The sequence below is a fragment of the Lolium perenne genome, chromosome 7 (genome assembly GCF_019359855.2).
Source record: "Lolium perenne isolate Kyuss_39 chromosome 7, Kyuss_2.0, whole genome shotgun sequence".
NCBI classification, from domain to species: domain Eukaryota; kingdom Viridiplantae; phylum Streptophyta; class Magnoliopsida; order Poales; family Poaceae; genus Lolium; species Lolium perenne.
In genome coordinates, this window is record NC_067250.2 from 290,023,483 (window position 1) to 290,095,571 (window position 72,089).

Sequence of the window (72,089 nt, forward strand, 5' to 3'; positions counted from 1 at the left end):
CGCCGCCGGCGATCCCGACGATGGACGACCCCTCCGGCAACCCGCCGACCCCTTCCTACTCTGTCCAACCCTCAGCCACCGCCACTTCCGCCGCGCCACCGCCAAACCCTAGCGGCGGCGCCGACGGCGGCAACCCAATGGCTGCTGCGCGCGCGCTCTTCATCCCGCCGCGCGGGCACCTGCTGAGCGCCGCCGCGGTGCGAGATGGCCGCAGGCACCGCGCCGAGGAGGGGGAAGGTGCCGTCGAACAAACGGCCGCACCTCGGCCCCGCCGCCGTCGCGCCGCTGAAGAAACCGAAGAAGCCCATCCCTCGCCGGCAGCCTCCTCCTCCGGCGCCGAACCAGGATTGCAAATGCAAGGTTGCAAGCAAATGAAGATAGAAAGATGCAACGAAACTTGGAAAAAGAGGCTATGGATGCTATTGAAGCTAGGAGAGCCGCTTTGGAGGAGAGGATTGCCGCCAACGAGGAGAGGAAGTTGGCTTTGGAGGAGAAGAGGCAAGCCACCGAGGAGCATGCACGCCTAGCGGAGGAGGAGAGGAAGCTTTTCTTGATGGATACTTCTCATATGGATGAGAGGCAAAAGGAGTACATCAACCTTCTTCGCGATGAAGTGTTGGCCAAAAAGAGATTGTTGGTAGCCAACATGAACACTTCCACTACCGGCATGTTTGGAGGAGGCATGCCGACGTTTGGAGGAGGCATGGGAGGCATGGCGGGCATGGGAAGCATGCCCATGCCCACCATGGGAGGCATGGCCGGCATGGGAGGCATGGCCGGCATGGGAGGCTATGGAGGCATTGTAGGATAACGTTGCATAGAAAACAAAAAATTTCCTATCGCGAACACGCAATCCAAGCCAAGATGCAATCTAGAAGACGGTAGCAACGAGGGGATTATCAAGACTAACCCTTGAAGAGATTCCAAAGCCTATAAGAGTAGGCTCTTATTGCTGCGGTAGACGATCACTTGCCGCTTGCAAAAGCGCGTAGAAGATCTTGATCACGATCGCTTCCGGCGCCACGAACGGGCAGCACCTCCGTACTCGGTCACACGTTCGGTTGTTGATGAAGACGACGTCCACCTCCCCGTTCCAGCGGGCAGCGGAAGTAGTAGCTCCTCTTGAATCCGACAGCACGACGGCGTGGTGTCGGTGGTGGTGGAGAAATCCGGCGGAGCTTCGCTTAAGCGTGCGGGATAAGGTGGAGGAGAGAGAGACCGCTAGGGTTTGGGGAGAGGGGCGCCGGCTAGGGCACCCTTGAGGGGTGCGGCCATGGTGGTGGCTTGAGTGGCCGGCCAGCCCCTCTCTCCCCCTCTTTATATAGGTGGAAGCCCCAAGGCTTAGGTCAAAGAATCCGAATAAGACCCCAACCAAAACCTTCCAAGTGTCCAAACCTAGGGGGAGTGGGACTCCCCCCTTTCCTTGGTGGGGTGGCCGGCCACCATGGTGGGGAGTCCACTTGGGACTCCTCCTCCCTTAGGTTGGCCGGCCAAGGTGGGTGGAGTCCCTTTGGGACTCCACCTTTCATCCTTATTTCTTCCGGACTTTTCTAGAACCTTCTAGAACCTTCCGGATCATTTTAATTCACATACAATGACTTCCCATATATGAATCTTATTCTCCGGACCATTCCGGAACTCCTCGTGATGTCCGGGATCTCATCCGGGACTCCGAACAAATATTCGAACTCCATTCCATATTCAAGTTCTACCATTTCAACATCCAACTTTAAGTGTGTCACCCTACGGTTCGTGAACTATGCGGACATGGTTGAGTACTCACTCCGACCAATAACCAATAGCGGGATCTGGAGATCCATAATGGCTCCCACATATTCAACGATGACTTTAGTGATCGAATGAACCATTCACATACGATACCAATTCCCTTTGTCACGCGATATTTTACTTGTCCGAGGTTTGATCTTCGGTATCACTCTATACCTTGTTCAACCTCGTCTCCTGACAAGTACTCTTTACTAAATGCCGTGGTATGTGGTCTCTTATGAACTTATTCATATGCTTGCAAGACATTAGACGACATTCCACCGAGAGGGCCCAGAGTATATCTATCCGTCATCGGGATGGACAAATCCCACTGTTGATCCATATGCCTCAACTCATACTTTCCGGATACTTAATCCCACCTTTATAACCACCCATTTACGCAGTGGTGTTTGGTGTAATCAAAGTACCTTTCCGGTACAAGTGATTTACATGATCTCATGGTCATAAGGACTAGGTAACTATGTATCGAAAGCTTATAGCAAATAACTTAATGACGAGATCTTATGCTACGCTTAATTGGGTGTGTCCATTACATCATTCATATAATGACATAACCTTGTTATTAATAACATCCAATGTTCATGATTATGAAACTAATCATCCATTTAATCAACAAGCTAGTTAAGAGGCATACTAGGGACTTCTTTGTTTGTCTACATATCACACATGTACTAATGTTTCGGTTAATACAATTATAGCATGATATATAAACATTTATCATAAACATAAAGATATAAATAATAACCACTTTATTATTGCCTCTAGGGCATATCTCCTTCAGTCTCCCACTTGCACTAGAGTCAATAATCTAGTTTACATTTGTAAAGATATAACACCTTGGCCTTATGGTGCTTTATCATGTATTGCTCACGGGAGAGGTTTTTAGTCAACGGATCTGACACACTCAGAAACGTATGTATTTTGTAATTCATTTGCGTCTCAACGCATCACTCATTTCCAAATGAGTCGGCATTAAATATGTTTGGTCTTCTGGTGGAACCTTAACTCCGCGGTCTGAAATATGTCACTAATATTGTCATACACAATATAGCTTCAAAGTTCTGATTCCGTCGGAACTACACCATGTTCTCAAAGAACCTCTTGACTTAACATCCTTTGTCATTGTCAAAACAATGACATACTCTGCCTTCTTTTGTAGAATCCGTCACAATATTTAGAACTCTTCTAAATCTAGCATAGACAACTTCTAGCTCATTGTGCTACCTTTTAAACAACACTTAGTCTAATTTGAGATTGAAATTATATTTTATATGTGACAAAAACCAATATCGGTGTAACACCTTACAGTGATTTGTTTGTCATTTCGTCATACAAATATATATATATATATCCTTAGTTCTTCTAAAGTACTCAAGGATATTCTTACTGTCGTCCCATGATCATCTTATGAATCATTCCGGTATATGCTCATAACATTTTAGAGCACAAGATATCTAATTTTGTACATTTTATTCGTGATCTAAAATCACTCATGTGTTTTTACTCATTGAGTGTCAGATACACTCAAGTCTTGTTAAACCTTCACATGACAAGAACATTTTCTTAATATTTCTATATTGAACTATTTCAATATCCATTCTATGTACTTTGACTTAAACTTATCATGTGTTTCAATCTATCTTCATAGATCTTGACACTAATTATGTTTTAGTCCATATCCTTTCATTGAAGTTAATTTTCAATGAAACATTTTAATCAAGTATATAATTACATTATTTATAACCAACTATATGTCATCTACATAAAGTATTATAAATATGTCTCAGCGCTCCCACTTAATTTCTTGCAAATGCAAGCCTCTTCATCATTTCTGATGAAATAAAAAAACTCTTTGACTATTTCATCTGGTGAAGATTCCAACTCCGTAATACTCACTTCATCCAATTGAAGTTCGTATTCCTATCTAGTATTCTACGGACTAGCAAAACAATTGGTTATATCTTGTATACATACTTCTGTTAAGTAGTGTATTTTGCCATCCTACTAGCATATCTCATAAAAGAAATATGTAGTGATTACTAGAATAATCCACATAGACTATAAGCATTGCTACGGAAGATCTAATCTTATCGTATTCAACTCTTTGAACTTTGTCGTAAACAATTTTTCGACAAGTCAAGCTTTCTTCAAGGATATTTCATCCAAGTCTATCAATTTCATAGATCCATTTACTTTCATAAAGTATTCATCTATCTTAGATTTCATGGCGTATAGCCATTTTAACGGAGTCAGGGCCCATCATAACTTCTTTGTTTGTAGTTGGTTTATCATTGTTCAAAATCAATCCTTTGTTCACAAATCATTTATTTGATCACAAAGTAAAACATACCTACAAGGTTCAATATGTACTTCGATCTCCATGGCTAAAACACTTTGTAGTCATGGGAGCCATGATCGTCGTGGCCGCTTCCGAAACAAATTCCGATGCTGCGCTACTCTGACCATTATGCTCAGGTTCATAAACCTTATCAAATTATATTGTCCTCCCACTCAAAAACTTCACTAGAAACAATTTCTTGGAAATAAGAAACATTGACAAACACTTTTGTCTTTGTCTCCATAGTGGGAAGAATTCCCAATCAATTCTCTGGGATAACCAACAAAGACATTCATCCGATTTTGGTTGTAAACTTATTTACTTATGCTATGCATACCAAAATTTTAAGAAAAGACTATTAGGATTCATAACCATACCATAACTCGTATGGTGTCATTTCAACGGATCATGATGATGCTCTATTAAGTGTAAAAGCGGTAGTCACTAAAGCATAATCCACAAAAATATAATGGCGTCATAATATTTTATCTCATCATTAATCCAACAAGGTTTGGATACATCTCTCGGATACTTCATCATTACTATGATACTCCAAGAAACGTGAGTTGTAGAACAATTTCATAACAATTTCATAACTCTCTTAGATGTTCGCTAAAACTCGTAATTCAAATATTTCCACCATGATCCAATCATAGATATTTGACTTTTCTATTACGATGATTTCCACTTCATGCTGAAATTTATTTGAATCCATTCAAAATGTTTCAAAACTTTTCCTTATTGAATATATCCACATATATACTCAATTCATTGTTTGAAAGTTTTCATGAAGTATAAGAATCTCCCGCACACAACTATGCCCAGTGAACCATATACATCTTCATGTATTTTTCCACTAAGTTAGTTGCCCGTTCAACTTTTGGCCTATGAACGGTATTTTAATCATTCTCTTTAGAAAAGATTTGCAAGCGCCAAATGATTCAAAAATCAAATGACTCCAAAAAATCCATTTGCATGGAGTTCCTTCATGCGTTCCTTTCTAACATGACCTAAATGGCGGTTCCACAAATAAGTGGAATTCAAATCATTTGCCTTATGGCATTTTAGCGTCAGTGTTATGTATGTGTGTTTCACCATTAATATTTATAATAACTTATCCATCGTACATGGAGTAATGTCATAATTTGAACAACTCATTGTTTTAAATTGACCAGAGCAAAATAACAATTATTAAGTTCTTTATTATAAATTCTAAGGGCTAGATAGAATGCTAACGACGAACATAATAACACTTTATTTTGTTCCAGGCGAACATTCTTATCATATTCCTTGTCAGTCACTTAGGCCATTGTATTCTTGTATTGCGTTGTTTTGTATGACACTTCATACCAACCAATATAGTACTAATACCCAAGAATTTCATAGTGTGACTTAACTAGAAATACAACCATAACATGTATATCATTTATATACACCTGAGCTAGACTTTCTAGTCTTTTTTTTTTCTTTTTGCCAAAATATCTTTTGCAGTTTCTCTTTTAGCTTTCCTCATTATTCAGAGAAACATATCAACTTCAATAACTTCTCGGTTTGTTGGTCAAATACCAATAACCTTGAGGTTCTTACTTTGAAGTTGATCATCATATGACAAGTGTTCCAGATTTCACTATTAGTAACTTTGTAATATGATGAACAATTTCACTCATAATTTTATCCATCATATCATGACGACTTTCCGAGACCATGTCTGTACATGCTAGGCTCGTAAAGTTTTAACCTTGGTATTTGCATGTGCAAATCTAGCTTGCACTCGTTGTATGCACTCGTAGAATCTATCACACCCGATCATCACGTGATGCTTCGAAACGACGAGTCTTAATAATGGTGCATATTAAGGATGGTCACTTCATGGATATGCGAATATTGTTAGTGCCCCAATAGTTGGAGGATTGTGACGCCTGGCGTCTTCAACCTTCATACATTCCCATAAAACTTATGAGTTTATGTAGTCTCACCAAATTATATTCTATTATCTTGTAATAAGGTCTTAGATATCACATATATCTCATACCTTGATTATTTCTGAAAACTAAATTTTCAGCTCCTTACTTTTCAAACAAATTTGAACTTCAAGTTTGACGGAGACAAGATAACTTTAGGTACTAATTGAAAACATAGCTCTTTGAATCAACAATGTGAGGTTTACTAAAAGTTTGCAATAGGACTTAATCAATTCTTGATTCTTTAACAATACGGTACCAATCCGTAAAGTTTCTTGTCAGATTTTAACAGTATTTCTATCTCAATAACAAGACTAGCGCATAGTAGAAAACGGATGCCAATTCTACAAAATTAATTCAAAATACTACTCTGACTATGTTTATGATAATTAGTTCATATTTTAATCTAATTACTAATGAACTCCCACTTAATACAACATCCCTCATAGTTGTTAAGTGGTACACGATCCAAATCCACTACACCAAAACCGATCATCACGTGAGATGATGTAGCTTCAATGGTGAACATCAACATGTTGATCATATCATCCATATGACTCGTGTTCAACCTTTCGGTTTCCGTTGTCCCGAGGCCATGTCTGTACATGCTAGGCTCGTCAAGCAAACCCAAGTATTCCGCGTGTGCAACATGGCTTACACCCGTTGTATGTGAATTGTTGAATCTATCACATCCGATCATCACGAGATGCTTCGAAACGACGAACTATTACAACGGTGCATACGAGGGGGGAACACTTTATTATCTTGATATTAATGTGAGGGATCATCTTATAATGCTACCGTCGCGTTCTAAGCAAAATAAGATGCATAAAAGGATTAACATCACATGCAGTTCATATGTGATATGATATGGCCCTTTTGTCTTTGCGCCTTCGATCTTCATCTCTAAAGCACGGACATGATCTCCATCATCAACGGGCATGATCTCCATCATCGTCGGCGTAGCGTCAAGGTTCATGGTGCCGTCTTCATGGTTGTTCACCTCATGTAGCAACTATTACAACTACTTTGAAATACTACTCAACATGAAAATTAAAGACAACCATAAGGCTCCTGCCGGTTGCCACAATACAATAATGATCATCTCATACATATTCATCATCATATCATGGCCATATCACATCACCAAACCCTGCAAAAACAAGTTAGACGTCTCTAATTTGGTTTGCATATTTTACGTGGTTTAGGGTTTTCGAGAGAGATCTAATCTACCTACGAACATGAACCACAACGGTGATACTAGTGTTGTCAATAGAAGAGTAAATTGAATCTTCACTATAGTAGGAGAGACAGACACCCGCAAAGCCTCTTATGCAATACAAGTTGCATGTCGAACGAGGAACAAGTCTCATGAACGCGGTCATGTAAAGTTAGTCCGAGCCGCTTCATCCCACTATGCCACAAAGATGCAAAGTACTCAAACTAAAGATAACAAGAGCATCAACGCCCACAAACCATTGTGTTCTACTCGTGCAACCATCTATGCATAGACACGGCTCTGATACCACTGTAGGATAACGTTGCATAGAAAACAAAAATTTTCCTATCGCGAACACGCAATCCAAGCCAAGATGCAATCTAGAAGACGGTAGCAACGAGGGGATTATCAAGACTAACCCTTGAAGAGATTCCAAAGCCTATAAGAGTAGGCTCTTATTGCTGCGGTAGACGATCACTTGCCGCTTGCAAAAGCGCGTAGAAGATCTTGATCACGATCGCTTAGGCGCCACGAACGGGCAGCACCTCCGTACTCGGTCACACGTTCGGTTGTTGATGAAGACGACGTCCACCTCCCCGTTCCAGCGGGCAGCGGAAGTAGTAGCTCCTCTTGAATCCGACAGCACGACGGCGTGGTGTCGGTGGTGGTGGAGAAATCCGGCGGAGCTTCGCTTAAGCGTGCGGGATAAGGTGGAGGAGAGAGAGACCGCTAGGGTTTGGGGAGAGGGGCGCCGGCTAGGGCACCCTTGAGGGGTGCGGCCATGGTGGTGGCTTGAGTGGCCGGCCAGCCCCTCTCTCCCCCTCTTTATATAGGTGGAAGCCCCAAGGCTTAGGTCAAAGAATCCGAATAAGACCCCAACCAAAACCTTCCAAGTGTCCAAACCTAGGGGGAGTGGGACTCCCCCCTTTCCTTGGTGGGGTGGCCGGCCACCATGGTGGGGAGTCCACTTGGGACTCCTCCTCCCTTAGGTTGGCCGGCCAAGGTGGGTGGAGTCCCTTTGGGACTCCACCTTTCATCCTTATTTCTTCCGGACTTTTCTAGAACCTTCTAGAACCTTCCGTAGAACCTTCCGGATCATTTTAATTCACATACAATGACTTCCCATATATGAATCTTATTCTCCGGACCATTCCGGAACTCCTCGTGATGTCCGGGATCTCATCCGGGACTCCGAACAAATATTCGAACTCCATTCCATATTCAAGTTCTACCATTTCAACATCCAACTTTAAGTGTGTCACCCTACGGTTCGTGAACTATGCGGACATGGTTGAGTACTCACTCCGACCAATAACCAATAGCGGGATCTGGAGATCCATAATGGCTCCCACATATTCAACGATGACTTTAGTGATCGAATGAACCATTCACATACGATACCAATTCCCTTTGTCACGCGATATTTTACTTGTCCGAGGTTTGATCTTCGGTATCACTCTATACCTTGTTCAATCTCGTCTCCTGACAAGTACTCTTTACTCGTACCGTGGTATGTGGTCTCTTATGAACTTATTCATATGCTTGCAAGACATTAGACGACATTCCACCGAGAGGGCCCAGAGTATATCTATCCGTCATCGGGATGGACAAATCCCACTGTTGATCCATATGCCTCAACTCATACTTTCCGGATACTTAATCCCACCTTTATAACCACCCATTTAAGCAGTGGTGTTTGGTGTAATCAAAGTACCTTTCCGGTACAAGTGATTTACATGATCTCATGGTCATAAGGACTAGGTAACTATGTATCGAAAGCTTATAGCAAATAACTTAATGACGAGATCTTATGCTACGCTTAATTGGGTGTGTCCATTACATCATTCATATAATGACATAACCTTGTTATTAATAACATCCAATGTTCATGATTATGAAACTAATCATCCATTTAATCAACAAGCTAGTTAAGAGGCATACTAGGGACTTCTTTGTTTGTCTACATATCACACATGTACTAATGTTTCGGTTAATACAATTATAGCATGATATATAAACATTTATCATAAACATAAAGATATAAATAATAACCACTTTATTATTGCCTCTAGGGCATATCTCCTTCAGGCATGGCCGGCATGGGAGGACCAAGCTATGGAGGAGTGTTTGGAGGGACCATGGGAGGCTCGGTGAGTGGTGTGTATGGGAGTATGGGAGCACCACCGGGAGGCTTCGTGTCTTCCATGAATGCTACTATTCCTCCTTCAACCCAAGATGACGAGGAGGAAGAAGAAGGTGTTGACTTGGAAAGTGCGGAAGTGTGATATGCATTATGTGTTCCACTTTGTCCATTTGAACCATATGCCGTGTGTCATTGTTGAACTACGTCATTTTGTTGTGTCGTTGTTGAACTACGTGATGTTGTTGCACTTTGTGTCATTTGTTTCATGAATTATGTGTGTTTATTTGATCTTTGTGAATGCAAAATAGTCTAGAAATCTGTTTTCCGCGCCCGCGCGCGCTGTATTTTACCGCGCCTGGCGGAGGACCATTTTTTCAGCCCGCGCACGCGCTGCAAATTAGCGCGTCCGGCGGAGGAAAAATCGGCACCGCGCGCGCTATCGGTTTACAGTGCGCATAATCGGAGGTTTAGCGCGCCGCGATATAGCGCGCCTGTTGGAGATGCTCTTACAAGCCACGTGTATCACCACTTAAAATTTGCAGTTAACCTTCTTTCTTCATTTTACACTAGGCTAGCATCATAGGAACATGACTTTTCTTGTGTATGTTAGATGATCCGGTTCCCATGTTGCGGATTTGATGAACCTGGGTGCGTGTGATTTTTTTTTAAAATAAAATAGGAAAAATACTAAATAATAAATAAAATACGCCGTAAATCATGCATGTCTAATTTGAAACTAAACTATAAATATATTTCACTTATGCGAAAAAGACAAAATGTCCAAGTAACAATATAAGGACTCAATTTGTATTGTTCAAAGAAACACAAAGTTCTTTTCTTTTCTTTATGTACATCACATAGGGTTGTGTTTTTTCTTGATTGCACTACTAAGTATAAGTTAATATGTATGTGCATGAATTATTTCAACTTTTCCAAAACATTTCCATAGCATTTTTAGATTTTGTTTTTTTAAATCAGGTCCAGCTACACTTGGTTCCACTATGCAAAACTATTTTAGAGGTATATTAGCGGAAAACTTAAAACGGAGGCAAACGGAGGCCGAGCTACACATAACCATTTATTTGTGAACGGTAAGAATTTGTATTTCCAATTTTCAAAAAATCTGAAACAAAATTGGAGATAGCAAATGATGTATACTACAATAGTGTAAAATCTCAATACAAACAACCTCATATTCTAGGCTACACAAATATGACAAGCTCTTGCAGATTTTATAATGAATAATGCACATTTCAAGACTATAAAATTTGATAGATTTGCAAGTTCCAATGGGTGCATGCACCCGCGCGTTCAGTTGGCACATTGGCAAATGACACAACCAAAAACAATGTGTTGAGGCCACGGAACACCTTCGAGCGGACCAGAGAAAGGTGAAGGAGACGGTGCAAGGAACCGAAAAAACGTTTCGCTCGCCCCCCGCGTCGCTCCGCTCTGGGGCGGCGGCGGAAACCCTAGCTAGCAGCCCCTCCCCGTCCGTCCCCCTTCTCCCTGTATAAGTAGGCGCATATGCATACGAAGTCTAGCTCTATCTGAAAGCCTGCACCGGCCTCTTTGATATGGCCAACAACTCCACTTCTGCAGCTAACCATGTCCATAATCTACCCAAGACGTCGTCCAGATGCATCACTGAGAGCTTCACCGCGACGCATGATTTCGAGGTAACCAATTACCTTCAGCTCGACGGCATGGGCGTCGGCAAGTTCGTTAGCTCAGGCACATTCAGCGTTGCTGGCTACGATTGGTCTATCTGGTTCTACCCAGATGGAGTGAGTGGTGACTGTGACGGCAATGCATCGGCCTTCTTATATTGCGTCAGCCAGGCGAAGGCTGTGAGAACCAAGTTCACCCTGAACATGCTGGAGAAAGAGGGCAAAGTAAAGGTAACCGACCGCGGTGCCATAGAGTGTATTATTTCTCCGCCAACCTATACTTGGGGTTATTCTAAATTCATCGAGAAATCGAAGCTGAAATCGTTGTCGCATACCACCAGTGGGAACTTGATCATACGGTGCGTTCTCACTGTGATGAAAGAACATCGCACTGACGAGGTTACACAGCCGAATCTGGCAGACCATCTTCTGCAGATGTGGAAGGATACAGAAGGAGCAGATGTGACATTCAGCGTGTGTGGCCAGGTGTTCCGTGCCCACAGATGCTTGTTGGCCGCGCGGTCTCCGGTATTCAAGGCGGAGCTTTTTGGCCCGATGAAGGAGAAGGCCACACCGAGTATCAAGATTGAGGACATTGAACCACAAATCTTCGAGGCGCTTCTCCACTTTATATACACAGATTCCGTGATAGATGACGAGCGTTTCAAAGAAGACAAATCTGCAAGGTTGCAGCACTTGCTAGTTGCCGCAGATCGATATGGAGTGGAGAAGCTGAGGGTGATCTGTGAAGGCAAACTCTGTGAGAGCATAGATGTAGAAACGGTTGCGACCACGTTGGTTTTAGCGGAGCAACATCGCTTCAAGGATCTCCATGAAGCTTGCCTCGAGTTTATGGCTTCACGGAAGGTGCTACGGGCTGTCATGGAGACCGATGGTTTCAAGCATTTGGTGACAAGCTGTCCTCTGCTCATGAAGGAGATATTGGAGAAGGTGTGCCGTAGTGACTAGTAGTCCGGTGAGAGGACAAGTGATAATATGCTTGATTAGTTAGCAGGAGTGCTAAAATTTAGCTGCATTTGAACTTTTATGTGTTACAGTGATATTTCAATTCTTATGTGTATGCTTTGTGATGCTACTTTTATTATATGATATATCTACTTCAAGGCGTAATTCCTTCTAATTAACAAAATGATTTCATTTCGTACATGTTTGAATATGTGCACTATAAATTACTCCCTCCGAGTTAAAAGAAGTGTTTAGGGTTTTGCGTGGGCTTAAGCCTCTCACGCCTCTCTATATATATTGATCAGCAGGGTACAAATACATGTGTACAATATGTGACAGAATACATACACTAGACCTATGTTAACACACCCCCTCAATCTGAACCGCTACTATGTACAAGATTCAGATTGGGTCCAAAACGGTCTAGTATCTGTCGAGTGGCTGGTTTAGTAAACACATCAGCCAGCTGATCATTGGAAGAGAGAAACCTGACTCGAAGATCTCCAGACGCAACACGCTCATGCACAAAATGGAAGTCGATCTCAATGTGCTTAGTCCGAGCGTGGAAAACTGGGTTTGCAGTCAGGTATGTAGCCCCTAGATTATCACACCACAAAATGGGTATATGCTGCTGAGAAACTCCCAACTCCTTAAGTAAGGATTCAATCCATATAGCTTCGGCAACATCATTAGCCAACGCCTTATACTCTGCCTCAGTACTAGATCTTGAGATGGTAGGATGCTTCTTCGAACTCCAAGAGATAAGGTTCGGTCCAACAAATATAGCAAATCCTCCAGTGGATCGTCGATCATCAACACACCCTGCCCAGTCTGCATCAGTATAGATGTTGACATCGGTGGAAGAGGACTTGCGAAATCTCAGTCCAGTACTCAGTGTTCCCTTAACATAGCGTAGAATGCGCTTGACAGCCTCCCAATGAGAATCAGTGGGCTGTGAGAGAAACCGGCATACCTTGTTGACAGCAAAAGATATGTCCGGACGAGTAAGAGTCAAGTACTGTAAGCCGCCAACTACACTGCGATACCGGAAAACATCTTCACTACTTCCTTGGTCTTGAAGCGGCTCGCACTTCAGGAGGGATGACATTGACACAACGGAAGTATGCACTGGATCTATTGCACCGTGTGAGCATGGAGAATTGTCGACCCACTTCTACGCCACTGAAAATGTAAGGCATCTACGGATTAGTCAAAAGTCGAATTTTACTAACTTTGACTAAATATTTAGGAAAAAATATTTACATCTATAATATCGAATTAACACATTAAGAAAATATACTTTGTGGTGAATCTATTGATAATGATTCAGTATTGTAAATGGTCGTATTTTTGTGTATAAACTTAGTCCAACTTTAAAAACAACGATTTTTTACTAATCCTTAGACGCCTTACATTTTGGGACGGAGGGGGTATATAACGATAATCTCCACGGTTTGTGCTGTCCCCACTCTTCAGTGTATAGGTTCTTTGTATATCCCTAAATCATCAATTTGACTAACATAATAGTAAAAGGTATATCTGTAAAAATATTAGTATATTACAAATATACCTATATCATTAGAAACTTTTTATACTACTTTATAATCATATAGTCTTTGTGTGGTACAATTTATATTATATTTATCAAACTAGCAATAGAGATACGTGTAGAACCTATACACCGAGATGGAGAGAGTATGTAATTGATTATATTGCAGTACCAGTATGAATATTTAGGCGAGTATTACAGCAGACCAGGAATTATTATTATAAGGACTTGCTATGATTTTATTTACCTTGCAATCTAGGTTTAGGTAAAGTCAAACTTTATAAAATTTAACCAAGAATATAGAAAAAAAACATTTGCAATACCAAATGCGTATAATATGAAAACATATTTTATAACGATTGTTATATAATAGATTTTATATTATAGATGTTAATATTTTATCCTTTATATTTGGTAAAATTTTACTAAGTTTACGAAGTTTACGAACCTTAACTTGAACTAAATCAAGAGCACGAGGTAAATAAAAACATAGTGTCACTTGGCTTACTCAAAGAATTGAACCCCACCGAGCATCTGAAAGAACTTCAAGGAAATATTGCGAGGAATAAGTTTAGGTCGGTTCCTTTCTGCGCTAGGAAGTTTGAGTTCGTGTCGTTTTTGTATTATGTATTAGGAAAGTTCTATAAACCAACGGTGTACTGGGTCGCGTTGTGTTGGATATGTGAGTCGTGTTGGACGCGGTATATATCCCTTGTACAAAGCAATAAAAAAAACCAGAAAAGCGGCCGATATTGATGCACCAAATTCTCTCTTGAACATAACTCAAAATTACGGGTTTGTTTCTTTTCTTGTAGATTGGTTTTGTTTAAGATCATCAGATATGCACTTTGCTGCAGCATTCTTTTTGTGTTGCTGTTTTGCATGAACAAAAGCACCAAGAGCTGTTACAAACATCACACATACACACTACAAATACACCCTGACTATTGCCTTGCACAGAAAGAGGGAAAGTTTCTAATTAGGTATATTAAGCAAATACATACAAAATCTAAAAAATTGGGATCTAGGCCATGAGTTCCCATACAAATAATCACCAAAATGATGTCGGTTCTTCGGAGAGCGACACTCGGTGCTGGTGGCGTATGGATGACGAGGGGTGGGCGGCGGGGGATTCTGGTATTGGCGGTACTTCGATAGTGGCGGTTCTTAGATAGTGTCCTGGAGGCCTATTTCGGTGGTAACATGCAGACTGTGGTACCTTGCTATCGCGGGGGCGAATTTTGGTGAAAGTACAACCCTATGGCACCAGCATCGACGATGTCTTTTTTCTGATAAAGGGCGTTTTATTACTTATGAAGTTATAAGCATTACATCCAGTCTCTGCATAGCTAAGATGCACACAACCGTTCAAGTCTCCAAATTGTTCAACATGGTGCTCATAGAAGACAAAACAAAAAAGGAAACATATAGGACTAAGCTTCGTTGGCCTCAATACGCCTATTATGCAGCCACCCATGTTGGGAAATAAACTCCTTGGTCGTATTCTCCAACCGTGTAGACACCTCCATAAAGAGGTCGTGGTCCTTCAAATGTTGGAGTGGCGACCATGAACGGAGCAAAGCCGCAGCACGGTACACAACCTGCAAAAGAGAAGGATTTTTATGATTAAAAACTTGTCATTTCTACATAGCCAAAGCGACCAAACGATAGCTATCGCTCCCACCCTGACAAGCGTTTTATACCTAGATTCAACCCCATTTAGTCAATTGCTAAAAATATTTGCAATGCTGCAAGGTGGATATAAGGTAAAACCTATCTGAATGATTGCTCATATAGACCTTGCCACCCTACAGCTGAAGAAAAGGTGTTTAATTGTCTCTTGTTCATGACATAAAACACAATTCGCACAGCCATACCAGTTGTGTTTGGCAAGGTTATCTTTAGTAAGAATAACACCCCGACGAAGATACCATGCAAAGACCCTGTTTTCAGAGGTATCTTCATCTTCCAAATGGGTTTATCATTAACAAGCCGGTTGGATGGGTATAATTAAAGCTTTGTACATGAAGCTGACCGAGAATTTACCATTTTTGGTAAGACTCCACCGGAATTCATCGACACCCTGACCCAACTGGATTGAAGCTAATCTATGTAGCAATTCATTCCAAGAAGCTAGTCTGGGACCAATAAGATCACGTCTGAATGACATAGAGGGTGGAGAAAATTCCATCACCTTTTGTAAGTTTTCGTCCTTATGTCGAACAATATTGTACAGAGTCGGATATTGTTCTCGAAGAGTAGTTGTGCCCAACCACTTATCTTCCCAGAATCTTATCTCAGACCCATTCCTAATGGAGAAGGAACCAAATAGTAAAAATTGCTTCTTAGTAGCCATAATACCAGCCCAAAAGTGTGAATTTTCTGGTTTCCAAATAACCTAAGATAATGCTTTTGAGCTCACATAATTTTTCCGCAATGGTTGCTTCTGTCGACCAGCCTTTGTTAACAATCTGGCCAGCCATCTTCCTAGCAAGACCCTGTTTTTAACTTCAAGATCATTAGCTCCTAGTCCACCTTGATCTTTTGGATGGCAAACAACACTTCATTTCGTCAACCGATATTTTTTCTTCTCATTGTTCCCTTGCCAAAACAATCTTGATCAGAAATAATACAATCTATGCAAGACTCCTTTGGATAATTGGAAGAAATAAATCATACAGTACCATATTTGTAAGTACTGAATTTATGAGAACTAATCTTTCCCCAAAGGATAATAATTTTCCTTTCCAACTACTCAGGCGCTTTTGTAGTCTTTCCTCAACAATCTTCCATTCAGCCAAAGTGAGCCTCCGATAATGGATCGAAATACCTAGATAGCTAATTGGAAAACTTCCAAGCCCACATCCGAATAACTCGGCATATAGGTTGGCATCTTCTTTAGCTTCACCGAAACAAAAGAATTCACTTTTATGAAAATTAATCTTAAGACCTAACAACTGCTTGAATGCTGATAGAATTAACTTCAGATTTCTTGCTTTGTCCAGATCATGATCCAGAAATAGAATTGTCTCATCGGTGTATTGAATGATAGATAAGCCCCATCAACCAAATGAGGAATTACCCCTTCAAACGAGCCATCAACTTTAGACTGCTCAATTATAACAACAAGCATATCCGCCACAATTCCTGTGGTTACCTCTATTAGTGTCAAACCTCTTGTGGTTACCTCTCCTCGTTAGGATTCCTGATGAAAACACTTGATTGGGCACTCGGTCTCGACAACAATTGAGCGTTATGCCGTAAACACCTTGGGGCGTTATCATGGAGCTTCGGTACCTTTCGGTAGTTTCACATTGGCATCAACAGTCAAGCTTGGATCCTGACTCGAAGCTTCTCTGGCTTTGCTGTGGGGAGTACCTTGTTCGGTACTTAGTGAGATTCACAGATTTATCACATCCGTCAGTGGGCCTTCTCCTTGTATTTGCAAGGGATAAAAATAAAATGGTAAAGCTGAACTATGTTTCAAATCATGCCCACTCTGCTTCCCTGGTCTGATTGGAGTGCGGAGATTCTTATTCAGAGAAACGCAGAAAGTCTACTGACTGACAACATCAATACACATCAAAACAAATGTCGATGAATACAGAGATAATGTCACCAAGAATACTACCATAGCTGCAAATCATCTACCATAGGATAAAGTTGAAAACAATCATCTCTAGCATGCTGAAATCTTATGCTAATGCAGACCACAGAACAAGGAACGGGCTCATCACCCCCTCAAAACTGGCCGAGATAGTACGGCGACCGGCGTTCTTGCCACTTGACGGAGAACCTGCAATAAATAGGAACAAGCTTGTCAGGTCACACATCATTGAGTTTTTATTTTTTCTGATTGAACGTTGATACGTTGCAAACGTATCTATAATTTTTGATGCTCCATGCTTATTTTCTACCAATTCCCTTATGTTTTATGTGCATTTCGATACACTTTTTAGCATTTTCCGGAACTAACCTATTGACATAGTGCCACAGTGCCGGTTCAGGTTTTCTGTTGTTTTTGTGTTTCAGAAAAGTTGTACAGGAAATATCCTCGGAATTGCACGGGACAAAAACCCAAGACCTTATAATTTCGAGGGGAAGTCTGAGCCAGAAGGAGACACGCAGGGAAGCTGCCACATGGCAGTACACAGGGCAGGCGCGGCCCCACCCCTAGCCGCGCCTGGCCCGTGTACTGGCCACCCCGGCCTCCGCTGACATCGCCCTTTCGCCTATATATTTCCCTCGCGGAGAAACTATCAGATATCAAGAAAGAATTCCACGAAAAGTCCCGCCGCCGCTGCCGTCTCAAACCCTAGCTAGTTTGGGGGGTTCCTGCTGCCTCCCCCGTGGAGATGATCTCCATGGGGGAGGGCTCCGAAGAAGCCATGAAGGAGGGAGTTGAGGGGTTGCACTCCACACTGCCCTCTCCGCCGTCTCCACCACCATCTCCATCGCCAACTCCTCCTTGTACTCAGGGGTCCATCCTCTCATAAACCTCTGTACCGCCCTATGTAAATATGGTATTCGATGCTATATTCTATCCCATGATCTATGTCATGTTTCATAGTTTATTTGTTCTTAGATTGGATGGGTGATTTTCTTTGATTCATGAGAGTTGTGATCTGATATGTTATTGTCCTTGGTGTCCATTATATTTGTGTGCGCATGGATCAAACACCTAGGGTTGGTAGTATTTGTAACGAAGCGGGGGGAGTTCTGCCGGAGCGACAGAAACCTGAGAACGCGAACCGATTAGTTGCACGTATGGGAGTAAAGGGGACCTAGAGCTTAAGGCTATGGTTGGGGAAACCTTAATGCTTGTTAGTAGTTACGGATGTTTGCTAGCAAGCCAATCATATAGTTCTTGCAATCCCAAGTAGCGGAGTGCATGCATATTTAGCCTCTCTCACATAGAAAGCTCTTTCGAGGACAATGAATCCGAGACCGTCACTATTTTGTCTTGAGCAAAGCCACCACTATTACCACCACTTTTCCACACTCATGTTACTGGTTACTTAGTTTATTTTACCGCTGCAGCACTAACATTTATTTCCTTGTATTTATTTTCCTGCAAAGTCACCTCTCAAACCCGTGCCACCGCTGTAGTTTTATTTCCTAGATATTGCAAACGTTTAGTGCGCGTAGAGTTGTATCAGTGGTTGATAGAACTTTAGAGAATGTTTATCCTACCTTTAGCTCCTCGTTGGGTTCGATACTCTTACTTATCGAAGGCTACAAATGATCCCCTATACTTGTGGGATATCAAGACCTTTTCTGGCGCCGTTGCCGGGGAGCAATAGCGTGGGAAGAATATTTTTGTGTGCACTTGTTTGCTTTATCTCTAAGTAGTTTTACTTTCAGTATCAAGTTGTTCTCTATCCTTCTATGTTAGGGAATGCGAATTACCAAAAAAATAGTTGTAGTTTTTAATCAAAAAAGTTTTCAAAAAGGAAAGTGATTGGAAAGATGAGTAATGGTGAATTGGGGATCGACCTTGAACACTTGTGTCCATGCCTATGAAACCAAAACAATTCTTTCCATGGAAGATTTTAAAAACCTGTATATATTGTAAATATTGTGTATATATTATGCATAGTCCTCTGTATATAGAAATATCAATGTATAGTTACTAACTAGTTTGTTTATAATGCAAGTTTGCCACTTTGTTGCTTAGAAACAGATTTCTGTGCATTACTGTAGAAATTCTTAAAAATCACCAGAAGGTGATCTTGGTTTGAAATTTCTTGAGTGAAAAGTACTGATTGTTAGCTAACTTTCATTAGTTGTGTATTTTCTGATTTGAGGCGTGTAAATAGGGTTACTAATTAGATCTTTACTGATTGTTTCTGTTCAGACAGATTTACTGTGCTTGACTGTAAAAAATCGTGAAAAATCTCAGAGCAGTGTTTTAATCTGAATTTTTTTTGCATAACCCTGAGTTTATGATCTGTTTTACATTAGTTTTGAGTTTTTCTGTTTGAGCTACTTAACTACCTCTTTTAATGCCATCTTTACAGATTATTCAGTTTTGACAGATTTTCATGCTTATTGATTATTGTGCTTATACTTAATGTTTATAACCTTTGTTTGATCGACAATTGTTATAAATTGGTTGTTGTCCAGTAGTTAATATTAATGTAAAATTTTCAAATCTTGAACATGAGTGGATTTTATTTAATGAGTACTAACCTACTAACAAGTTTTGTGAAATTTTATGTGGATGTAGCTAATTATTGATGATATGAATAAGAACACACAAGAGCTCAAGCTTGGGGATGTAGGTGCATCCTAAGAACCAATTCAATATTACACAATCATCCAATCTTGGGGATGCCCGAGTCATCCTCATATTCATCAACTACATGGGGTTTTCTCTTCCATACTCTTTAATACTCATCAACGGTTGGTTTTTAATAAAGCCTAGCTCAAAGGCGTTAAGAAAAGCACTTTTGGGAGATAACCCAATTTTATTTTTTATTTGTTGAGTCTTGGAAGTTATTACTACTGTAATAACCTCACCTTATCATTTTTATTTCGCTTTTGTGCCAAGAGTATCCTCTAATGAAAGAAATGATGTTTGGGGTGTTTGCTTTTCTAAATCAGATTCTGTGCTGTCAAGAAAAAATTCGTGAAAATAGTAAGAACATTATTTTGAGCTGCCAATTTTTGTTCTTATGCCCCAGTATGTTAGCTAACTTTCGTTAGTTTATCATTTTTTGATTTGAGCAACATAACTATTTCTTGAATTTCGATCTTTGCCTACTGGTCTGTTTTGACAGATTTCTGCCATATTTTTCATTTGCTTCATATGCTCCATCTTTTTGAGTTCATTTGTGAGAAAGAGCTTTAGAAAAAGTAGTTACTGTAGCACATGTATAAATGAGTGTTTTATATGTGTCTCTACTGAAACCTTGCTGGTTTGGTTCTAATGTTAATTGCACTAATGTTGCTGATCAATTGTGTTAAGTTTTGTGTGAAGGAAGTTTTCAAGTGTAGGGAGAGAAGAATGATGCAATGAGATAAAGCATGGACAAAAGCTCAAGCTTGGGGATGTCCCCTGGACACCCCAAGGTATATCCAAGAAGTACAAGCGTCAAAGCTTGGGGATGCCTTGGGCATCCCCTCTTCATCAACAAAAGCACCAGGTCATTTTTCAATACACTATATTTTTATTGCTTCATATGATATGTGTTATTCTTGGAGCGTCTTTATTTTCGTTGTTTGTTTTATTTTGTTTTGTTTGCTGTAATAAACTTGGGTGGATCCTATTATTCTTATGTGGGAGAAAGACACGCTCTGTTTCAATTGCTTAGAACACTTTAGTTTTCATTCCTATTTCTTTTCTAGTGTTCTAGTTTGCTAGTACTGTGTTTAGCTCTTGATTTTTCTACTCATATCTTGTTCAGAGCTTGTTGGTTCTCCTTATTTATGTTTGAATATCTCTCTGGTCTTTTTCTTATTTACCATCTATGAGAGTGTTTTCAAATAAGTCGGTTGGCGTTGGATGCATAAAAGGGTTTCATGTGTATAGTGATGCAAATAGAGGCATGTTTAGACTGTGGCATATATTTTTGCATGTCATGATAGATGTTATTTTCATGTTGAGCTTATTGATTATGTCTATATCTTGATTAGTCTCAAATATCTGAGAGTGTTTAGTGTGCCATTGAAGGTTTTCATGCATTGTTTTTAGCATACAATAGAAAAACATAATATTGTGGTATATATTCTCCTGCGAATGCTTTATTTGGGGCGACTTGGCACATGTTTTCCAACATGTTATGACTATATTCCAGTCAATTATTGCCTCTATGATCATTTAGTTTGCAACATGTGTATCACTTTATGCTTTAATTAATATATTTTGTCGTTGTGCATGATTATGGCCATTATGCTCTCTTAGTTGGTCGCCCTTGATCTTTTTCTAGCCTCCATTTCTATGAGTGTTTATTCATGCATCCAACCACCAAAAAACAAATATGCCAAAGTTTCCACCATATCTACCTATATGTGGTATTTATTTGCCATTCCATACTAGTTTTCTCATGTGCTACCTTTAAAAACATTCAAACTGCTCCTTGTTTTGTGACATTTTTTTTAGCTCATGAGGAAGTAAATTAAATTTTGGTTGTCGTCTTCCATATTATTTAAGTAACTCAAAGACTCGCGAGCTTCATCTTTCTTGTCACATAAAAAATGATATAAAAATAAGAAGAGCTGGTTTGACCACAACTTCCAATAGGGGAAGAAAACAGGAAAATTATAAGAAAATGGCAGTACCCCATGGTTTGTGATTGCTTGGTAGGCACCCGAGGATTCGGTTAGCCATGGTATGTGTAAGCAAAGGTTGGGAGGAGTGTCATTATTTTATAAGTAGTATAAATGAAAAGAGGCTTCGCCCAAATATTTCGGAACCGCTCTCAAACTTGCTTAGTATGGAAGATGATAATAGCTCTTTTTACTACTCGTTGACATGAACAACCACCTCTCAAAAGCAATTTTTGCCTCCATTGTTTTAATAAAAAGCTCTAGCACATGAGTGATCTCATTTGCCTCTCAAAGAGATATCTTTTACTTTAATGTTGAGTCTCCACCTTCTTGTTTATGCACCACTTATGAGAGCATAGTTGTCATTCTTAGTTTTATGTGCATGATCCCAAGATTTTTATTGATTGATTCATAATTGTGGTATCACTTGTTCTCAAACTTCTTGTTTCTAGTCACTCTCTTAAACTTTTAAAGGTGTCCTAGCATTTATGTTTTGCTACCACTTATGGGACAAGTTAAGTACCACTTTATCATGCATCTATCCTATGCTCTTTACAATCACTTTGCTTTCTATGCACTTTATACATTATCTTTTGTTTGATTACTCTTCATGATTATAGCATGGTTATTAAGTTTTACTACTAGATTATATCTACCATGTCTATGTTAGAATGATTATGATCCCAGCTATTTTGCTTTTGCAAATTGATTGATCAAAGTAGTGTGACAGCATGTCACCTCAAAATTTATTTGTTTGTTATCACTTACCTACTCGAGAACGAGCAGGAGTTAAGCTTGGGGATGTTGATACGTTACAAACGTATCTATAATTTTTGATGCTCCATGCTTGTTTTCTACCAATTCCCTTATGTTTTATGTGCATTTCGATACACTTTTTATCATTTTCCGGAACTAACCTATTGACATAGTGTCACAGTGCTAGTTCTTGTTTTCTGCTGTTTTTGTGTTTCAGAAAAGTTGTACAGGAAATATTCTCGGAATTGCACGGGACAAAAACCCAGGACCTTATAATTTCGAGGGAAAGCCTGAGCCAGAAGGAGACATGCAGGGGAGCTGCCACGTGGCAGTACACAGGGCAGGCGCGGCCCCACCCCTAGCCGTGCCTGGCCCGTGTACTGGCCACCCCGGCCTCCGCTGACATCGCCCTTTTGCCTATACATTGCCCTCGTGGAGAAACTATCAGATATCAAGAAAGAATTCCACGAAAAGTCCCGACGCCGCTGATGTCTACGCACGCTTCTATTCCTATAGACAGTGTTGGGCCTCCAAGAGCAGAGGTTTGTAGAACAGCAGCAAGTTTCCCTTAAGTGAATCACCCAAGGTTTATCAAACTCAGGGAGGTAGAGGTTAAAGATATCCCTCTCAAGCAACCCTGCAATTAAGATACAAGAAGTCTCGTGTGTCCCCAACACACCCAATACACTTGTCAGATGTATAGGTGCACTAGTTCGGCGAAGAGATAGTAAAATGCAAATGATATGGATGAATATGAGTGGTAATAACAATCTGAAGTAAATATGGCAGCAAGTAAACATGCAGTAGAACAGTAAATAAATGGTGATTCGATATTTGGAAACAAGGCCTAGGGATCATACTTTCACTAGTGGACACTCTCAACAATGATCACATAAATAAATAACTTCTCTTCACTTGTGCTACTTTCTCACACTCTCTTGTTGGATAACAAACACCATTTATTGTGTAGGGCTATAAAAGCACACCTCAAGCCGGAGTAAATAAGCTCCACAACATCCGGAGTTCATATTAAAGTAACCTCTAGAGTGCATAATAGACCGTTGCAATTTAGACCGAGTACTAACATAGCATACACACTATCAACAATAGCTATGAAAGGGGGAATAGATCACATCAATACTATCATAGTAATAGTTAACTTCATAATCTACAAGAGATTACAATCATAACCTACGCCAAGTACTACATGATGCACACACTGTCAACTTTACATCATGGAGGAGGAATAAACTACTTTAATAACATCACTAGAGTAGCACATAGATTAATAGTGATACAAAGCTCATGATCACATAAAGATCACATGGGAGATAGAGATGAACCACATAGCTACCGGTAGAGCCCTCAGCCTCGGGGGAGAACTACTCCATCCTCATCATAGGAGACAGCAATGGCGATGAAGATGGCGGTGGTGTCGATGGAGATGACTCCGGGGGCAATTCCCCGTCCCGGCGGCATGCCGGAACAGAGACGTTTGTCCCCCGAAACGGAGTTTCGCGATGGCGGCGGCGCCCCTGGAGTCTTTCTGGAGTTCCGTCGATTCGTATCGGGGTTTTAGGTCGCGAAGGATTTTATAGGCAAAGAGGCAGCGCGAGGGGGTGCCTGGGGGGCCCACCCCATAGGGCGGCGCGCCCCTCCCTCTAGGCCGCGCCAGCCTATGGTGTGGAGGCCCTGGGCCTCCTCTCCGGCTCCCCTTCGGAGTTCTGGTCCGTCTCGGTAAAATAAGATATTTGGCTTTTGTTTCGTCGAATTCCGAGAATATTGCCCGAACAGCCTTTCTGGAACCAAAAACAGCAGAAAACAGGAACTGGCACTTCGGTATCTTGTTAGTAGGTTAGTTCCGGAAAATGCATATAAATGATATAAAGTGTATATAAAACATGTGAGTATTGTCATAAAACTAGCATGGAACATAAGAAATTATAGATACGTTTGAGACATATCACCGCCACCGTCTCAAACCCTAGTTCGGGGGGTTCCTGCTGCCTCCCCCGTGGAGATGATCTCCATGGGGGAGGGCTCCGAAGAAGCCATGACGGAGGGAGTTGAGGGGCTGCACTCCACGCTGCCCTCTCCGCCATCTCCCACCTCCATCTCCATCGCCAACTCCTCCTTGTACTCAGGGGTCCATCCTCTCATAAACCTCTGTACCGCCCTATGTAAACATGGTGTTCGATGCTATATTCTATCCTATGATCTATATCATGTTTCATAGTTTATTTGTTCTTAGATTGGATGGTGATTTTCTTTGATTCATTAGAGTTGTGATCTGATATGTTATTGTCCTTGGTGTCCATTATATTTGTGCGCGCATGGATCAAACACCTAGGGTTGGTAGTATTTGTAATGAAGCGGGGGGAGTTCTTCCGGAGCGACAAAAATCTGAGAACGCGAACCGATTAGTTGCACGTATGGGAGTAAAGGGGACCTAGAGCTTAAGGCTATGGTTGGGGAAACCTTAATGCTTGTTAGTAGTTACGGATGTTTGCTAGCAAGCCAATCATATAGTGCTTGCAATCCCAAGTACCGGAGTGCATGTATATTTAGCCTCTCCCACATAGAAAGCTCCTTCGAGGACAGTGAATCCGAGACCGTCACTATTTTGTCTTGAGCAAAGCCACCACTATTATCACCACTGTTCCACACTCATGTTACTGGTTACTTAGTTTATGTTACCGCTGCAGCACTAACATTTATTTCCTTGTATTTATTTTCCTGCAAAGTCACCTTTCAAACCCGTGCCACTGCTATAGTTTTATTTCCTAGATATTGCAAACGTTTAGTGCGTGTAGAGTTGTATCAATGGTTGGTGTTTTGGCACATGGGAGCATATGCTCCCTTTATTTTGAAATGCATGTTACATACATTTTGAAATTTCAAAAAATTGAAACGAAAAATTCGAACGTACATCTTCATGTGCTACACGCTCACAAAGTCATTTCATAAAAATCCGACTTGTCGTGTGACGTGTGTAAAAAGACAAAATTCAATGCTGAAAATAAGGCTTTTCAGGAGATAAATTTTCTCTTTTTTACACAGACCACAAAACATATTGGTTCCTCGCGAAACTTGACAAACGTACGTATATTGTGGAGATGTACATGTATAATTTTTTGTCAAAATTTTTCGATATTTCAAAATATAATTGTTTGATAGAGGGAGCATATGCACCCGGGAGCCGAATTGAATTTCCGGTTTATCCTACCTTTAGCTCCTCGTTGGGTTTGATACTCTTACTTATCGAAAAGGCTACAAACGATCCCCTATACTTGTGGGATATCAAACGTCCAAGCATGGATGTGGTACAAACAAAGGTTGATCCCTATATGAAGATTAAACTTGAGTCGTGTTTTAAGCTAGCTTCTTGAACTGAAAATCATGATCAAAACTAGGAAATCGCCTGTATTAACACTCATAAGTATGTAGACCATGCAACAATTCAAAAAAAACTTAAAATTGATAATTCTACATTTAAAAAAGCAATCGTGTGGAGTCACATAAATCTCTGGATGAATCCAGGATAGATGATATCCCACAAGTGTATCCTCATGAGAATGCCGTCCTCACCGCCCATATACGGAGGAGGAGATTATGAAAGAGGTTTTCCAAATGGAGCATAACAAGGCACCGGGACCTGATGGTTTCCCAGCTGAGTTCTATTAAACATTCTGGGATACTATTAAAAATGATCTGGTAGAGTTGTTTCAAGAGCTTCACGCTGGGAAACTTGAATTATTCCGGATTAACTTTGGGGAAATCATTCTTCTCCCTAAAGTTAACGACGCGGATCTTATTCAGCAGTTCAGACCAATCTGTCTCCTTAATGTTTGCTTTAAAAAAATTACCAAGGTTGCTACTATTAGACTTAATTCAGTGGCTGATTAAGTAGTGCGTCCAACTCAAACTGCGTTTATACAAGGTCCATACATCCTTGATGGTGTTGTGACTTTGCATGAGATGATACATGAGATGCACCGCAAAAAGTTGAATGCGGTTATCCTCAAAATCGACTTTGGAAAAGATTATGATAAAGTCAAATGGTCTTTCCTACAACAAACACTTCGGATGAAAGGCTTTTCTCCTGAATGGCGCGCTTTAATTAACAACTTTATTTCTGGTGGAAGTGTTGCCATCAAAGTCAATGACGATGTAGGCAAATACTTCCAAACAAAGAAAGGGTTGAGGCAAGGAGATCCACCGTCTCCAATGTTATTTAACATCATGGTGGATATGCTTGCCATTTTAATTCAGCGTGCCAAGGTAGATGGCCAGATTGAAGGAGTGGTGCCCCATCTGGTTGATGAGGGATTGTCTATTTTGCACTATGCCAATGATACAATTCTATTTATGGATCACGACCTCGATAAGGCAAGAAATCTGAAATTAATCCTCTCAGCTTTCGAGCAGTTATCTGGTCTAAAGATTAATTTTCATAAGAGCGAATTGTTTTGTTTCGGTGATGCCCAAGACGAAGCCGACGAATATGCCAAATTATTCGGATGCGGTTTAGGCTCTTTTCCAATTAGCTACCTAGGTATTCCGATTCATCATCAGAGACTTACTTTAGCCGAATGGAAAATGGACGAGGAAAGGTTGCAGAAAAGTCTGAGCAGTTGGAAAGGAAAATTACTATCTCTTGGTGGAAGATTGGTGCTCATAAATTCAGTACTCACAAATATGGTACTATATATGATATCATTCTTCCAATTGTCGAAAGGAATTCTTCATAGATTGGATTATCTCCGATCAAGATTTTTCTGGCAAGGAGATAGTGAGAAGAAAAAATATTGGTTGACAAAGTGGAGTATGGTCTTCCGTCCTAAAGATCAAGGTGGACTTGGTATCCACGATCTAGAGATTAAGAACAAGGCCTTACTAGGTAAATGGTTGGCTAGATTCTTAACCGAGGATGGGCTTTGGAAAAACTTGTTGAGGAGGAAGTATGCAGGCTCAAAGGCATTTTCTCAGGTTTTTTGGAAACCCAGAGACTCACACTTTTGGGCTGGCATTATGGCTACTAAGAAGCACTTCTTACCGTACGGGTCTTTTTCCATTAGGGATGGGTCGGAAATTTGATTCTGGGAGGATAAGTGGTTGGGGACAACCACACTCCGGGAACAATATCCGGCTTTATACATGATCGTACGCCATAAGGATGTAACCCTTTAGAGGGTGATGGAAACTTCTCCCCCATCTATGACGTTTAGGCGTAATGTAGTCCAACGCAATAGCTAACCTATTGTATTATTAGGCTATATGATGGCTCTAGGTGATAAGGCATAGCCCTATAGACTGCTGCCGACTCTATTACTAATCTTGCTCTAATACTCCGTATCATTCATGCGTTTGCAGAACAACCTAAACTAAACAATTTGATATACACACAATTATCTATTTGCAAAGGGAAGTGCTACACTGTTGTACACATCAAACCGTGGAACCATGTGTACTACATGTCTGCGAGAAGGAAAACTGAGGCATGTCTAGTGTATGTTTGAGTGCTAAGCGACTGACCAATTTGGGTGTGATTCACTCTTTGTGGTAGTCAAATAACGGATCATGTTGCGAATTTTCAAAAAATATTTAGAACAAGTGGGGGATGAATAGTGAGTTATCTCTGAATTAGTCCTAATACTTCTCTAGTACTGTACATGTCCAAGTACTATGCTCATCAGACACAAACAGATTGCTGTCTTTCTATGAAAATCTAGTACCATCGGATAACCGAGCAACACAACTTGCGTAAAATTCGATAGGAAGTATTATTATTTAACCAGGCAAGAATTTCCGCGTAGCAAAATAGCACAATTCAGACAACAACATAGCAAAGCAAATGGATATTTTACTCGAGCTTGCTACTATTTAGAAAGCAGAAGAAGCCTCTATTACCTGGAGGAGAAGACCTAGGAGAGTTGCATGTACATTAAAAATGCAAGGCAATTAGCAAATTGCAGAAAGATATTTATTGAAATTATCTAAAGAAAATGGCAAAGCAAATAAATAAATAAAAGGACAGTTGGATAAGTACACCATGTGGAGTACTGTGATTTGCAAGGTTAGAACTGGGAATGCCATGCTCTTCACAATGAAGTGGAAACAAGCACACCCAAGAAGACGTGAGGAAAATTCCAGGCAGCTAGCTAATTTCCATGGATCTATTTTGTGCGGTCAAACTAGATACCTCCGACGATATGCAAACATCATCACAAAAGTACAAATTTCCATAATAATAAACCAAAGACTAAGCTAGGACAAATCATTCATCTAACAAAGTCCGCCATGGGATATTAAACTAGCATGATCAGACATACTAAGACCCTTAAACTGCTAGATTAAACTAAGTTTATCAAAAAACAAACCGGGGAAGTTGAAGGCAACTGGGATTCTCTATGCCTCCACCCCACCCTCTCTACTTTTCCCCAATTGCCACCACATCTAGAATTGCTTTTGTTCTTTGCTAGTACCATTTGATGGTGATAGTAATCCTAGTTTTTTTTCGAAATGGGAGCAAACCATCCCAGCCTCTGCATTAGTAGATGCACACGGCTTTTAATTTACTAGATGACCCGTTGCGCTATCGCGCAAATGGCAAAATCAAATCAAAATTTAAACCATAAGTTTAGCTGATTTTAGTATAAACTTCTCCCTACACCATCCCCCCAATTCGACGCCTCAGTTCCACTCCTCCTACATCCTCGCTCTTCCTCTTCCAACCCCTTATGCAACAATTCCAATTAACCCGAGCGAGGCAACAAACAAATACAAACAAAGAACAATACAATTAATTGTACCGCAGTTCAGCAGAACAACTTAAGCCCCCATATTTCTGTAGGTAAGCACGTGCCAGTGGAAAAATCGAGGGCTAGTACCTGCAGGTCTTATCCATTGTGTTATATGACCTTAGTTCTAAGGAAACATTTGTTTCCATAGACCATTCTATTCGATTCATATGAAGTGTCGACCAGAGTATGTACAAAGCTGGAGTGAATCAGCGATATCTACTACTGATCATAGTAACTATTTTGAAGGTACATTGTTTACATGAATGGCAAGGAAATAACCATAAATAATGTAAATTTTAAGCAGCAATAATACTATATTGGAAGTAAAGTGACAATAATGTCATCATAAAGCTCTCTTGCAACAAAGATACCAGATTACAATGAACCAAGCAATAGAGATGTCTTAGATTAGTAGTAAGCTACACGGTAAAACAATTTCAGGTAATCGGCCGCTTCATCTTCTCGCCAAAGTTGTCCACAGAGCGACATCATCACCACCCTTCCAATAGAAATTCAGAACATATCATGATTGCAAAACAACATCAGAAGTGGTCATCTAGTTTAACTACAAATAAGGATACTTTCAATGCCCCCAATCTTTATTTTCTTGTACTCAAAACAAGAACCAATATCGTAGGTAACATGGTTATACCAATCAGCAAAATTATGCATGGCGAGACATGATTTCAAGATTCATTAACTACTATCCTAGTGATACCAGCAATCATTAATTCATAAAGTAATAGAGATTATCAGCTCCATCAATATCTCAACCTACCTGGGCATTTAGCTGCCACTGGCTAGCTGATTTAAGCTCTAATTTTACAAAAAAATGGAGGATTATATGCAAGTAAATGCAGGATTCCTCAACATGGCGAATCACACGCTGTACACTTGGAGGGTAACTTGGAGGGGAACTGCGCCTTGCTTAGAGTTCCACAACTATGAAATAAAACATGCTTGGGTCATCATTATCTTTGTCAAATCCATTAACATAACAAAGCATAGCACATCAGATAAATTATAATCCTCACAAAGACTGCTACTATGAATTTTCTACAGGAACAGAATCAACTATGGATGTGAGTGTGAAACTCACCGAAAATCACATGGTGTACTGTGTTGTGAATGAGTGTAAATCAAACGGTGAAGTAGACAAATAAAGGTGCTTTATCTATGGAAAATACAACATGTGTGTATCATAAATACAAGTGCTGCAAAGGTAAATATACATGCATCTATTTCTGTAGTATTTCAAACAGTGCCAGATAATTTAAGCATCTCCTCAATTAAATGACAGAAAGAAACAAGTACACTAATTTATCATTTTCCTTTGTAGAACTACACAACATGAAGAAACAAGAAAGCTGAGGTGTTATACAGCACACTACCCAACATGAAGAAAATAGAAATTTTTGTAATGCCACCATACCACATCCATGGCAGCTGGCCAAATGCATTCCAAACAAGATGCATACTGGTTCCCCTTGCTCTCGCAGGCTCTTATGTGTTTTCTGGTCTGAAAAATCTTTCATAACAACATTCGTTTTGTCTACTAAAATCTATACGCTGGAAAAATTATCTAATGCCGCGGAGGTACTGGTCATCGGCGAACACAAAGTTGGCCGACGCGTATAACACATGCAGAGATTGAGTATCCTAGGAAACCTCTATCGAGTGAAAAAACGGTAGATTAAATACCTTGGCATAATCAGTCATACACAATCAAGAACTGACACCACCTACCTGAATGACCCTTGTAATGTAGTACTACATCGCATTCAGGTCTTAAAAGGATGTGATAAAGGTGGCTTGTGGAGCTAGATGCAACCCCGTAATCATGTTGAAAGCCCCACTCACTGATTCCAGCTCTGATTATTGCAGTGCAGGCACACCTATAAACATAATTAAATTGTGATATATTGACAGAGCAAATACCATGTGCTCTTGTTGTTGCCAAACTGGGTTGCAGGCACACTGAAAAGCTGAGTACTTGATGTTCATGAGTAAAAAAGAACATATTATTTGTATCTGTATTAAGCCAACTACACCACATGTTACATCCTAAAAGCAACAAATTAGCTGGCATGCCAAGTGGTGTGCACTTGGTGTACACTGCTGGACCTGTTTGACAATAAGAGCTCTGTAATAGTGGTTCATGCATACATAGTAGAGTGTAAATATTCTTTTCTTAATGAGATTGGATGTGCAGGGACTCATATACAACTTATGGCATAAATTAAACTTCTTGCACATCATCAAGGAAAATGAAGCATAAAAAACTATAAACTAAAATAAGAAGTAAATAACGGACAAGCAGCTACTCGCCTACTCGAGAACACACTAAAATTTAGATTTAATACTTGTTACCCAAATCATCAAGCCCAGAGAGTAATATATTTTTCTGAAGAAATTCAGAATAGAAAAGAAGAGCCTGAGACATACCAGGCTTGGCTTTCAAATAAGCGTAACATCAATTGGCCACTTGCACAAAAATATCTTTCAGGACCAATATATGAGAACCAAACTTCAAAAGGTACCCAAATCAATTCCCCAGAAGCGGGATCGACACTACCTGTACAAAAAGCAAAGACATTAACACAATGAAATAACGGTGCTGAAGAAGTATTTTAGGTAGAAAAAACTGCGGCAAAATCACTGCACCTCCTCCCAACACAAGGAAACCTAATGCCCATCCAACGGCCTCCTGTATGCCTCATTTGATGTAAATTTGAATCATTTGAGGCAACCTATCATCATAATGCGCAGAGGCCTATCAAACTATTAGATTTGCAGATAAACAACTATCCATCGTAAAAAAAACCCAGATTATTTAAGCATCACCTCAACTAAAATGACAGCAAGAAACAAGTAAATCAATTGATTATTTTTTAATCTTATAGCGTGCAGGGAAGAAACTCCCGTGAACACTTCTAAATAGGTAGTACGAAGTTAAAGGGCATCATCTGCAATCAGACCAAACAAATCTATGGCATAACTAAACAAGAACATGATTTCAGTTCAATGCCTTCCCGATTACGATTTCATTCGGCACAGCTTTGAATGATCTTGTATGTGTATGGTCCCTTCTATTTTCATTCCTAATCTTTCCAAACCTGAATTGTATGATTGCTGCAGCATCTTCTCCCAAAAGAATTTAAAACATATAACCTTAAATTATAGGGCAGATTCATATCCTATCATCTTGAGCACATGGACATAGTTCTCACAAAAAGCATATCGACAGCTAATTCACCTCAAAACTGCAAAACTGTTTATATGTTACGACTATATGAATCAAAATCTTAATACAAACAAAGGGGACTGCTAAGATAAGTATTTTTTAAAATAAAATTCAGTTTTTACACAATTCAGGTTCCAATTATATGCCCCTAAAAAAAGGTTCCAATTATATGAATCACTTCAAGACAGCTAGTACGTTCACTTCAAATCTTGAAATCAAGACTGCAAAATTTCTGAATTTTTGTATTTTTTCTAAGAGAAGCGAGACAAAATAAAAGAAGTGCTCAACTTTTTGCACAAAAAGACAGAACTTGCCTTTTCTCTTATATCAATAGTCTTTACAATAGCGAGCAACATAAACACAAGTTCAGAATAACCATCTGTAGTTCAAAACGTGTGTGCTCAATCATGGCAATATTATTTTAGGCACCTTACAGATAGCATATTAACATTTCAGTACTATACTAAAATCAGCATATCATAACATGGCAGAAAATTGCAACAACATTGAGGTAACTCAAAACGTGTGTGCTCAATCACAAACCTCTCATTTCAAATTGTTTCAGGCCATTTATGTATCCTGGCAACATCTGAACTGACCAGCCTCACCAACAAAATGGACATTGGAACCAGACAATGATTCTGCAACGTGGCATTGGCGAAAACCAGTAGGACCTCAAAGATGAAGAATTTCTAACCAGTTATATCCATACAAGCTCATGGTCGGCGGCTAGGGTCGTGGATGCTGGCGCAGACGAGGCGAGCCGCTGGGCAGAAGATTTGGGATAGGCGAGGAGGCTGGACCCATTAAGAATAATATCCATTCATTTTAGTTATTTGCACCAAATTAGGAATTCAAACCTGAAGTTACATATTTGGTTAGGACATTTCTTCACTTAAGCTTTTAAGAATCAATGTATACATATTTTCCAAATAAGCTAAGAAAAAACTTCATTTTTATAAAGCAAGGATACAATGCAAAAAACTGAAAACATGAAAACCTCGTGCTACAAGCATATCATGCAATTCAAAACATAGGTTTAATTTATCATTGGCAGTGGCAGCATATATTTAATTATGATGCAAATTATTCTGCTATGACCCACATGGTTATCTATAAGGATTTTCAACAATCCAAGCTAGCCAAATATTCGACAAGTCGGCAAAATCGTTGTGGACAACACAGATTCAACCGTGAAAGTAAAGGCAAACACATATTCACGGAATATAGTGTGCATTGTCCAGAAGGTTTCAGTGGAAGATTGTGCAGTTTAAGTTAGACACCGAAGACAAAAAGCCCCAATCTCGCATGAGATACCTATATAGAAAGAGAAAACCATTTGTATTTTGGGACGGAGGGAGTACCATTCAGAAACCAAAGAGTGTGAAATGACAATTTCCTATATTATCTAAAAAGTAATCCCGTTGAACCAAAACAGTGAGTCAGAAGTTCTTTGAGAGAACTATACCAGAGAGCTTCTTAGTATGAGCTGCTTCAGTCGTTAGTCTGTCTAGGAAAACAAAACATGAACAATATTTTTATTTGAAGCCTGAGATACTGCTTGGTTCAACTTTAGTAGGTCCTGGACTATTAGATAAATTTGTATATATATCATAGAGTTTGTTAACACACTGGTATACACAAGTACTGGTGTAACTATCTGTCAAACTGTGTAATGTGAAAACTATCTGTCGCCCCCATCCCTCGAGTCCGCGCTGGTGCTCAATTTCACACAGGGGAATCTAACAATTTTATGTATTTATAGGAGTATAAGACCCTAAGAAAATTACCAAATTTCTTGCTGCGCAAAAAAACAAAACATGGAAGGAATTCATCCAATAGAAGAAAAGATAAAGATACTTAATGGTCGCAAACTACTATTTATGGTCCAATTAATCGAGGTTGTTCTTTCACCAAGTCGCATAAATGCTTGGTCGGTAAGAGTGTTGTGATTAATAAGCAGTTAAACGTACAGTAGAAGATAGAGAGAAAACTGAGATAGGGAGAATGGGCATACAAATGATTAGGGCCAGAGATAGGGAGAAAACTGAGATAGGGAGAATACATCACACAAATGATTAGGGCCAGAGATCCATGGTATAAAACATCTCTACATGAAAATAAAAGCCTTAAAAAATGTAAGAGAACCACGCAATTGTATTTCCTCTGGTTGAGAAACAATTTTCAGCTCTAATGATAAACAATAGCAGAAGGGGAAAACAGGACTAAAGCTACCATGCCAGACAATAGCATTCAAGCTGTGTCGAACTGTCCCTATCAATATAAGCAGCTACCAATTTTAACCTGAACACCAAATTATATGGAACAGACATCAGTTACAAATTACAAGATGTGGCGAAGGGAAGGAATTCCTACTAAATAAGGAAGTGTTCCTGGATTCAGTTCAGTAAGATATTTTAAGAGGAAAAAGGCATGCATTCAGGCTACATATGACCTAACACAAAGCATGGATTCAGGCTATATATATGACCTAAACACAAACATGATATCATAGCTAAGCATCTCCACCAGATCTGAGCTAGGAACAGAGTGCATTAGGCTTGTCAGAAGGATTTTAAACAAGCTAGCTTAGCTTCACACCCAAGTCACAGAGTATCACTGGCTTCACTGTGGACATGAATGCTCTCACTATATTATGTAGCAGCTCTAACCAAACTTCAGAAAGGCTTGAGTACACTACTCTTATGAATAGAAACCACCCAAGTCACAAAGTATCACTGGCTTCACTGTGGACATGAATGCTCTCACTATATTATGTAGCAGCTCTAACCAAACTTCAGAAAGGCTTGACTACACTACTTTTATGAATAGAAACCATATAAGCAACAAACAAATATGCAGCAAGAATAGATTGACTACACTACTCTTATGTTTTTTTATTAGACTCGTGACTGAAACCCAGTAATAAGTACATAGATCCTCTAAGAGCATTTGACAATAGAGATTGTTGAGGACATACTTACAGAAATGACGATGAGGCAAATGATATAAACAAAAGTGGCATCTAGCACCATGAGTCAGCCCTCTAAATATGGAAACTTCATAACTGGAGTGAACAATTATCCTACAAAAAGAAAACACCAAATCAATTCTAAGGACATTCGCAACTCACAAAATTGAGAAATTAATTAATCACACGCCATATATAGAAAACAACGGTCAGTATGGTAACATTATTAGTTCTTGAAAGGATAAGAGAGTTAAACAATGGAAAATAAGTACCCTATACAATATTTACTTAAAATCTTATTCAACTAATGCAATCCTTATTCAAGCAACATAAATATAGAAGCTATTAGGAAATGCATATTCACACTCAAGATGAAAAATCAAGGGATGGTTATTATATTAGCATTCATAACAAAATAATAAAATAGAGGAAGATTCACCTACATGAGAGATAAGCACTAAATCCTCCTGCACCGATGTTGGTCGTTATCAACATCGTAGAAATCTTGGGCCACCCAAACGCAAACCTTCAAAGTAAAACCTCAACATGTGTAAAGCATTCAAGACGTCAAGTAAAGAAAAAACATTAGCAAAGTTGAAACATATGAGGCAATCTAACATCGTAAATCACCGGCCAGGTCCATTAAAGTGCTGCCAACTCATCTTAGCAAAACGCTAAAAATCTAGAAATAAAGAGAAAAAGAAGGGGAGGATAGAATCACGTCCTGGGATAAAAAGGGAAGAACAATACCACAAGGTAACATCTCAGATCAAGACGAATCCATCTAAACATCTAGAAATAAAGAGAAAGAAAAGGGGACGATACCTATGGTAGCCATGGAGTTCACGAGTACCAATGGGGATTGCTTTCCCTGTGGCTGAATCTGCTGGACGAATAAGCCTAGCCGCAAAATAAAGTTAGGGAGGAAGAGGAATTAGAAAGAGGAGCCCGGTTGCAAGGACAAAATGAAAAAACTTACCCGCTGCAGCCATCGGCAGTCCACCGCCGCCGTCCACGAGACGACCAGCCGTTCCCGTCTGCTCGCTGCCGCCACAGTCCAGTCCGACCGCCGCCGCCATCAGAGCTCCCGGAGTTCCTCCAGATGCGCCACAAGTTGCTTCCGCTCCTACCGCTCGCCAAGTCCGCCCACCTCTGCCGCCATTGGATTGGGGAAGAAGAAGAGGAGAGGGGACACGAGGTGGAGATTGGGTGAGGAGAGGAGGGCGGCGGATTGGGGACGAGAGGACGCCACTGATTGGGGGAGTGGTTTGGGATATTTTCTCCGATCCAGGGTTTCACCCGCAGTCGCCCCACACAGTAAAAAGAAGACGAAGAAAGACGACATAAGCGGGCACCTGCGCTGTCTCCATTCGTCGGCCCCACGCGCGCCTGGTCCCACTCGGCATAGACATATCCAGAGGAGCAACAAGTGAAAAAAGAAATGACAACATCCAATGGCTGTAATGAAAAGCGGGGGTGAAACCACACTGTAGCTGGCGAATTTAACGGACCAGATGAATGTGCCCCGGCAAGGCCCCTGGCTGGCCGAGTAGCGCAGCTTCCTTTATAGGAAGAATTTGAAAGTACCAAAATATCATTTCGTTATTATGAACCATGGATCAAATAAGGTTGAGACAAGTGCTGGAATTTGGCCTTGGGCCTTAGCCCATGTCCCAATACAAATTCTGAAATTCTCTTGGCCCATGTGGGAATGGCAAGGGGTGGGACTAAAGTTTAGTCCCACATTGCTAGTTGGAAGAGAGTTAGAGTGGTATATAAGGTGGGCTGTTCTAGTCCTAGTAAGTGAGTGAGAAGAGAGAGAACCCTCGCGCACTCCAGCTCCTCCGCCGCCCGCCACGCCACGACGCGCCGCGGGTTGCGGGAATCAAGCCAAGCTTATCTTTTTGCTGTTTAAGAAATTAATTGTGTAATCAATTACGAGTCATTAACGGACGTTAACACAGCCGTTTTCGTTCCGGTTTTTCTGGATCGTGGGCTGCGTCCCACAACTTTCCCGCACCTCATTATATAAGCGCGGACGCAAACCCTAGCCTGTACGAGACACCATATGCGACCGCCTCTTTCCAGTTCATTGCGTCGCCGTCTTCGTCTTCCTCATCCCGTCGTTCGGTGTGCACCGAGCGGCGGGACAGTAGGCCTCCGGAACCCTGCCTCTCGTAGACCTGTACGGGTGAGGGGCAATCGGGTTTTTGGGGAGCGCTTACGCGCGACTACTGGCAACACGACATCGTCAGACGATGACTTCCCAAACGACGACTTCTTCCCGGACATCGACAACCTCTTTGGCAACCTCAACATGGGCGACAACCAGGATGCTGCTGCCTCCAACATTACCGCTGCTGATGCCGCCAACGCTGGACGGTACACGTTTTTGTTCTCCTCGTTTTAGATCTTACTAGAGTTTCTAGTACTGCTGTTTGGAGTAGATGCAATAGGTTTATGTTGTCTATATGCTATATGTTCAGCTACTCTGTTGATCTGCATGATTACTTTATCTGTTCTTTATATAGTCATGATTTATCAAGTATTAGTTCGAATTAATTCATATGATAATTTGCTTATATTTCCAACAACAAGTATCAACCAAAGAACACCAGAACAAGGTATCCAGAACAACTTCTATACAACAACCAGAACAAGGAAGCAGGCGCGAAAATTAAGTACGCAATACACGGTACAACCACCATCTGTCACACCTCCCTAGGGTACTGCCTACTGGATCACATCATGCTTATTCTTCTTGCATACACAGATTTACCAGTAAATTTGACCCAAAGGAAATGGACTTTTTATTGGTAAGAATGCTTAAATGAACACCTCTAATCTTCGTAAATCGGATGTGGGGGAATGAATCAAAACCACATCTGCTAGGGCCTAGAGGAATTTTTTTTGTTTGCAAGGTAAAAAAAGAACGAGAAGAGATGGAAGTGCAGAGTAGCGGGAGGGGCGAGTTGAATAATTACTGGGGCAGCTGCTGATGTCGTAGCTGATGCCGCAACGCTTGGAGAGGCGGATCGCCTCGGTGAGATTGATGTTGAATGAAGGCCTTGAAGATCTCTGGCGCAGCGTAGAGGGCGCAGAGGCACGCGCGCTCGTTCTTGACGGTCTCCCTAAGCGGGCCGCAGCAGGTGTCCGGTGGCATCTCCGCGTTCGTCCCTGTACGTCGCGCACCCCACCAACTTCGACGCAGCGTGTTTCGAAGCTAGATTAAATCACGTACCTTGTCCCGATGACTCTCCACCCAATGGCCTCCTCTTCTTCTCCCTCAGTGGGGATCCCTCCTCGGGGTATTGTCGAGTAGGCAACGACAGTGTGGCTGAATCTCACTATGACATCAACATGTTGTAGTTCTCCAACGTGTTTGCCAAGCTTGTTGAAGGTCATTCTCCTACGGTGAACTATGTGATCAATGGCCACGAGTACACCAAGGGACACTATCTGGCGGATGATATCTATCAAGATGGTCAATATTTGTGAAGACAATCTTAGGCCCTACTTCGGAGAAAAAGAGCTTAGTTTGCTCATTGCCAGGAGACTTGCAGGAAGAATGTCGAGTGGGAATGTGGTATACTCGAAGCTCGATTTGCTATTGTTCGATACCTCGCTCTTACCTAGTTGAAAGATCAGATGGCACACGTGATGACTGCATGCGTGCTCTTGCACAAGATGATCGTTGAGAGTGAGCGAGTGCATCTAGTGCTTGATAATGAACCATGACACGGTGTCCTCTTGCGGATGTTGATCACTAGGTGACAAATGTGTTTGATGTCTTCTCCGTCAGGAAATCCGAGGCTCAGCTACTCATCACCAAATGCAAGACGATCTATTGGATTATTTGTGGATGCTCAAAGGAGGGGCCTAGTTTTATGTGTCTCAAACTTGTTAAAGTATGTAAAGTATGATTTTTATTTTATTTATACATGAGGCCATTTATGAGGGAACAAATTTATTTAAATGTGTGGGCCGAAATGGCCATTTTGGGAAGCCGTTTGGGGGTTAGGGTTAGGGTTAAGGTTATTTGTGGATGCTCAAAGGAGGGGCCTAGTTTTATGTGTTTCAAACTTGTTAAAGTATGTAAAGTATGAATTTTATTTTATTTATATATGAGGCCATTTATGAGGGAACAAATTTATTTAAATATGTGGGCCGAATGGCCATTTTTTGGAAAAACGCCGCCAATGGGGAGCCGAGTGGAGATGCCCTTAACACTACGGGAGACACGGGGTGCGCCGACGGCCCCGCACCGTCGGCACAGGGTGAAGCACTGTCGGCACCGTCTCTGCCGACGGTGACTGGCTTGGCGTCAGACGTCCAAGACAGATCGCGTCGGGGCGGCGCGCTCACCGTCGGCACACGCGTACGCCGACGGCTGGCGGTGGCCGGCCGTACCGTCGGCGCAGCCGGCTCGCCGTGACCCAGCTCGCCGTTACCGTCCTCTCCGTGCCGACGGTGTACATGCCGTCCCGTTTTTTCCCAAACGGCGCGAACGCACGGCATTTCAAACTGGAAAAAATGGCGCGAACCGCAAGATCGTGCCGACGGTGTCACCGTCGGCACAGCCCCGCCATTTGGCATAGTTATGGGCTGTGCCGACGGTGACACCGTCGTACACAGCTGCCCGTATTTTTTTTATTTCCCCGATTTTGCTCCATTTGCACGGCAATTGCATATAAAATAGCAAAGATCATATATGAATTGCACACATATAGCTCACATCACAGATATAGCACAAATATGGCACCAAATCCCAAATTTAGTACAAATATAGCACACAAGCAATACGGTACATATAGTCATCTTACATAGATCATTCTACACATATAGCATGTGTCATGTAGCTAGTACAATGTAGAAACTATGGTGGTGCACCACCCGAGTGACGATCTAGCTCCAGACGATCTAGCTCCGAGTGGGTGAAGTGAGGCCGGCAGATTTCGACGGTGCTCGGGGAGGTAGAACCACGACGAGAGCCACCGGAAGCGTAACCATGCCGAGGTTCGGCGAAGCACCAGAGAACAATGACCGGGGTGCATCGGCGTACCATCAGGAGCGTCGTTCCCGGATTCTCCCAATCCCTACATGTTGGAGGGAGTTAGCAACTTAGCCATGTCACACCAAGTTAGCAACTTAGCCAAGTTAGCAACTTACCGGGGTCAACTGACGCTGACGCTTGTACATGATATAGAACTCCTCCTTGGACGGGAACACTGGCGTCGGCCCCGGATGAGGTGGCTGCGGGGAGTGGTTCCTCTCGCACTCCGGTCATCATGAACCGAGTGAAACTCGCAAGAAACGGGAGAGATAGCTCAGATTCAAACATGGGGACTTATGATGTTTTGCAACCATAGAGATTGAAACTTACCGCCATCTGGTTGCTCGTCCACTGGACATAGGCATCTTTCACAAGGTCATACTCCTTAATCTTCTCGAGATACTCCTCGTAAGGTACTACATAGGCCTCCTCGAGCTGAGTCTACAATTTCAGAAATAATGCGTCTCATCAACATAGCCATTCAGGAACAAGAGTCAAAACAGAGGATGAAAGTGTGGATGACTTACATCTACCTCTACCCGAGAACGGCATGTAGTCCGCGAGGAGGTAGCATAGTCACGGGAGGGAGGGTAGCCTTGATCTCGCGTGAAGTTCTTCGAGGCTTGAAACCCCCAAAGAAGGCAGCAGACGTCCATGCGGGCCGGCCGGACCCGCCAAAGATCATCGCCACCTCGTCGACCGGCTCGGTCATAGGGTCCTCCACCTCTGGATGGAGCTTGGCATACTCCTCGCAGTATCTTTCCTTGCTCTCTTTGGCCTTGCCGTAGTACATCTCAGGCGCGGGCCGAGGCTCGTTCGGACGGGCGTCACCGGCTTCATGTGCGTCCACGCTTCCATCTCACCAAGTTCCCTCCCGAGCTTCTTCCCCGCATCACAAAACAAATGTTATACATATCATCGAAAATCAAAAAAATGCGGCTTGTTCCATTTTTATATGTACCGTACGCTCCCGATAGCGATCGGTCTTGCTCCCCGCACCGTGTGTTCCCCGATTCCCACGGTTGGCCTTGTTCCGATCGCTCACGGCCTTGAAATCGGGGTTTTCGCCGACCCAATTCTTGACCAACTCCATGAAGGCGGCCCTCTTATTATTATCACCCAATGTGGTACAACTCGCAAAATCAAAACTCATTTGAAGAACAAACAATATAGTTGCAAGTTAGCCGCAAGACATAGAATCGCATTGACAATTACTTACCGACATGAAGTCCTCTATCGTCATAGCCGGGCGAGTCCCCGCACAATCTCGGGCTTTGTGTACCTTACGCCCGCTCGGCATAGAAGTGGCCGATGCACGTGATCCTCTCGGTTGTACCACCGCTGTAGTGTCAACTTCCGACACATGTTACGGAGGATCACGTCCGCCCTCTCCTTATGCTCAGTCACCACCCTATAATTGCGCTGCAATCAAGCATAACAGAAAGTGTGAGAGGCATGAGTTATCACGGTGGGGTTATCAACTACATATGAACGAAACCCAAAGAGTATGCATTACGTACCTAAAACTTCTTGATCACGGCGTCGGCGGCGGAAGTAAAGCCAGGGTAAGGAGCTATCTCAAAGTCTTCCCAAGTGTAGGCTAGCTTGGACTCGCCCCCAAGGACCGGAGTGTACATCCCCGGCCAGTACTTCCTAATAGCAGCTCCAATCAGACTCCCTGGCACGCGGACATTCTTCCCCGTATATACTGCACAATTATCAAACATTAGAAAATGCTAAGTGTCATAACGAAAATGAAATCACCTTACTACTTACTCTATCTTTCCTGGGACAAGGAGCCACTTCTCATCCTCCGTAGCAGGTTCCTTACTCTCATCGGGAACCTGCGCTTCCCCACGAATCCGCAACTTCTTCGGAGCCATCTCCGTCGAAGCCTCCTCGTCCCTAGACTCCTCCTCCTCCCTAGTGTCCTCCTCCTCCTCCCTAGTGTCCTCCTCCTCGTCCATAGACTGTGAAGCCACTGAGCCGTGGCGAGGGAATGTCGGCTAGAAGGAGTTGTGCATCCCCCCTCGTCCTCCGGCTCGTCCTCCCCTCGTCCTCCGGCTCGTCCTCCCCCTCGTCCTCCGGCTCGTCCTCCAGCTCGTCCTCCCCCTCGTCCTCCCCGTCCTCCGTCTGCGTCTTCGTAACGCCGGGTGGGAACAATGGGTCTTCCACTCCGTCTGGAAGCACCCGGCCCTGGCTTCCGCTGATGCATCTGATCAAGCAAGGAGCTCGATGATGCCTTCCGTCCGCTCATATTGGGCAATTACCTGCATAAGAAAAGAGAAAATAATTAATAAGCATGTTGAAAATGAGTAAACACTAAGCATAATGACAAATATACACTACTAGGAAAAGGCTTACCGCCGGCGACCTGAAAAGGCTTACCGCCGGCACTTTCGGATTCGCCGGCGATAACCTCGCCGGTGGTAATGCCTTACCGCCGGCGAATTGCAAACCGCCAGGGGTAACCCAAATTACCGCCGGCGCCTCAGTCAACTCGCCGGGGGTATTATTACCGCCGGCACTTTCCAATTCGCCAGGGGTATTAAGTTACCGCCGGCAAACAACCCTATGCGCCGGCGGTATGTATTTTAGGATTTAAAAAAAAATTGACATGAAATCACAAAACCTTCAGATATAGAATAAAAACAAATTCAGTATACATTTTATCCATGTGACCATGGAACAACAATTCATTCAGTAGTGCAAGCACTGCAAGCAAGAGCACATCACATCTGTTGTACACAAGGACTAGTACATCATCAGTCACTGCACAGGAACTATACTCTTGATGTACTCTTGCTCCAAATATTAATGGAAATATATTGAAACAAGATACAGATTAGTGTGCTCCAGATTACTTCAAGTATACTCCAAATATTGATCCAAGTACTCCTTCGCACCACAAAAATATTCAGAGAACAGAGCCGCATGCATCGCACGACAAAAATATTCAGAGAGATGTCTGCCTCACCCCCAACGGCGGCATGGTCCTCGCTCGCCCACCCTCATCTTGATCTCCACGAGGCTCCCGCTACATGCCCATGCCTACGCCATCCGAGAAGCCGTCCGCGGATGCTGCTCAGGTGTACAACACATGGACCATTCCTAGAGTGTATCACTAAATGAATTATTCGATCAGCAAAACCATTTAGTTAGTCACTGCTATATAGGTACCTGATATTGAAAGCTTCCTTCAGTTGTCCTTTGTTGTTAAAGGGAATAACCTCTTTGCACATCATCTCAAATTATAGCACCTCTTTGCAGCTGCAAATACACACAAAGACATCATTTTGGACTACCATCTAACAACGGAAACTGTATATTGTGAACCAACGTGCACAATGATGACAGAGAGAGTGAACCTGGACATCTCAAGGCTGGTGGCAATGGCGAGATAGGAGCCCTTGCGCGTCCAGCGCACGGTGCAGACGCTGTCACTCGGCCTCATATCATGTAGCTCGGTCACCTGAATGTCGCCAACCAATCAAGCAACCATGACGGAGTGGGGAATCACGGGACAAAATATTAGCGAATCATGAGTGAGGGATCAGCGGGTGAAAAGGAGATTACCTTGGCGAGCGCCGGGTCGAAGATGGCAGGGCGGAGACGGCGGCCTCAACGGCCACCGGCGCTGCTGCATCTGTTGCACACAAGGGCAAAGCAACATGGTTCAGTTGCACACAATGGACAATAATATGCTTATGTGAAACGCGTGCAATTTTTCTTGTATGAATTGATAGTTCATCATATTTTGGAAGATGCTCTAAAACTTGCTTAACGTTACAGATCTATCATGAATTTTTGACAATTTGCATCAATTCACACGTCAGAATATATTATAGAACACCACACTTACAGTCGATGATAATAAACTAAATCTTGTCCTGAATTTTCATATAGTTTTCTAACTGCAGGTAATTTTTACTGCAGTAATGGACAGTAGCTCCTTAATCGTTCCAAGCATATGACTAGGCAAAAAGCTCTGCATTAAACATAAGAGGAGATTCTCTCCCAAATTAGGTATAGATGAATTCTGATCCCGGTACTTTATCATGCTAGTTCTCTAGTATTTCTCTAGTCATATTACGATGCAACCAAGACCCGAGAGATACTACTGTAAGACATTGGTCATGTCCATTTGACCTTCGTAGGGAAGGGCACTAATGATGTCAAAGTGTCAAACATTTGACCAGGAATCGTTCTCACACAAGAAATCTGACTTCAGCCTGGCCAAGATCTTCAAGGACGAGGAGATCCAGGTCAAGATGAAATTCACAAGGGGGGCAGTAATCTTACTTTCTTTCGGTTCTTCTACTGCCGAATCTGGATGCCGCCTTACTTCTTCTGCTCAGGGATGCCGCCCTTCTCCACCTCACGGACATGGACGGGCCCTTCGCCGGCCGCCGGCAGCTCGCCACAAATCTCGGCGGCACAGTGTCTTGAGGGAGGAGATGAGCGGGTGCTCGGCGGCAGAGGCTGAGGCTGCAGCGCATGAAGGCGAGCAAGATGCTGGCCTCGGCGGAGATGGCGCAGGCGAGGGCGGCGGGGTCGCGTCCATTGGCGGCGCGGGGAGGATGCGGCTCCTCGGCGATGGGGTCGAAGCCGCCGAGGTCGAGCAGCCTGGGGCGGGAAATTTTGTGGGGGATAGATAGATGGCGGCTGCCCAGGCTAGCTAGGAGCGGAAGCCTCCTCGTCACGCTCGTGCGGTGGCAGCGCTGCGCTCGTCGGCGGTGGATTGGCAGAGCACTCGGTGGTGATTTGAGACAGAGAGAGAGGAGAAAACGAGTGGACAGGAGAGCCCGCGAGTGGATAAGAGGGAAAAGCTAAGGCTGGTCACGTTGTTCTTTATGCGAAATACCCCCGGCGTCTACGGCTGGGCTCGGCAGCGGTAAGGCCCGTTACCCCTGGCACCAATGGGCTGCACTCGCCGGGGGTAACGCCAGGCCCAACGGTGGCCTCGCGGCCCAACACTGCCTCCCGTTACCCCCAGCATCTTCGTTTCAAGCTCGCCGGCGATAATGCAGGTACCCCCGGCATCTTCGTTTCAAACTCGCCGGCGGTAAGGTGAGGCGACCCTGCAAGGCCTTACCGCCGGCATCTTGAAACCGTACTCGCCGGCGGTAAGGAGTGCGGCTATAAGCCTTTTCCTAGTAGTGATAGGTACTAAGCATAATGAAAAATGTAGGTATTAAGCATAATGACAAATGTATGTATTAAGCATAATGACAAATGTATGTATTAAGCATAATGATAATGTAGGTACTAAGCATAAAAGACCCTCACCATTCATCACCACTCTCATCTCTAGGCATTGGGTTCTCAGCCTCACTATCAAAATCAGTATCATATGAGTATTCATGGTCGGCATTGGGTTCCGGTTGAATCTCGACAATGTTGTCTTTGTTCGCATGGCGCTTGGTGAGCATAGCTATGTCCTTCAGGTCCACCACGGTCTCACCACGCATTTGTACATCGTTGTGGAGATCCTGAAGACCTATGTCTATTTGAAGAGCCCCGAACTGCTCTTCCTCTTGATAGAAAATTCCCTCATATGTTACTGGGTCAATGTTGTTGTAATCGTCCTCGGAGGGGATGGGTAGCTTACCATGTGGCGATACCTGGAACACGACTTCCCAGCCCATGAGTTCCTCATTCTGACATGGGTAGGACAAATAATAAACTTGCTTGGTTTGGTGAGCCACAACATAGACGTCGGATCCGCTGTAGGTGGTGGTAGGCCTAACTTCAACTAAACCAATGGAGGGGGTGCTTCTCATTCCACCGTGTGGGTCAAACCAGTGGCATTTGAACACAAAGAGCTTGAGTTCTATGTTTGCGTTGTTGAACGTCAACTCGTATACCTTTTGTAACCTTCCATAGTAATCAAGATCATCGGCTCCGCGGGTGTAGACCCCAATATTTATTGTTTTTGCATTAGGCCGGTTTTTCTGGTGAAACTCCGTATGGAAGCGATACCCATTTACATCATACTTCTCATGCGTATGGACTCTACGGTTAAAACCCTGGGAAACGCATCTCAACTCATATGTCATCTCAACGTTGGGATCAGCTCCCTACAAGTTCAGTTCAGATTATTCTGTGCATTAGTTACGTGTAATAAGACAAGTCACAGATTGCAAAGTAAGAGGAACATTTGAGAAATTACTTTTTCATGGAACCAGTTCACGAAGCTTTTATTTAAGGGCGGGGCACCCTCTTTCAGAAGAGTGTACCACTGCGTGGGAGTGGGACCATTTCTTCCTGACCACATTTCATCATGGAATTGGCTGAAAGGAGAAAATACGTATTAGACCAAAACCAAGTTACTGGTTGCAAAGTAATTGGTTCATCATTTTACCTCATGAAATCGACCACTTCCTCCATGTTCATAAGCACGTAAAGCATTATGCAATCCTTCTCTTCTGGCGAAATGTTCTCCACTTTTGAGGCACCGGCCTTGCCACCGGGATATTTGAAGAGCAAGAGCTTTGGGTCACGCTTGGGCTCGTCGGAATTGTACCGAGCGACCGGGTTATGCTTAGTGGGCACATCATTGGCATAGTACATTGTCGTGGCGTACGCCATATCATGGAGGAGATTTGCCTAAGCTCTTCATGAGTCAATCTTATTTTTGTTTCCACATTTGTACCGAATATATTTGAACTCCCTCTCAATACAAAACTGCCAACGATATCGCACCGGTCCCCCAAGAGTGCCTCGTTGGCGAGATGCACGATGAGATGTAACATCGGAGTGAAGAAGCCTGGGGGAATATCATCTCTAACTTGCATAGCATGTCGGGCACTTGCTCCTGCAGCTTCTCAATCACCTCGGTACATATCTCGCTTAGCACGGACCGTGCGGAAAAAATAGCTCACCTCCGCAAGCACTCGCGGACATGATCGGGAGATACCCTCGAAGCATCACCGGCATCAGCCGCTCAATCCATATATGATAGTCGTGACTCTTGAGCCTGTTTATTTTTCCTGTAGCAAGATTGACTCCCTTACTCATATTCGAACAATAACCATCAGGGAACATCACGTCATATTTGAGCCACGTAAATTCCTCCTTCTTGTCGGCGCTATCAAGACAGTACTTGGCATGCGGCTTTAACCAACCTTTTCGATTGCCCTCAGGAGGCTGCATGTGTAGAGCCACCCTGTCACATATCTCCTCAATATCTACTCTAGCTGAAACATTATCCCTTGACTTGCCTGGTATGTTGCGGCGGGTGTTAAGGAATGCCTCCCCACAATTCTTTTCGGTGTGCATCATATCGATATTATGGGGAAGTTCAAGGTCCTTGTAATACTCGAGCTCAGTATGCCCGCTATGTGAGTCCAAGTTGTGCGTTTTACCATATCCCTCAAATTGGTGGCCGGGTTCCTTACTAGGTCGGAGAGCACGTAGCTCAAAGCATCAACAGTTGCACCATTGAACTTTGGTATTTCTTTATGTTCAAGCACAACTACGCCTTTCGTGAAGTTTTTCTTGTCGATCTGAACCGATGCCCTGGATCGAGGAACTTGCGGTGTTTGTCAAAGGCAACATATTTGTGTCCAGCTTTTAGGTGCCTGAATTCTAGTTCGTGCCTGCACACTGGCATGGAAACTTACCAATTGTACTATGCCCACGAGAATAGGGCGTACCCGGGTAGGTCATGCATCGAATAGTGGAACCAAACTTTCATGATGAAGTTTCTCTTTGATGCTCGGTCGTATGTCAATGTACCGTGATGCCACGAGTGGTGCAAATCATCCACAAGTGGTTGCATTAAGACACTCAATTTCTTCCCTGGATATTCAGGCCCTGGAAGGATCATCGACAAGAATATGTTCTTCCTTTGCATTACGACTCCGGGGAGGGAGATTGAGCGGAATAACAAACACGGGCCAGCAGTTGTCTGCGCGGATCGACATACCATATGGGTTGAATCCATCGGTTGCTATCGCAATTCTAACATTCCGAGCCTCACTTGCCTCATTTGGGTGCTTTTCATCGAAGTGCTTCCATGATTGACCATCAGATGGATGTACCATGGGTATCCGTTTCTTCTCGTCCTGCAATCTTATCCCGGTCTTATGCCATGTCATCTGCTTGGCAGTCTCCTCGAACATGTAAAGCCGCTGGATTCTTTTTATGAATGGGAGATAACGAAGAATCTTTATGGCTACTTTTGTCTGCCTCTTCTGACCATTGCCTACATCTACCTCATGATACCTAGAGTGACCACACTTGGCACAGTACTTGTCATCCGCATAGTCTTTCCAAAACAAAAGGCAAAATTTTGGACAAACATCATATGTTACATAATCCATTTTCAATGCTTTCAAGATTTTCTTCGTTTCGTACATGGTCTTGGGCAAGCAATGACCTTCAGGCAACATGTTACCTACTGTGTTCAGAGTCTTTTCAAAGGATGCTCGAGTACTCTCAAACATGCACTTGTCGGCTAGCAACTGCGTGATGCCATCAAGTTGAGACATTTTTGCACCCGGGTATAGAGGCCTCCTAGCTGAGGCCATCATATCAATGAAGGCCCTCGCGGTTGGCTCAGGTTCCTCCTCTGGAAGTTCCTCCGGTTATGGCGGTCCCTCCGGTTCAGGCGGTTCCTCCGGTTCAGACTGTTCGTCCCATGGTAACTGGCATGTCAGCATCCCGAAGATCATCTAGCAAGTTTAAGATGACATCATTCTCATTGCCATCGATCCGCTGCCGCATCACCTCACCTCTATCACGTTCATGCCGAGAAAAGTCGACCGGCGGGTCGTAGTCACGCATATACCCATTCCACCAAAGGTGTTTAGTCATCTCTAGAATATCCTTAGGATGACGCCTCCTGCAGACATTGCAAGGGCAACGGGGACGAACAATCCCCTTCGAACCACGAGCTAACTCCTTCACTAACAAATCGGTCTTCCATTTCCATTCATCTGTCACTTGAGTCGAACTAACACGGCCACTGTACATCCACTCATTATCAGCCATCCTGCTTTATTGCGTGACAAACAACAAATAGTAGCATGAAATTGAATGCATCATATTTTTATTTTTCTACCGGCGAAAACGCGTGCATCAACCTACATCTCTACTAGGTGGGCTCCTAGCAGCCCCGGACCGTAGTTGGGTACGTTCTCCACGTGCTCGGGTGCGAGACAGAATTTCGAAGACACCTCCTCGCTGCTCTCCCGATACACGTCTCGGCAAAAGCCGAGAGGATGTGCATCCGGAGAACAACAGGGGAGGCGCTGACGAAATCCTGTCTCGCACCCGAGCAGAACATGGAAAACGTGCCCAACTACGGGTCCGGCGATCGTCCGTAAATGCCACAAGCGTTACGGTTCAAAATATGCTGACCACTAATGCATATTTATCCGCGTAACGCTTGCGGACGGGAATTGACACCTAGGTTACGCAACTTGACGGAGAAATTAAATCTAATGACATAAAAAATGCGGAGGGGGAGTCGGCAATTCAGCTCACCCTCGGCTGTAGAGGAAGTAGTCGAACAACCGGCGATGTCGACGGCCGTAGAGATGCGCCGCAAGATCCGGGATCGTCACGCGGGATGCTCACTACTGGACCTAGTTAAAATAATAAAAATTTGTCAATGCAAATTCATCAATTGATAAAACAAATGCATTTCTACAAAATTCTAATTTATTTCACTTCAATTTCCATTTCTATTCCTTCATTTTCATTTCAATATTATTCCAATTCCTATTTCTATTCAATTTCTATTTCTATTTCATTTCAATTTCTATTCCAATTTCAATTTCTATTCCAATTCCTATTTCAATTTCTATTTCAATTCCTATTTCTATTCCTTTCCTATTTCTATTTCATTTCAATTTCATACTACTAAAAAGCTACAAAAAAAGAAAAAAATGAAAAACAAACTTACCATGAGGGCGACGGGCAGGTGAGGCGGCGAGCTGCTGCGGCGGCCGGGCTGCGGGCGGCGACCGGCTGCTGCGAGGCGGCGGGCTCGCTGCTGCGGGGCGGCACGGAGGCGAGTGGTGGCGCGGGGCGGCTCGGCGGCGCGGGGTGGCTCGGCGGCGCGGGGCGGAGCAGCTCGCGGCGCGGGGGCGGCTCGACGGCGCGTGGGCGGAGCAGCCTCGCTGCGGCGGGGTGGTGGCGGCGGCGAGGCGGCCGGTGAGGCGGCGGTGGCGCGAGGCGGGTGGCGGCGGGTGGCGGCGGGGTGGTGGCGGCGGTGGCGGCGGGGTGGTGGCGGCGGTGGCGGCGGGGTGGTGGCGGCGGCAGCGGATCCGCGGCGGGCGGTGGCAGGTGGCGGCGGCGAGGCGGCCGGTGAGGGGGCAGCGGCGGCACGGGGGCGGGTTGCGCGGGGGCGGGTGAGGTTGGGGGGCAGCTGGTTGGGGGCAGCTGGTTGGGGGCAACTGGTTTCTGGCCCCCGACCGTGTCGACCTGGCCGTTATGGCCACATCACTGTGCCGACGGTCGCGTATGTGCCGACGGTGACCGTCGGCACAGGTAGGGTTTTTTTTTCTTTTTTTTTAAATTTTTTTACTGCAAATAATAAGAATAGATTATCACACATGGCATGGAAAGCAAAAGTTGGGCCCACTTTACCATGAAATAGGAGCCGACAAACCCGCAGCGGGAGTTTCCACGTACAGATTCAGGATTACAGCAAGTGTTCGTGTGGCACGCGTGTCTGAATAAGGCCGTGCCCGGGACCTATATATTGCATGCACCAAACCTACATCACACATATACACATATGATATGGACACATGCAAGGTTTCCAGGGCTTCCGACGCTCCGGTGGTCTCTATCCGGCAAAACCCTAGAGTGAGGGGGTCGATGGTCTACCCCTATAGCTTTCTCCGTACGAGGACTGAACAACAGACTCTTTGATTTCTTTTGGTTTGTTTAGGACATATGTGCATGGAAAGCAAAGGTTGGGCCCACTTTACCATGAAAGCCGACAGACCCGCAGCGGGAGTTTCCACGTACAGATTCAGGATTGCAGCAAGTGTTTGTGTGGCACGCGTGTCTGAATAAGGCCGTGCCCGGGACCTATATATTGCATGCACCAAACCTACATCACACATATACACATATGATATGGACACATGCAAGGTTTCCAGGGATTCCGACGCTCCGGTGGTCTCTATCCGGCAAAACCCTAGAGTGAGGAGGTCGATGGTCTACCCCTATATCTTTCTCCGTACGAGGACTGAACAACAGACTCTTTGATTTCTTTTGGTTTGTTTAGGACATATGTGCATGGAAAGCAAAGGTCCTCTCCGGTTCACCTCCGAGGGAGTTCCCCCCTATACATGCAGAATCTGCCTAAGTGTTGGAACCCCATGTCCGAGAAGCCGGGCACACCCGGAGGGGGTAGCATTGGATATAGAACCATCTCAAATCACTTTTGTGCATGCCATGTGGACACACACAACTTTTGAGGCCATTCCCTAGGTCCGATGCTCGATTTCTGACGAAACCCTAGTTCTGTTGACCGCGCCGTCTACCCCTTTGACTGCATCCCATCGGGGGTCCCCCGGTGGGCGTATGCCTACGTTTGAGCTTGGTTAGGTCATAGGTACATGTTTAAACAAGGATCATCCCATATGATCCCAAGGTTCTCTCTGGTTCACCTCCGAGGGAGTTCCCCCCTATACATGCAGAATCTGCCTAAGTGTAGGAACCCCATGTCCGAGAAGCCGGGCACACCCGGAGGGGGTAGCATTGGATATAGAACCATCTCAAATCACTTTTGTGCATGCCATGTGGACACACACAACTTTTGGGGCCATTCCCTAGGTCCGATGCTCTATTTCTGACGAAACCCAAGTTCTGTTGACCGCGCCGTCTACCCCTTTGACTGCATCCCATCGGGGGTCCCCCGGTGGGCGTATGCCTATGTTTGAGCTTGGTTAGGTCATAGGTACATGTGGAAACAAGGATCATCCCATATGATCCCAAGGTTCTCTCCGGTTCACCTCCGAGGGAGTTCCCCCTATACATGCAGAATCTGCCTAAGTGTAGGAACCCCATGTCCGAGAAGCCGGGCACACCCGGAGGGGGTAGCATTGGATATAGAACCATCTCAAATCACTTTTGTGCATGCCATGTGGACACACACAACTTTTGGGGCCATTCCCTAGGTCCGATGCTCGATTTCTGACGAAACCCTAGTTCGTTGGACCGCACCGTCTACCCCTTTGATCGCATCCCATCGGGGGTCCCCGGTGGGCGTATGCCTACGTTTGAGCTTGGTTAGGTCATAGGTACATGTGGAAACAAGGATCATCCCAAATGATCCCAAGGTTCTCTCCGGTTCACCTCCGAGGGAGTTCCCCCAATACATGCAGACCGCCTAAGTGTAGGAACCCCATGTCCGAGAAGCCGGGCACACCGGAGGGGTAGCATTGGATATAGAACCATCTCAAATCACTTTTGTGCATGCCATGTGGACACACACAACTTTTGGGGCCATTCCCTAGGTCCGATGCTCGATTTCCGACGAAACCGTAGTTACGTTGACCGCGCCGTCTACCCCTTTGATCGCATCCCATCGGGGTCCCCGGTGGGCGTATGCCTACGTTTGAGCTTGGTTAGGTCATAGGTACATGTGGAAACAAGGATCATACCCTATGATCCCAAGGTTCTCTCCGGTTCACCTCCGAGGAGTTCCCCCTATACATGCGAGACCGCCTAAGTGTAGGAACCCCATGTCCGAGAAGCGGGCACACCCGAGGGGGTAGCATTGGATATAGAACCATCTCAAATCACTTTTGTGCATGCCATGTGGACACACACAACTTTTGGGGCCATTCCCTAGGTCCGATGCTCGATTTCGACGAAACCCAAGTTACGTTGACCGCGCCGTCTACCCTTTGATCGCATCCCATCGGGGTCCCCGGTGGGCGTATGCCTAGGTTTGAGCTTAGTTAGGTCATAGGTACATGTGGAAACAAGGATCATCCCATATGATCCCAAGGTTCTCTCCGGTTCACCTCCGAGGAGTTCCCCCTATACATGCAGACCGCCTAAGTGTAGGAACCCCATGTCCGAGAAGCCGGGCACACCCGGAGGGGGTAGCATTGGATATAGAACCATCTCAAATCACTTTTGTGCATGCCATGTGGACACACACAACTTTTGGGGCCATTCCCTAGGTCCGATGCTCGATTTCTGACGAAACCCTAGTTCTGTTGACCGCGCCGTCTACCCCTTTGACTGCATCCCATCGGGGGTCCCCCGGTGGGCGTATGCCTATGTTTGAGCTTGGTTAGGCCATAGGTACATGTGGAAACAAGGATCATCCCATATGATCCCAAGGTTCTCTCCGGTTCACCTCCGAGGGAGTTCCCCCCTATACATGCAGAATCTGCCTAAGTGTAGGAACCCCATGTCCGAGAAGCGGGCACACCGGAGGGGGTAGCATTGGATATAGAACCATCTCAAATCACTTTTGTGCATGCCATGTGGACACACACAACTTTTGGGGCCATTCCCTAGGTCCGATGCTCGATTTCTGACGAAACCCTAGTTCTGTTGACCGCGCCGTCTACCCCTTTGACTGCATCCCATCGGGGGTCCCCCGCTGGGCGTATGCCTACGTTTGAGCTTGGTTAGGTCATAGGTACATGTGGAAACAAGGATCATACCCTATGATCCCAAGGTTCTCTCCGGTTCACCTCCGAGGGAGTTCCCCCCTATACATGCAGAATCTGCCTAAGTGTAGGAACCCCATGTCCGAGAAGCGGCACACCGGAGGGGGTAGCATTGGATATAGAACCATCTCAAATCACTTTTGTGCATGCCATGTGGACACACACAACTTTTGGGGCCATTCCCTAGGTCCGATGCTCGATTTCGACGAAACCCTAGTTACGTTGACCGCGCCGTCTACCCCTTTGACTGCATCCCATCGGGGGTCCCCCGGTGGGCGTATGCCTATGTTTGAGCTTGGTTAGGTCATAGGTACATGTGGAAACAAGGATCATCCCATATGATCCCAAGGTTCTCTCCGGTTCACCTCCGAGGGAGTTCCCCCCTATACATGCAGAATCTGCCTAAGTGTAGGAACCCCATGTCCGAGAAGCCGGGCACACCCGGAGGGGGTAGCATTGGATATAGAACCATCTCAAATCACTTTTGTGCATGCCATGTGGACACACACAACTTTTGGGGCCATTCCCTAGGTCTGATGCTCGATTTCTGACGAAACCCTAGTTCTGTTGACCGCGCCGTCTACCCCTTTGACTGCATCCCATCTGTAGGATAACGTTGCATAGAAAACAAAAATTTTCCTACCGCGAACACGCAATCCAAGCCAAGATGCAATCTAGAAGACGGTAGCAACGAGGGGGTATCGAGTCTCACCCTTGAAGAGATTCCAAAGCCTACAAGAGGAGGCTCTTGTTGCTGCGGTAGACGATCACTTGCCGCTTGCAAAAGCGCGTAGAAGATCTTGATCACGATCGGTTCCGGCGCCACGAACGGGCAGCACCTCCGTACTCGGTCACACGTTCGGTTGTTGATGAAGACGACGTCCACCTCCCCGTTCCAGCGGGCAGCGGAAGTAGTAGCTCCTCTTGAATCCGACAGCACGACGGCGTGGTGTCGGTGGTGGTGGAGAAGTCCGGCGGAGCTTCGCTAAAGCTACGCGGGAGTTAAGGAGGAGAGGGGGGCGGCTAGGGTTTGGGAGGGGGTGGCCGGCCACTCAAGGGGGGCGGCCAGCTTGTGGTCTTGGGGTGGCCGGCCCCCTCCCCTTGGCCCCTCATTATATAGGTGGATCCCCAAGTGTTGGTGTCCAAGTCTTCGAATAAGACCCGAACCAAAAAACCTTCCATGAGAGGGGAAACCTAGCCCAACTAGGACTCCCACCAAAAGGTGGGATTTCCACCTCCCATGTGGGGGGTGGCCGGCCCCCTAAGGGGGAGTCCACTTGGGACTCCTCCCCACCTAGGGTTGGCCGGCCATGGAGGTGGAGTCCCATGTGGACTCCACCTTCCTTGGTGGTTTCTTCCGGACTTTTCTAGAACCTTCTAGAACCTTCCATAGAACCTTCCGCGACATTTTATTTCACATAAAATGACATCCTATATATGAATCTTATTCTCCGGACCATTCCGGAACTCCTCGTGATGTCCGGGATCTCATCCGGGACTCCGAACAAATATTCGAACTCCATTCCATATTCAAGTACTACCATTTCAACATCCAACTTTAAGTGTGTCACCCTACGGTTCGTGAACTATGCGAACATGGTTGAGTACTCACTCCGACCAATAACCAATAGCGGGATCTGGAGATCCATAATGGCTCCCACATATTCAACGATGACATTAGTGATCGAATGAACCATTCACATACATTACTAATTCCCTTTGTCACGCGATATTTTACTTGTCAGAGGTTTGATCTTCGGTATCACTTTATACCTTGTTCAACCTCGTCTCCTGACAAGTACTCTTTACTCGTACCGTGGTATGTGGTCTCTTATGAACTTATTCATATGCTTGCAAGACATTAGACGACATTCCACCGAGAGGGCCCAGAGTATATCTATCCGTCATCGGGATGGACAAATCCCACTGTTGATCCATATGCTTCAACTCATACTTTCCAGATACTTAATCCCACTTTTATAACCACCCATTTACGCAGTGGTGTTTGGTGTAATCAAAGTACCTTTCCGGTATAAGTGATTTATATGATCTCATGGTCATAAGGACTAGGTAACTATGTATCGAAAGCTTATAGCAAATAACTTAATGACGAGATCTTATGCTACGCTTAATCGGGTGTGTCCATTATATCATTCATATAATGATATAACCTTGTTATTAATAACATCCAATGTTCATGATTATGAAACTAATCATCCATTAATCAACAAGCTAGTTTAAGAGGCATACTAGGGACTTCTTGTTTGTCTACATATCACACATGTACTAATGTTTCGGTTAATACAATTCTAGCATGATATATAAACATTTATCATAAACATAAAGATATAAATAATAACCACTTTATTATTGCCTCTAGGGCATATCTCCTTCAGTCTCCCACTTTCACTAGAGTCAATAATCTAGATTACATTGTAATATACCTAACACCCATGGCATTCTGGTGTTGGTCATGCTTTGCCCTAGGGAGAGCTTTAGTCAACGGATCTGCTACATTTAGATCAGTGTGTACTTTGCAAATCTTTACTTCTCCATCTTCGATGTACTCGCGAATCGAGTGGTAACGCAGCTTGATATGCTTCAGCCTCTTGTGTGACCTTGGCTCTTGTGCATTGGCGATGGCACCCATGTTATCACAGTAAATGATTAATGGGTACAATGCACTAGGAACCACACCGAGCTCTATAATGAACCTCTTCATCCATACCGCTTCTGATGAAGCCTCTGAAGCCGCTTATGTACTCGATTCTGTTGAAGACTTCGCCACCGTGCACCGCTTCGAGCTTGCCCACCTTATCGCAGCACCATTCAATATAAACACGTACCCAGATTGTGACTTAGAGTCATCGTGGATCGTTGTTCCAACTTGCATCGGTGTAACTTGTTACAACGAGCTCTTGGTCACCTCCATAACAAAGAAACATATCCTTAGTTCTTTTCAAGTACTTCAGATATTCTTGACCGCTGTCCAGGTGTTCCATTCCCGGATCACTTTGATATCTGCTAGTCAAACTAACGGCATGTGCTATATCCGGTCTAGTACATAGCATGGCATACATGATAGATCCTATCGCCGAGGCATAGGGGATTTTACTCATCCTTTCTCTTTCTTCTGCCGTAGCCGGTCCTTGAGTCTTACTCAAGACTTTGCCTGGTAACATAGGTAAGAACCCTTTCTTACTTTCGTCCATTCTAAACTTCTTTAGAATCTTGTCCAGATATGTACTCTGTGATAGCCCTATTAGGCGTCTTGATCTATCTCTATAAATCTTGATGCCTAATATATACGATGCTTCACCAAGGTCTTTCATTGAAAAACTATTATTCAAATAACCTTTAACATCGTTAATAGTTCTATATCATTCCCGATCAACAATATGTCATCTACATATAATATCAGGAATGCTACAGAGCTCCCACTCACTTTCTTGTAAATACAGGCCTCTCCATGACACTGTATAAACCCGAAGTCTTTGATCACCTTATCAAAGCGTCGGTTCCAACTTCTCGATGCTTGCTTCAGTCCATAGATTGAACGCTGAAGTTTGCATACTTTGTTAGCATTTTTAGGATCGACAAAACCTTTGGGTTGTACCATATACAACTCTTCCTCAATGTCTCCATTAAGGAACGCCGTTTTGACATCCATTTGCCAAATCTCATAATCGAAAAATACAGCTATTGCTAACAAAATCCTCACAGATTTTAGCTTCGCTACAGGTGAGAAAGTCTCATCGTAGTCAACTCCTTGAATTTGTCGGAAACCCTTTGCGACAAGTCGAGCTTTATAGACAGAATATTACCATCAAAGATCTGTTTTTCTTTTGAAGATCCATTTATTCTCGACAGCCTTTCGGCTATCAGGTAAGTCTACCAAAGTCCATACTTTGTTATCATACATGGATCCCATTTCGGATTTCATGGCTTCTTGCCATTTATTGGAATCTGGGCTCATCATCGCTTCTTCATACGTCGCAGGGTCCTCATCATTGTTATCCACAATCATGACATTTAGACAAGGATCATACCAATCAGGAGTGGCACGTTCCCTTGTCGATCTGCGCGGTTCAGTAGTTTCCTCGTTCGAAGTTTCATGATCATTATCATTAGCTTCCTCTGTTGTCGGTGTAGGCGTACAGTGCACAACTTCCAGATCAGCGCTACTCGATCAACGAGTATAGATTCATCAATCTCATCGAAGTTCTACTTTTCTTCCAATACTTCTTTAGTGAGAAATTCTTTCTCAAGAAAGGTTCCGTTCTTAGCAACAAAAGATTTTGCCTTCGGATCTGTGATAGAAAGTGTACCCTATAGTTTCCTTAGGGTATCCTATGAAGACGCATTTCTCCGCTTTGGGTTCTAGCTTGTCCTGGTTGTAACTTCTTTACATAGGCTTCGCAACCCCAAACTTTCAGGAACGACACTTAGGTTTCTTATTAAACCATAATTCATACGGTGTCGTTTCCACGGATTTTGATGGTGCTCTATTTAAAGTGAATGCGGCTGTCTCTAATGCATAACTCCAAAATGATAACGGCAAATCAGTAAGAGACATCATAGAACGAACCATATCTAAGAGAGTTCGATTACGACGTTCGGACACACCGTTACGTTGAGGTGTTCCGGCGGTGTCAATTGTGAAAGTATTCCGCATTTCTTTAAATGCATGCCAAACTCATAACTCGTATATTCACCTCCACGATCAGATCGTAGAAACTTAATCTTCTTGTTACGTTGATTTTCTACTTCACTTTGAAATTCCTTAAACTTCTCGAAAGTTTCGGATTTATGTTTCATGAAATAGATATACCCATATCTACTCAGATCATCTGTGAAGGTTAGAACATAACGATAACCACCGCGCGACGCTACACTCATTGGTCCGCACACATCGGTATGTAAGATTTCCAATAAGTCGCAGCTCGCTCCATCATACCAGAAAATGGAGTCTTTGTCATTTTTCCCATTAGACATGCTTCGCATCTATCAAGTGACTCAAAGTCAAGTGATTCAAGTAATCCATCTCGTATGGAGTTTCTTCATGCGTTTCACTCCAATATGACCAAGACGACAAGTACAGATATTAGTAGATTTATCTTTCATTTTTATTCGCTTAGGATGAATGTTTTTTATATGCGTATCACTTATATCGAGATCTTACAGAAATAAGCCATTCTTTTGTGGTGCTCGACCATAAAAGATATTATTCATAAAAATAGAACAACCATTATTCTCGAGACTTGAATGAATAACCGTCTTGCATTAAACAAGATCCAGATATAATGTTCATGCTCAACGCAGTACATAATAACAATTATTTAGGCTTAAAACTAATCCCGAAGGTAGATGTAGAGGAAGTGTGCCGATCGCGATCACATTGACCTTGGATCCGTTTCCAACGCGCATCGTCACTTCATCTTTCACAGCTTGTCGTTTATTCTTTAGTTCCTGTTTCGAGTTACAAATATGAGCAACCGAACCAGTATCAAATACCTGTGTACTAGAACGAGAACCGTTGAAATGAACATCTATAACATGTATATCAGATATACCTTCTTTCTTCTTCGTGACCAGGCCGCTCTTCAGATCAGCCCGATACTTGGAGCAATTACGCTTCCAGTTGTCCCTTCTCCTTGCGCAATAGCACTCAAGATCGGGCTTAGGGCCATTCTTAGGTTTCATAGGAGGCGTGGCAGCTTTCTTGCCACCCTTCTTGAATTTTCCCTTAGACTTGCCCTGTTTCTTGAAACTGGTGGTCTTGTTGACCATCAACACTTGGTGCTCTTTCTTGATCTCAATCTCAAATAGCTTTTAGCATGCCAAAGAGTTCGTAACTCCTTGTTCATGTTCTCGCATATTGTAGTTCATCACAAAGTTCTTGTAACTTGGTGGCATGATTGAAGGACACGATTAATCCCCGGCCTGTTAGGAATCACTATTCCCAAGTCATCGAGTTTCTTCGCATGCCCGGTCATGGCGAGCATGTGCTCACTAACGGAGCTGCCTTCTTCCATCATACAAATCAAGAAATGTTTCGATGCTTCATAGCATTCCACGGCCGCATGAGTCTCGAATATAGCTTTCAGCTCATTCATCAACTCATGAGGATCATGGTGCTTAAAACGTTTTTGAAGATCGGATTCCAGACTTCACAGGATGGCACACTGAACTTGAGAGTACCGAGTTTTCCGAGTTGTGTAAACAGCTTTTACTTCATCGGTTTCATCTTCTGCAGGAGGGTCACCTAGCGGTGCATCAAGCACAAATTGCAGATTTCCGCCAGAGAGGAAGATCCTCACATGACGGAACCAGTCGGTGAAGTTGCTACCGTTGCTCTTAAGTTTTTCTTTCTCTAGGAACTGATTAAAATTGATTGGGGACGCCATCTCTACAACATATATTTGCAATAGTTTAGACTAAGTTTATGACAAATTGAGTTCAAATTTTAATTCAACATAATTAAAAACCTAAGTGAACTCCCACTCAAAACAATATCCCTCGCATTGTCTTAGTGATCACACGAACCAAATCCACCGCACCTAAACCCGATCATCACGAGAAAAGGTGTGATTTCAATGGCGAACACTCAAAGTGTTCATCATATCAACTATATGATTCATGCTCTACCTTTCGGTATCACGTGTTCCGAGACCATGTCTGTACATGCTAGGCTCGTCAAGGCCACCTTAGTATCTGCATGTGCAAAAACTGTCTTGCACCCGTTGTATGTACTTATTGAATCTATCACACCCGATCATCACGAGATGCTTCGAAACGACAAGACTTGGTAACGGTGCTACTAAGGATGAACACTTTATTATCTTGAGATTTTAGTGAGGGATCATCTTATAATGCTACCGTCGTGATCTAAGCAAAATAAGATGCATAAAAGGATTAACATCACATGCAGTTCATATGTGATATGATATGGCCCTTTTGTCTTTGCGCCTTTGATCTTCATCTCTAAAGCACGGACATGATCTACATCATCTTTGGGCATGATCTCCATCATCGTCGGCGTAGCGTCAAGGTCAATGGCGCCGTCTTCATGATTGTCCTCCATGTAGCAACTATTACAACTACTTTGAAATACTACTCAACATGAAATTTAAAGACAACCATAAGGCTCCTGCCGGTTGCCACAATACAATAATGATCATCTCATACATATTCATCATCATATTATGGCCATATCACATCACCAAACCCTGCAAAAACAAGTTAGACGTCTCTAATTTGGTTTGCATATTTTACGTGGTTTAGGGTTTTCGAGAAAGATCTAATCTACCTACGAACATGAACCACAACGTTGATACTAATGTTTTCGATAGAAGAGTAAATTGAATCTTCACTATAGTAGGAGAGACAGACACCCGCAAAGCCTCTTATGCAATACAAGTTGCATGTCGAACGAGGAACAAGTCTCATGAACGCGGTCATGTAAAGTTAGTCCGAGCCGCTTCATCCCACTATGCCACAAAGATGCAAAGTACTCAAACTAAAGATAACAAGAGCATCAACGCCCACAAACCATTGTGTTCTACTCGTGCAACCATCTATGCATAGACACGGCTCTGATACCACTGTAGGATAACGTTGCATAGAAAACAAAAAATTTCCTACCGCGAACACGCAATCCAAGCCAAGATGCAATCTAGAAGACGGTAGCAACGAGGGGGTATCGAGTCTCACCCTTGAAGAGATTCCAAAGCCTACAAGAGGAGGCTCTTGTTGCTGCGGTAGACGATCACTTGCCGCTTGCAAAAGCGCGTAGAAGATCTTGATCACGATCGGTTCCGGCGCCACGAACGGGCAGCACCTCCGTACTCGGTCACACGTTCGGTTGTTGATGAAGACGACGTCCACCTCCCCGTTCCAGCGGGCAGCGGAAGTAGTAGCTCCTCTTGAATCCGACAGCACGACGGCGTGGTGTCGGTGGTGGTGGAGAAGTCCGGCGGAGCTTCGCTAAAGCTACGCGGGAGTTAAGGAGGAGAGGGGGGCGGCTAGGGTTTGGGAGGGGGTGGCCGGCCACTCAAGGGGGGCGGCCAGCTTGTGGTCTTGGGGTGGCCGGCCCCCTCCCCTTGGCCCCTCATTATATAGGTGGATCCCCAAGTGTTGGTGTCCAAGTCTTCGAATAAGACCCGAACCAAAAAACCTTCCATGAGAGGGGAAACCTAGCCCAACTAGGACTCCCACCAAAAGGTGGGATTTCCACCTCCCATGTGGGGGGTGGCCGGCCCCCTAAGGGGGAGTCCACTTGGGACTCCTCCCCACCTAGGGTTGGCCGGCCATGGAGGTGGAGTCCCATGTGGACTCCACCTTCCTTGGTGGTTTCTTCCGGACTTTTCTAGAACCTTCTAGAACCTTCCATAGAACCTTCCGCGACATTTTATTTCACATAAAATGACATCCGATATATGAATCTTTTTCTCCCACCATTCCTAACTCCTCGTGATGTCCGGATCTCATCCGGACTCCGAACAAATATTCGAACTCCATTCCATATTCAAGTACTACCATTTCAACATCCAACTTTAAGTGTGTCACCCTACGGTTCGTGAACTATGCGGACATGGTTGAGTACTCACTCCGACCAATAACCAATAGCGGGATCTGGAGATCCATAATGGCTCCCACATATTCAACGATGACATTAGTGATCGAATGAACCATTCACATACATTACTAATTCCCTTTGTCACGCGATATTTTACTTGTCAGAGGTTTGATCTTCGGTATCACTTTATACCTTGTTCAACCTCGTCTCCTGACAAGTACTCTTTACTCGTACCGTGGTATGTGGTCTCTTATGAACTTATTCATATGCTTGCAAGACATTAGACGACATTCCACCGAGAGGGCCCAGAGTATATCTATCCGTCATCGGGATGGACAAATCCCACTGTTGATCCATATGCTTCAACTCATACTTTCCAGATACTTAATCCCACTTTTATAACCACCCATTTACACAGTGGTGTTTGGTGTAATCAAAGTACCTTTCCGGTATAAGTGATTTATATGATCTCATGGTCATAAGGACTAGGTAACTATGTATCGAAAGCTTATAGCAAATAACTTAATGACGAGATCTTATGCTACGCTTAATTGGGTGTGTCCATTATATCATTCATATAATGATATAACCTTGTTATTAATAACATCCAATGTTCATGATTATGAAACTAATCATCCATTAATCAACAAGCTAGTTTAAGAGGCATACTAGGGACTTCTTGTTTATCTACATATCACACATGTACTAATGTTTTGGTTAATACAATTCTAGCATGATATATAAACATTTATCATAAACATAAAGATATAAATAATAACCACTTTATTATTGCCTCTAGGGCATATCTCCTTCACCATCGGGGGTCCCCCGGTGGGCGTATGCCTACGTTTGAGCTTGGTTAGGTCATAAGTACATGTGGAAACAAGGATCATCCCATATGATCCCAAGGTTCTCTCCGGTTCACCTCCGAGGGAGTTCCCCCTATACATGCAGAATCTGCCTAAGTGTAGGAACCCCATGTCCGAGAAGCCGGGCACACCCGGAGGGGGTAGCATTGGATATAGAACCATCTCAAATCACTTTTGTGCATGCCATGTGGACACACACAACTTTTGGGGCCATTCCCTAGGTCCGATGCTCGATTTCTAACGAAACCCTAGTTCTGTTGACCGCACCGTCTACCCCTTTGACTGCATCCCATCGGGGGTCCCCCGGTGGGCGTATGCCTACGTTTGAGCTTGGTTAGGTCATAGGTACATGTGGAAACAAGGATCATACCCTATGATCCCAAGGTTCTCTCCGGTTCACCTCCGAGGGAGTTCCCCCTATACATGCGAGAATGCGCCTAAGTGTAGGAACCCCATGTCCGAGAAGCCGGCACACCCGGAGGGGGTAGCATTGGATATAGAACCATCTCAAATCACTTTTGTGCATGCCATGTGGACACACACAACTTTTGGGGCCATTCCCTAGGTCCGATGCTCGATTTCTGACGAAACCCTAGTTCTGTTGACCGCGCCGTCTACCCCTTTGACTGCATCCCATCGGGGGTCCCCCGGTGGGCGTATGCCTACGTTTGAGCTTGGTTAGGTCATAGGTACATGTGTAAACAAGGATCATCCCATATGATCCCAAGGTTCTCTCCGGTTCACCTCCGAGGAGTTCCCCCCTATACATGCAGACCGCCTAAGTGTAGGAACCCCATGTCCGAGAAGCCGGGCACACCCGGAGGGGGTAGCATTGGATATAGAACCATCTCAAATCACTTGTGTGCATGCCATGTGGACACACACAACTTTTGGGGCCATTCCCTAGGTCCGATGCTCGATTTCTGACGAAACCCTAGTTCTGTTGACCGAGTCGTCTACCCCTTTGACTGCATCCCATCGGGGGTCCCCCGGTGGGCGTATGCCTACGTTTGAGCTTGGTTAGGTCATAGGTACATGTGGAAACAAGGATCATACCCTATGATCCCAAGGTTCTCTCCGGTTCACCTCCGAGGGAGTTCCCCCCTATACATGCAGAATCTGCCTAAGTGCGGGAACCCCATGTCCGAGAAGCCGGGCACACCCGGAGGGGGTAGAATTGGATATAGAACCATCTCAAATCACTTTTGTGCATGCCATGTGGACACACACAACTTTTGGGGCCATTCCCTAGGTCCGATGCTCGATTTCTGATGAAACCCTAGTTCTGTTGACCGCGCCGTCTACCCCTTTGACTGCATCCCATCGGGGGTCCCCCGGTGGGCGTATGCCTACGTTTGAGCTTGGTTAGGTCATAGGTACATGTGTAAACAAGGATCATCCCATATGATCCCAAGATTCTCTCTGGTTCACCTCCGAGGGAGTTCCCCCCTATACATGCAGAATCTGCCTAAGTGTAGGAACCCCATGTCCGAGAAGCCGGGCACACCCGGAGGGGGTAGCATTGGATATAGAACCATCTCAAATCACTTTTGTGCATGCCATGTGGACACACACAACTTTTGGGGCCATTCCCTAGGTCCGATGCTCGATTTCTAACGAAACCCTAGTTCTGTTGACCGCGCCGTCTACCCCTTTGACTGCATCCCATCGGGGGTCCCCCGGTGGGTGTATGCCTACGTTTGAGCTTGGTTAGGTCATAGGTACATGTGTAAACAAGGATCATCCCATATGATCCCAAGGTTCTCTCCGGTTCACCTCCGAGGGAGTTCCCCCCTATACATGCAGAATCTGCCTAAGTGTAGGAACCCCATGTCCGAGAAGCCGGGCACACCCGGTGGGGGTAGCATTGGATATAGAACCATCTCAAATCACTTTTGTGCATGCCATGTGGACACACACAACTTTTGGGGCCATTCCCTAGGTCCGATGCTCGATTTCTGACGAAACCCTAGTTCTGTTGACCGCGCCGTCTACCCTTTGATCGCATCCCATCTGGGGTCCCCGGTGGGCGTATGCCTACGTTTGAGCTTGGTTAGGTCATAGGTACATGTGGAAACAATGATCATACCCTATGATCCCAAGGTTCTCTCCGGTTCAACTCCGAGGGAGTTCCCCCTATACATGCAAGACCGCCTAAGTGTAGGAACCCCATGTCCGAGAAGCGGCACACCCGGAGGGGGTAGCATTGGATATAGAACCATCTCAAATCACTTTTGTGCATGCCATGTGGACACACACAACTTTTGGGGCCATTCCCTAGGTCCGATGCTCGATTTCCGATGAAACCCTAGTTCTGTTGACCGCGCCGTCTACCCCTTTGACTGCATCCCATCGGGGGTCCCCCGGTGGGCGTATGCCTACGTTTGAGCTTGGTTAGGTCATAGGTACATGTGTAAACAAGGATCATCCCATATGATCCCAAGGTTCTCTCCGGTTCACCTCCGAGGGAGTTCACCACTGTACAAGAAGATTCTGACTTAGTGTAGGTCCCCCATGTCCGAGAAGCCGGGCACACCCGGAGGGGGTAGCATTGGATATAGAACCATCTCAAATCACTTTTGTGCATGCCATGTGGACACACACAACTTTTGGGGCCATTCCCTAGGTCCGATGCTCGATTTCTGACGAAACCCAAGTTCTGTTGACCGCGCCGTCTACCCCTTTGACTGCATCCCATCGGGGGTCCCCCGGTGGGCGTATGCCTATGTTTGAGCTTGGTTAGGTCATAGGTACATGTGGAAACAAGGATCATCCCATATGATCCCAAGGTTCTCTCCGGTTCACCTCCGAGGGAGTTCCCCCCTATACATGCAGAATCTGCCTAAGTGTAGGAACCCCATGTCCGAGAAGCCGTGCCCACCCGGAGGGGGTAGCATTGGATATAGAACCATATCAAATCACTTTTGTGCATGCCATGTGGACACACACAACTTTTGGGGCCATTCCCTAGGTCCGATGCTCGATTTCTGACGAAACCCTAGTTCTGTTGACCGCGCCGTCTACCCCTTTGACTGCATATCATCGGGGGTCCCCCTGTGGGCGTATGCCTACGTTTGAGCTTGGTTAGGTCATAGGTACATGTGGAAACAAGGATCATCCCATATGATCCCAAGGTTCTCTCCGGTTCACCTCCGAGGGAGTTCCCCCCTATACATGCAGACCGCCTAAGTGTAGGAACCCCATGTCCGAGAAGCCGGCACACCCGGAGGGGGTAGCATTGGATATAGAACCATCTCAAATCACTTTTGTGCATGCCATGTGGACACACACAACTTTTGGGGCCATTCCCTAGGTCCGATGCTCGATTTCTGACGAAACCCTAGTTCTGTTGACCGCGCCGTCTACCCCTTTGACTGCGTCCCATCGGGGGTCCCCCGGTGGGCGTATGCCTACGTTTGAGCTTAGTTAGGTCATAGGTACATGTGGAAACAAGGATCAGCCCATATGATCCCAAGGTTCTCTCCGGTTCACCTCCGAGGGAGTTCCCCCCTATACATGCAGAATCTGCCTAAGTGTAGGAACCCCATGTCCGAGAAGCCGGGCACACCCGGAGGGGGTAGCATTGGATATAGAACCATCTCAAATCACTTTTGTGCATGCCATGTGGACACACACAACTTTTGGGGCCATTCCCTAGGTCCGATGCTCGATTTCTGACGAAACCCTAGTTCTGTTGACCGCGCCGTCTACCCCTTACTCTCCCACCCATCGGGTGACCCCACGGGGGCGTATGCCTACGTTTGAGCTTGGTTAGGTCATAGGTACATGTGGAAACAAGGATCATACCCTATGATCCCAAGGTTCTCTCCGGTTCACCTCCGAGGAGTTCCCCCTATACATGCAGAATCTGCCTAAGTGTAGGAACCCCATGTCCGAGAAGCCGGGCACACCCGGAGGGGGTAGCATTGGATATAGAACCATCTCAAATCACTTTTGTGCATGCCATGTGGACACACACAACTTTTGGGGCCATTTCCTAGGTCCGATGCTTGATTTCTGACGAAACCCTAGTTCTGTTGACCGCGCCGTCTACCCCTTTGACTGCATCCCATCGGGGGTCCCCCGGTGGGCGTATGCCTACGTTTGAGCTTGGTTAGGTCATAGGTACATGTGGAAACAAGGTCATAGGTACATGTGGAAACAAGGTCATAGGTACATGTGGAAACAACGTTTGGGGCCATTCCGTGTGACTGCATCCCTTTCGTGCTACTTCTCTCCTGCCCTTTTTTTCCCGCCCACCCTTTCCCGCTGCTTCTCTCCCGCCCTTTTTTCCCGCCCACCCTTTCCCGCTCCTTCTCTCCCGCCCTTTTTTCCCGCCCACCCTTTCCCGCTGCTTCTCTCCCGCCCTTTTTTCCCGCCCACCCTTTCCCGCCCATTCTCTCCCGCCATGTTTTCCCGCCGTTTCAGCCCCTCGTCGGCCTATATATAGCCATGGCTTCTCCACTAACAGCACCAGCAACATTTCTCCCTTCATCACTTCTCTCATCCAATAGAACCACAAAATCCTCTCGAGCCGAGCCGCCGCTGAGATGGCTCCTCGTCGCCGTAGCAACACGGGCTTCATCGGCGTTCGCCTGCGGCCTGCGGGACATTTCGCGGCTGAAATCACCGCCGGTGGTACGCGTGTGTGGCTCGGCACCTTCTACACGAAGGAGGCTGCTGCCCGCGCATACGACGTTGCGGCTTGGAGGTTTGGCCGGCCGCGCCACAAAATGAACTTCCCGGAGGTCAGGTCTCTGACGGAAGCTCAGAGTCTCTCTACTGAGCCGCTACTTCGCTCACAGGGTGAAGCGCGGCGGTACAGGGCTGGCCAGCGGCGGATTGATACCACCGAGGCGGACGAGCAGTTCATAGCACAGTGGCGCAAAGACCATCCCGGAGACGTCGAGGCAACGCGCACATTCTGGAAGGAGAAGCAGACGTACAGGAGAGAGAGGAGGGCGGGAAAGCGGCAGAGGAAGGCCGAGGTTGAAGCAGAGTACGCCAAAGGAGAGGCGTCGACATGGGGGGAGAATGATGAACGGTGGTCGTGGAACCTCACAACCACCGCTTCAGAGGACACCCCCAGCGAGAATGAAGATTTCGACTTCTCTGATTAATATATGTGTGTGTCGAGTCCGTGTGTCTAGCGGGTCATGTGTCGACCCAGTGTTAAGTGCTTTGTTCGTGTGTGGGTGTAGTTCTTTAAATGCTTTGGTTTGTGTGTGGGTCTAGTTCTTTAAGTGTTTTGCTTCCTCTGTGTGGGTGTAGGTCTTTAACTGTTTCGGTTCGCGTGTGGGTCTAGTTCTGTAAGCGCTTTGGTATGTGTGTGAGTCTAGTTCTGTAAGCGCTTTGGTATGTGTGTGAGTCTAGTTATTTAAGTATTTTGTATCGTGTGTGGGTCTTAAGTTCTTAAATGTATCACTTTTGTGCATGCCATGTGTACACACACAAGTTTTGGGGCCATTCACCCCCTCCGAGGTTCGATTTCTGGCGAAACCCTAGTTCTGTTGACCGCGCGGTCTACCCCTTTGACTGCATCCCATCGGGGGTCTCCCGGTGGGCATATGCCTCCATTTGAGTTTGGTTAGGTCATAGGTACATGTGGTAACAAGGATCGTCCCATGTGATCTCAAGGTTCTCTCCGGTTCACCTCCGAGCGAGTTCCCCCAATACATCCAGAATCTGCCTAAGGGTAGAACCCCATGTCCGAGAAGCCGGACACACCTGGCGGGTAGCATTGGATATAAAACCATGTCAAATCACTCTCTGATCCTCGATTTCTGAGAAAACCCTAGACCGGGGTCCCGGCGGGGGATCTATACCGCCCTTATACATATATATAGGTTTCCCGCAAAGGGGTTCGCCAAAATAGCAGTGAGAAATAAATAAACAAAAAAAATGATTGGGATTAATAATTATATGGGTAATAATTATCTCTTTGATGCAAAAAAATGGAAAAACAAAATGTGCATATCAGTCTATGTGCCGACGGCCACCGTTGCGCCGAGGGTCACCGTCGGCACAAAGATTAGAAAGACCCACCTGCCCGGTCTATGTGCCGACGGCCACCGTTGCGCCGAGGGCTACCGTCGGCACGGTGCGACGGCTCGTGACGGATTAACGGCTGGGCCCACCGTGTCAGCGCATGTACCGACGGCCGTCACAGTGCCGACGGTGACCTTCGGGCACCAACTTCGTGTGCCGACGGTCCATTTGGCGCCGACGGTGACCGTCGGTGTCGCGCGCGGTGTGCCGACGGTGACTGTGCGCCGACGGTCAGCTCCGTCGCCGGTCGACGAGCGCTTCTGTGCCGACGGCCCCGACATTTGGCCGTCGGCACATGGCCTGGCCGTCGGCACACGGCGTCTCTACCGTAGTGTAAGGAAGCAATAATAAAATTATATAAAGAGTAAATTGCATAAACATACGCTTTTAAAAACAGGTGAAAGTTTGAGGATTGAAAGGATTATTCGCTTCGAGACGTTGAAAAGGGGGGCTGCGGTGCCTCGTTCAGTCTGGCGAGGACGCCAACAGTCCAACACTCTAGCTTCTCCCTTGCGCTCCGTCTTAGGTCGCTGCTAGGAGGATCACAAATGTCATAATCTCTGCTAAGTGACTAATTTTTTTAGATTTGGATATGTGGCATTTGTTACAACGTTACTACTCAATACCCGGTGTTTTTTTAATTACTACGAGCCGAGCGTGTTTGTGCAAATCCATAGCATTATATACCTTTCATGCTCTACTACTCCACCTTTCACTAGCTTCCTTCCGTCGATAGTAGTGCAAAGTCTTGATGCGCGGAGTAATTATTGGCAGCATACGACTGTAAAGCATGCAAGTAAGCAAGCAAGCTACAGCTTTAGTTACCTTTACAACTATGCATGCATGTAATCCGTATGCATGTAGCACACCGAGCATACTTGAATATATAGAGCTAAAGACCTAAAGTGGCTTCCATATGGATCCTCTTCTCTGCAAATACATAGTATACAGTTACAGTCGCGGCATGCGCTTATCGGTGCACAAAAAATTAGTCGAAACCGCAATGGTCGAGGTTACATCGTGGGTGGAGGACGTGGAGAAGATGCTGCTGGAAGACCACGATCTTTCGTCGGAGGTGGAGCAATGGCGGAAGCACGCAATCTACCGTGTCCCGGCGCGCATCAAGAGGCTAAACGGCGGCGCCTACAAGCCGCAGACGGTGTCCCTGGGCCCCTTCCACCACGGAGACCCTGACCTGGTGCCCATGGAGGTGCACAAGCGCAGGGCGCTGCTGCGCCTGCTCCGTCGGGCCGGCAGGCCGCTCCGGGACCTCGTCGCCGCCGTGGGGGAGCTGGAGAAGCAGCTGCGGGCGGCGTATGTGGGGCTCGGCGACGAGTGGGGCGCCGGGGACCGGTTCGTGGAGATGATGGTCGTGGACGGGTGCTTCCTGCTGGAGGTGATGAGAACGGCGGCGGCGGCGGTGGCCGGCCGGAGGCGTACGGTTCATCCAGACTACGCGCCCAACGACCCGGTCTTCAGCCGGCACGGCTTGCTGTACATGGTGCGATACGTCGAGCGCGACATGCTCATGGTCGAGAACCAGCTGCCCCTGCTCCTTCTCCAGAGGATCTTCGCTGCTGAGGGTGGAATTGGAAAAACATCGGTAAATATATATAGAACCAATCCGCTACGTGTCCGTAGATACTCTACTTGAAGCAGTTGTACTAACCATACATGTCTTGGATTTGGCTAGACCAATGTTCTGATCAACAGGATGGTGCTGAATTTCCTTGGCGTGGCGGACGCCGACAAGCACCCAGCGGCAGTGGGCAGCTTGGGACTCCACCCACTCGACATCTACCGCCGGAGTCTACTCCACGCCACCGGCGGCAGGAGAGATCGCGACATACACGTCCAAGAACCAGCGGCCGCAAAGCCCGTGGACGTTCGGTCCGCGCGGAAGCTCCACGAATCCGGCATTAGGTTCAGGCACAGCGGGCAGGCGGACTGCCTCCGCGACGTCCGGTTCCAATGCGGCACGCTCACCATGCCGCAGCTCTTCGTGGACGACTCCACCGAGTACAAGTTCCTCAACCTGATGGCGTTCGAGGCCCTGCACGTCGGCGCCGGCGGCGACGTGACCGCCTACGTCTTCTTCATGAGGAGCATCGTCGGCTCCGTCGACGACGTGCGGCTGCTGCGGAGCAAAGGGATCGTCCGGAGCGAGTGGGTGGACGGCGACGACACGGTGGTGCGGCTGCTCAACG

At 44.7% G+C, this 72,089-nt stretch overlaps 2 protein-coding genes and 3 long non-coding RNA genes across 5 annotated transcripts in view; 2 read left to right on the forward strand and 3 right to left on the reverse strand.

Annotated features, from left to right (window-relative positions):
- The first annotated feature begins 11,026 nt into the window (after positions 1-11,026).
- On the forward strand, positions 11,027-12,088 carry LOC127326663 (BTB/POZ and MATH domain-containing protein 2-like). The gene has a single exon (XM_051353461.1). It carries the CDS (start codon positions 11,027-11,029, stop codon positions 12,086-12,088), a length of 1,062 nt encoding a protein of 353 aa, XP_051209421.1.
- Positions 12,089-30,533: 18,445 nt separating this feature from the next.
- On the reverse strand, positions 30,534-32,241 carry LOC127326675 (uncharacterized). The gene is made up of 3 exons (XR_007868057.2): positions 32,129-32,241; positions 31,910-32,039; positions 30,534-31,359 (listed from the first exon to the last, which is right to left on the reverse strand). It is a non-coding gene; the product is annotated as an uncharacterized lncRNA (long non-coding RNA).
- Positions 32,242-35,520: 3,279 nt separating this feature from the next.
- Positions 35,521-37,218, reverse strand: LOC127326676 (uncharacterized). The gene is made up of 4 exons (XR_007868058.2): positions 36,659-37,218; positions 36,505-36,579; positions 36,123-36,205; positions 35,521-35,793 (listed from the first exon to the last, which is right to left on the reverse strand). It is a non-coding gene; the product is annotated as an uncharacterized lncRNA (long non-coding RNA).
- A 6,134-nt stretch (positions 37,219-43,352) lies between these two features.
- On the reverse strand, positions 43,353-45,544 carry LOC127326674 (uncharacterized). The gene is made up of 5 exons (XR_007868054.2): positions 45,035-45,544; positions 44,309-44,378; positions 44,101-44,204; positions 43,913-44,002; positions 43,353-43,843 (listed from the first exon to the last, which is right to left on the reverse strand). It is a non-coding gene; the product is annotated as an uncharacterized lncRNA (long non-coding RNA).
- Positions 45,545-70,870: 25,326 nt separating this feature from the next.
- LOC127326672 (UPF0481 protein At3g47200-like) overlaps positions 70,871-72,089 on the forward strand; it is a 1,577-nt gene continuing 358 nt past the window's right edge. Inside the window, exons 1-2 of the mRNA XM_071824350.1 lie at positions 70,871-71,515; positions 71,576-72,089. The exon at positions 71,576-72,089 is cut by the window's right edge and continues 358 nt beyond it. Of these exons, the coding sequence (XP_071680451.1) occupies positions 70,886-71,515; positions 71,576-72,089 (1,144 nt within the window). The 5' untranslated portion in view covers positions 70,871-70,885. The remainder of the gene's footprint in view (positions 71,516-71,575) is intronic.

Coding starts and splice junctions, on each gene's coding strand:
- LOC127326663 (XM_051353461.1), top strand. CDS start 11,027: ATGGCCAACAACTCCACTTCTGCAGCTAACCATGTCCATAATCTACCC.